The sequence below is a fragment of the Mytilus edulis genome, chromosome 13, assembly GCF_963676685.1.
Source record: "Mytilus edulis chromosome 13, xbMytEdul2.2, whole genome shotgun sequence".
NCBI classification, from domain to species: domain Eukaryota; kingdom Metazoa; phylum Mollusca; class Bivalvia; order Mytilida; family Mytilidae; genus Mytilus; species Mytilus edulis.
This window is the reverse complement of record NC_092356.1, coordinates 43,295,289-43,365,287: the sequence shown is the minus strand read 5'-3', so window position 1 is coordinate 43,365,287 and position 69,999 is coordinate 43,295,289. Positions and strand designations below refer to the sequence as shown.

At 32.6% G+C, this 69,999-nt stretch overlaps 2 protein-coding genes across 2 annotated transcripts; both read left to right on the top strand.

The window, feature by feature from the left end:
* The first annotated feature begins 10,929 nt into the window (after positions 1-10,929).
* LOC139501754 (uncharacterized) lies at positions 10,930-22,016 on the top strand. The gene is made up of 8 exons (XM_071290898.1): positions 10,930-11,089; positions 12,943-13,987; positions 14,294-14,586; positions 15,230-15,367; positions 18,807-18,905; positions 19,191-19,282; positions 20,754-20,895; positions 21,793-22,016. The coding sequence occupies exons 1-8, from the start codon at positions 10,930-10,932 to the stop codon at positions 21,816-21,818; spliced, it is 1,995 nt and encodes a 664-aa protein (XP_071146999.1). The 3' UTR covers positions 21,819-22,016.
* A 10,218-nt stretch (positions 22,017-32,234) lies between these two features.
* LOC139501321 (uncharacterized) lies at positions 32,235-39,391 on the top strand. Its single transcript, XM_071290354.1, has 7 exons — positions 32,235-32,410; positions 33,153-34,197; positions 35,047-35,339; positions 36,098-36,235; positions 36,540-36,638; positions 37,346-37,437; positions 38,767-39,391. Exons 1-7 carry the CDS (start codon positions 32,245-32,247, stop codon positions 38,926-38,928), a joined length of 1,995 nt encoding a protein of 664 aa, XP_071146455.1. The 5' UTR covers positions 32,235-32,244; the 3' UTR covers positions 38,929-39,391.
* Positions 39,392-69,999: the final 30,608 nt, after the last annotated feature.

Genomic DNA, 69,999 nt, shown 5'->3' with positions numbered 1-69,999 from the left:
TTGGTAATGACAAGTAAGACAGAGTTGTATATTATACATCTGATAGTTCAAAAGTTATCAGCCGTGTACACTGGTCAATACCTGCAGAAGTGAAACGATGCGTGAACTTGCAAGCCCGACAGGAAATCGCTTGAATACCTGGACGTGTCACCTCACACCCCTCACAATACCTTTGGAAGAAATACCTTTAGCCATGCTGGTGATCAGAAGAGGGAAGATCAAAATTTATTTGAAAACAGTTTATTACTTTAAAGAATTATGAACAAATTAGATTTTCGAAAACAATTTTCACGGAACACTTATTTATGATTTCAACTTTGACTTTTCACCTAATTCCAATATCAAGTTTAAAAACAACAGACCATGGTTAGTTAGTCGGATAAAACAACCGTACGATTGACAAGATATCGACACGCAATTACGACTACATCGGTTACTGTAGTTTTGTTCTTTGTGGTTTATAGACATATCTTTTCATTAATCGGGAAAGAAGGACAAAATGGCGGAACGCAGAGAATTAATACTCTAAATTTAAAATCGATGGTGATCGCTTACCTAGCGGAATAAAACTTTAATATCTATGAATTTGAGCATTTTTATACAGCATGAACATAATATCAATTTTTGAATTTTTTGCGAAGTTTCCCTTTAATTCAATCAGTCAGTGTTGTGAAAATATGACAGCTTATTAATGGTCATGTTATAAAGTCGAAATTAACGGATTGTCAGCTTTGTAAATAATCAACAAAGAAGCATGGATATTCAGGTAAGAACGTGGATAACATGTACAATAAGATATAGTTTGTTTCGATGACAGAGTGATGTTTACGTTTGGTTTTCCCCTTTGCACTTGCGTATTGGTATCACCAGATATTTATGAGAAAGGACACGCTAAGGTAACTGCATACGGAAAACATTTCAGCTAATTGTTTGCTGGAAGCAAGCAATTAAAAAAAAGTAAATTTCTATCAAATTTGGACAAATTAAGGAATTTTCCTCAGAAAAATGTATATGTACATAAGTTTTATAACAAAAACTGGCAATTTAGTTATAAAAATCAAATGCATATTTTTTTTTAGTTTGAAGTTTCATATGACTTTAATTCTAGTCTCATTGATCGGGCTGTTGATCTGAAACACATGGTTTCTCTATGAAATCAAAAATAAGAAAATGTAGTATGATTGCCAATGAAACAACTCTAGACCAGAGACCAAATTGTGTACGAGTTGCAACAAAAGTTCACCTTATGACCTTCAAAACAAATACCAACAACAAGCTATAAGACAATTTAAACAAGAAAACCTAATATATGTATAAAACAAATATGATACACAGCAACAAAAGTCAACCACAGAATTCCAGTCACCTGACTTAGAAAGGCATATAATACAGAATATAACAGGGTTAATCATTTACACATGCATTAAACCCCCTAACCCTGGGACAATAGTGTAACAGCATTAGAACAAACTCTAAAAAATCATTTGAAAAAGGCTTCATTCATCATATTGATTAGTTAGTAGAGTTGCTACTAATTCAACTACTATTATTATTAGCTGTGTTGAGATGGAAGTCAAACTTGTGTACTATTATTATAAAAATTGAATATCAGTTGTCTGGGTGTCAAAATCTCAGTCTCAATCAATAAATGTTTAAGAGATTAGGAATATCTTGGTTTGAAAATGCCCCATCAGACCCAATAGGTCAAAGGTCAAGGCTAAAATTTGGGCATGATTTCCAGAGCACAATATGTCCGAAGAAAATTAGATAATACCCTTTGAGTGTTTTAAACTACTTGATATTGGGGTTATAAATCAAAGGTCAAGTTCATAGCAGTTATTGAAAGCAAAATATTTCTTCTAATGTTATCCTTGAACCATATTTCTAAATTTTATCAAACTTAGTTTTATAGTGATATCCAATGCAACTTGGAAGACCTCTTAATTTTTTAATCAAAAGTTAGAAGTCAGGGTTACAAGAATATTGATAAATAATTTTTGATATATTTTGAACTGTACACCAGTCCATCTTTAACTAATCTTATTCTATAATGCTCCATGTCATGAGTAAGACCCTATTGATTTTTAGCTCAAATGTCAATGGCACATTACTTTTGATAGACTGAAATTTGAGAACAACTTTGGTCTTGAATGATATCTTTAAAAACCTTATTTTCAAGTAGAATTTCATCTACTAGTATAACTGCAATTGGTTTGTTTATGCCTTATTGATAAGAGAAGACCCATGATGTATGGATAGAAGAATTTTTATATGTTAACTTCTTAGACTTACAAAATACAGAGTCAAAATTTTACCATTTTTTTTTATAATTGCCTAGTAAGTGACTAGAAAAGATCCCTTTTGACTTTAGTTGTAGGTTAAACGTAAAGTATTGATAGACCAAATTTGGGAAAAAGTTTGGTTTCCATTTGTGTCTTTTTGATATCCCTTTAATCTAGTTTCAACAGGTTAAATATCAAGGCAAAGTATTTACAGTATGAAATTTGGGAAAAGTTTGGTTTCTGCTTGCATTCTTTTAAAGTGAATTTCACAATTTTATCAACATTTTTTTTGTTATGCCCCATACATCATCTTGTTTGATTTTTTTTCATAGATAATTCTTATTAACATCTGAATTCTAGACTTTCGCGTTCTTTATTGGATAACGTAATTTAGGTCAGAGACATATATGTGTATATATGTCTTTGTTGAGGTGAAAAGATCTCTTTTAATTTTAAGTTCAAAGGTCGAGGTTACAGCAACATTTGATGGACTGAAATGTCAAATTTTGTGATTTTTTTAGCCAAAGCCTTTGAGGCGTGCAGGCAAAAATTAAAGATCACCCCCTATTTTATTTGGACTCCGGTTAAATTGATGATCATAGAATAAAAGTTTTCAGCTTAGTCACTTAACTTGTAATTAGTTAGTGAGAGGACTAGATATCCTCTATATAGCGGAACGTGAGGTTAAAGGAAAACGGTAGCTTCTTTCCGTTTTTCAGAGAAGCTGCTGTATGCAATCTGCGTCATATGGTCGACAAGTGTAGCACAGTTGGTTCCCATTTGAATGGCGATATTGTTATTTAAAAACCCTGTCATTAACGTAACAAATATGATGATAATAGAAAATGAAGTATATTAATGATGCCATTCTAAGAGGTTTGTTTGTTTGATTCAGAGTTATTCTTACCATGCAAGTGTGACTTGTTCCTTCATTTTCTACCTCCTTGTAAGAATGTTATTGCAGTCTCTGCAGAACCTAGTTGCCACATCAATTGCTTTCTTTTCTAAAAGCAAGTCACACATATATCAAACAAAAACAAAGAATACACATTTACAATGACATATAACTTGACAAAACATTATTGACATCACTGTGTCGGATTTTAAATAAAGTATATTTATCTAGGTAAAAATTTGGCTTTGAGCGTTCCTGATGAAGGTAAATAGTGCAGAAAGGTGCTTCGAACACATGGAAATAATAAAGGGCTGTTTAAATTTTTAACAAGTAAACGAATTAACGGTAAAATTCCTTTTGTGTGTGTGATCCTAATGAAAGTGTTGATGCAAGTAATTTAACCGATTTCCATAAGATTGATGGTTTCTTAATTGTCTTATTAATATGAGAGCGGCATTGGTGTTCATAATTTTGCAAATGCAATGCAATGTCTCTGTCATGGCTTGAAAATCAATACACAATGACTTTTGTTGTTGGTGTTGTTCTTTTCTTTTTCTGATTAAAAGATGTTTAAATATGCCTATGCTATTGTTTCCATGGGAACATATGATGACATTTAGTTAAATGCGCACGCACTAAGTTTTATAAAAAGAAGTTAAAAGGTGAGTTGTTTATGTTAAGTATTAAACTAACTAATTTTGACAAGTTTTGATAATTTAGGATATTTGTTTCAGCCTTTATTGGCTTAAGATAACTTGAAAGTAGAATATGCACATAAATAAGACTTGAATTCAGTGACCAACACACATACAGAATAAACTCATTTTTCACAAGAACAGCCATTCATTAAAGAAAATGAAAGGTCAGAAAGCATACATTTTACATAACGTACGAAATTCACAAATAAGACATAATATCGTGGATATAGTACAACAACCAAGCAATCATGAATTCGATAGATTACTAAGAACACATCACAAGAGTCACACAACGCAACAAACGATTCTAGAAACCAATAAACTCGAGGAATGCAACATCTTTAAGAAGCCATCTTGTTTAGTCTGGCGGGCATAGTACCATAAAGGATTACATTGATCTGAATGACATACCAACTTTTGATCCAGTATATATACAATAAGATAAATTTTAAATGACAAAGACTAAATTTTGATATAACATATAGAAGTTATTAAACTCATTATATTGAGTCAGGCCCGATCATATAACATAGACAAGAGAGACAGTTGTTGAATTTAAATAATTATTTATTCCCTGAGGTGCAACACCATTTTTTTTGCGATTATTAATACGTAGACGCTTTACAAGACATATTTGTTTTGTACTAATCAGTTACAACTATTAGTCCTGGATTAGAAACACAGGCACTTGTCTCAGAATATTTTCCCCCTATATATCTTGATATAACATTTTTTTCTGAGACAAGTGCCTGTGATTAGAAAGATTTGTCTAGTACATAGCTGTAGTATTTATCTGTAGTATTTAGTTGTATGTTTCTATCTCAAAGAATTTCTGATTTTAAGTACTCACCCGGACATTCTTCTTCAATTTTATTTCGAAGTCATTTTCTTTTCGGGTCAAATAGACAATGAAAGTTTTTATAATTTCAAATTTCCCGTAGTTCGAATTCAGGTAACATGATTTCTGGTTCAAATAGACAATGCGAGTTTTTTTTTAATCCTATTGTGGCTGTAGCGACTGAGTTGGCTTGCAGGAGATTTCCCTTAAGAAAGAGTTTATGTATTCTGCTGTTTGCCTCTTGTTCTGCTGTCATAATAATGCCTTATGTATACTTATTAGGTAATTGTCGGTTGCTACATGTTTAAGCTGGTGGGGTGGTGAATTCGATATAGCATACAATTTCTACAATTGATACTTCTCTGTGCTAGACACTGCCAACCTAGTGTTGAACCATTTGCGTTAAATAAATATCTTGCACACTTTCTCCTGATCACTGAAATATGTCTTATGTTAAGTCTCTTTATGCTTTGAAAATTCTATTTGAAAATGTAATAAATTTGTAAAAGAACAAAAGAGATGTAGTGCAATCGTCAACGAGAGAGCAAATCAGAAGCATCAACAACAAACACAAATCTCGAGGTCAGCAAACGGCCTCAAACAACAAACTAGTGTCTGACTATATATACAATGTCCCAAGCTCTAAATCGCCATAAAGTCTAGAGAGTACCGAAAATCGGTGTCTTCCTCCTATTCCCACTTTTTAAAATTACTATTCCTTCGGGCGATATCTTTTTGCGCCAAAAAGTAACTCATTTGCGCCACAACTTAATTGCGCCAATACCGCTTTTGCGCCACCTAATTTTCAAAACTATAGGTATCATTTGCGCCAATAAAATAATCATCTAATTGCGCCAATTTTATATATTTTTATTTATATATAACAACTAAATGATTGACTAGGTACCAACAGCAAAAAATTCCTCTGACATTGTACATTGAAATTTCAAATTAGCCTCGCATCCTAATAAAATTATACCGCTTTCTGGATCGTTACACAATACAAAGTCATCATCTTTGTTTGTAACAACACCAATATCATCCAATATTCTGTGAAATTCTGCTCGATTTTTAGATTAAGTGGGACGCAGTTTTCTTCTCTCTCTATACATAGACTGACACACATATTTTAAATCTTTCTTTTCTAAATTTTCTTCTTCAATTTTGAAGATCTCTGAATTTATTATTTTTTAAGGTCGCTCTGACAACACATTGGTTGCTTTTCTTTTACACGCAGTTCTCAAAATTTGACGTTCTAATTGCTGGACACTGATAATGAAAAAAATATATTTCTTTTTACAAATGAAAATATGGTATTTTATACTGCCAAAATCTGCTATGAAATTTTAATAAAGCGAAAATGTATGTTATACTCGTGATAGTTGACTTGTATTTGCATTATATTTTTAAGAAAAAAATGTTTTATAGTCTCTCAAAACTCTTTATAGAGTGGCTCTTGTTGTTAACTTGTGTTTTAAAAAGCTGTATATTTTATATGTAACAAGGGGCGAGACTTTAATAAAGTATTTGTCTTGTCTTGTCTTGATATAGGTAAAACATGTACAGGTATGATATAGGTAAAAAATATTAACAGGTAAATGTGGCGCAATTTCATTTCATTTATTGGCGCAATTAATACCATCAAAATAAAAGAGAGTGGCGCAATTAATACCTTTTCAAAACTGCAATTGGCGCAAATTGATTCTGCCCATTCCTTCTATTCCCACTTGCAAATAACAATAGATGTTTTGATAAATAATTTGTTTTTATAACAATCAGGGTTAATTAGAATTTCACCTAAGATTTTCCTGTATTTTTTTTTTAAAGCATAACATATTTGGTACACTGTTTGGGTATAATACCTTGTTTATTTGTAATATGTTTCTTTTTTCATCAAATTAATACTTAAAAATAGAGAAAAATTATGATAAATAGATTGGAGTTAGATTTATTTTTAAACTTTTGAATTTGTACTTAAAAATGAAGAAAAATTATGATAAATAGATTGGAGTCAGATTTATTTTTAAATCTTTGAATTTGTAACTTTAAAAAAATTGTCTGCTTTACTAATAAATCATGATATAAATAATATAACCAAGTATAATCTTATATGTATATATATATATCTTTATTCTCACAAACCAAATTACAGAAAGGTATAGAGATAATTATACATATTTCAATACAATTACATAAATAAATAATGTATGAATGTAGATAGAGGCATTCACAATTGTTCACCCAGAAAAGTTCAATTTGTTATTGATTTCCTTAATAAGTTTACAAAGTTCGTTCAGTTCTGTACATTTTGGGGAATTCATGATCATTAAGTCATAAAACTTCAATGTGTTTGTTCTATTTCTATAATAATAATTGTAAAATGCAATACATTGTTTTCTATAATTATCGAAAGCTGAACAATTAAAAATGTAATGGTATTCATCACCAATGGCATCTGAATTACACAATACACATTTTCTGTTTTCTCTTTCTATGTTTTGCCATCTTCCAGTTTCTTTTGGAGATTTCATGTTCAAAGTTCCAAATTTAAGAAATAAGGATATCTGCCGGTCATCCAAAATAAATGTTTCTCAAACTCCAAAGTAACTTTAAATAAACGATAATTTAATGCTTTTGGTGATTCCTGTTGGCTTAAGATGTGGAATAAAAGTCTACTTTAAATATAATTACTTGGACCAATAATCAAAGATGTAAAATAATGGGTGAAAACTGTTAACTTTACTTCATTATTTATCTTGTTTAAAAAAAAAACAGAATTTAAACAGATGCAAAAATAACTTATTACCTGTTCTAATAAAAAAAAACCTGGTCAATTAACAGTTGATTAAAAAATGTTTGTACAGTATAATCCTTTGTTTGCACAAGTTTTCCTTCTATTCCCACATGAAATTTTACCTTTTCTTACCAGATTTATAAAAAGTGGGAATAGAGGGAATGAACCTTTTATTAATACCAAATTCTTCTCATGAACAAAGATAAAAAAAACTATCAAAAGCATTCATTAAGGTAGCACTGAGCAAAACCTTAGCTCTAGGTCATAAAACACCACAAAGACATTAAGAGCTACCGTTCCACAGCTATCACTAACGAGACCCCGAACTTATTTTTTCACACAATTCACCAATTGACTTTTAAAAAAAATGGTATTTCGACAAATTACGACAAATTGCGACAAAGTACGATCATAAAATGACTATTCAACTAATGTTGAAATAGACAAGGCCAATTTCCCATAGATTTATTTCACTAGCATGGTAAACATTTTTAAACCAACTGAAATTGCAACTTTCGAGACTCTTAATAATATACCTTAAGATTCGACAACAATTTTACACATATCTATAAAAGTAAGTCAGTGCTATGATTGTTTTTTTTTTATACAGAATTGTATTTGAATGTTTATAGGGGGAGGTGCACTAAAGCCCTTCGTTCTGCTTTTAAATGCTATCGTAATTAGATCAAAGTTTTAACTAAATTATCATGAAAGGGACTTTACAGTCGAGAGATAGAAAATTCATTTTTTTTCTACAAACAATGGCAATATATGTTTATTTTCACACATACTAGTAAGTGGGATATATTGATTTCTTTCAAGTACCAGATAAATATTTACATGAAAGGTGTTATTCATATTTACAAAAAGTGTGGTAAATTATTTTGTTGATACTTGCATGCGCCCAATATTTGTAGACCCAAAGCATAGTGTAATATCATTATATTCTATGAGTAATCACGAAATAAAGTAGAACAATTTTTACCAACATGAATAATTTGTATGTTTGAAAGTCAAATAAAGCATTGATACGTTAAGAATGTCAGATGCGTTAACCAATCTTTTTTGTAAAATTCTTTTTTATTTTTTAAAATCCAACAAAATTATGTTTTGGCAATTATTAGGTACTACAAGTATGGGAAATTTGGTTATACGTTCAGAAATATCTCATAAAGTTGTTAGGCCCGCCAAGTAAATACACGAAGCTGTCTAACATGTGCAGTTAAAATGTTTTGGTAAAGTTTGCAAGACTTTTTGAAGATAGCCCTGGTGTAAAACAAATTCAGGAGACAGTGGCCCTACCTCCTTTTTTATTATTTGTTTTTTGCATGGTAATATTAAAAAATCATTATAAAACAGATAAGAGAGACAAGAGGTTTAAAGTTATTTGTAGGTGTTGTTGCTATAACCAGTGAAAATGTAAGGTGTTAATAACCATCCTGCAAAGATTTTCATAGTTATTTAGGTTTCCATGGTAACATATATTAAGTCACGTATTGTTAAACAAAATGTCGTTAAATTTAATATAAAGACGATATAAAACGAAGGTAAGATTTTCAATTTATTTCATTTAAATTTCAAAGTTTTTCGATCAATTATCCACCATTATAGATAGTATGGGGAATTGACAAAATAGTTTTTATGTACCTGTTACAAAGCCGAATATTGTCAATGCCTATCCGTTAGTAACATCAGAGAAATTATGTAATACATGTAATACTAGAGATAGAAAACTTTCGTTTAATGGTCATATAATTTATTGAAATACCATATGACTCTAACTTTATTTTTTAAACTATTTAGAATGATTTGAATACCACCATCCAATCAACAAACAATACTTGTATACTATATTTCAGATAATCATAAGCTATGAATGCCTGTACGAAAATTCAGCCTGACGATGCTCACCTTTTTAGGCCGCACGATAATCTATAGTTGTTAATTTCTATGTCATACGGTCTTTGGTGTAGAGTGACCGCATTGGCAATCATACAACTTGTTATTTTTACATTGTATACTGATAAAATTGAGAAAGGAAATGGTGAATATGTCAAAGCGACAACCACCCGACCATAGAGCAAACAACAGCCGGAGGCAACCAATGGGTCTTCAATGTAGCGAGAATTCCCGCACCCGTAGGTGTCCTTCAGCTGGCCCCTAAAATATGTATAATAGTACAGTGATAATGGACGTCATACTAAACTCCGAATTATACACAAGAAACTAAAATTTAAAATCATACAAGACTAACAAAGGCCAGAGGCTCCTGACTTGGGACAGGCGCAAAATTGCGGCGGGGTTAAACATGTTTATGAGATCTCAACCCTCCCCCTATACCTCTAGCCAATGTAGAAAAGTAAAAGAATAACAATGCGCACATTAAAATTCAGTTCAAGAGAAGTCCGAGTCTGATGTCAAAAGATGTAACAAAAGAAAAGAAATAAAATGACAATAATACATAAATAACAACAGACTACTAGCAGTTAACTGACATGCCAGCTCCAGACCTCAATTAAACTGATTGAAAGATTATGTCTTCATCATATGAATATCAGGTACAATCCCTCCCGTTAGGGGTTTAGTATCATACTATCATAATATATATGAGAAGAACATAACCCGTGTCATGCCAACAACTGTTTTTTTTAGAAATAAATGTGTTTAGTTCCGATGCAAAGACCCTATCAGTGAATCAATGTTAAAGCCAAAATATGCAATCTTTAATGACCTGACAACAGTATCGTAACTATATCCCCTTTTAATAAGTCTATTTAAAGGTTTTGTTAGTTTCTGAGGAGAATACTGACATTTTTGTGCTTTATAAAGAATATTTCCATAAAATTTTGGATGTGAAATACCTGAACGTATAAGATGTCTGCATGTTGAGTTATATTTACGAATTATTTCGTTATACCGGTGATAAAATTTAGTAAATGTTTTGACCAGTTTGTGATATCGAAAACCCTGGTGTAATAATTTTTCAGTAATACATAAATTTCTCTCGCTAAAATCTAATACATTGTTACATACACGAGCGAATCGTACAAGTTGAGATATATAAACACCATAAGATGGTGACAAGGGAACGTCACCATCTAAAAATGGATAATTAACAATAGGAAATGAAAAATCATCTCTTTTATCATAAATTTTTGTATTAAGCTTCCCGTTTATGATATAGATATCAAGATCGAGGAAAGGGCAGTGGTCATTGTTATCATTAGCTTTATATAAAGTAAGTTCTACAGGATAAATTTCTTTAGTATACATACTGAAGTCGTCATTATTTAGAGCCAATATATCATCCAAATATCTAAAAGTATTGTTAAATTTTTGTATCAAATGTTGTTTTGATGGGTCTTTGCTAATTTTAGTCATAAATTGTAACTCATAACAATTATTTCAGATAATCATAAACTATGAATGCCTGTCGGAAAATTCATCCTGGCGATGTTCGAGTCGGTAGGTCGCTGTCTAATGCCTCCAACCTATCTCTGTCACCATCTGAACTGAACGATCATATTATGGAGATGATCAATGCAAGACAAGCTGCAACCAAATGTGATGCCGTTTGTAGAGGTTGGTCAATTTTCTTTAAAAAATTTCATTAAAAAGTTAAATCACAAAAATACTGAACTCAGAGGAAAATGCCAAACGGAAAGTCCATAATCAAATGGCAAAATCAAATTCGAAAACACATCAAACGAATGGAAAACAACTGTCATATTTCGGACAGGTATTTTCTTATATATAGAAAATTATGGATTTAACCTTGTTTTATAGCTAGCTAAACCTCTCATTTGTATGATAGTCGTATAAAATTCCATTATTTATTGAAAACAATGTGTGAACAAAGCAAACAGACAAAATAGGTAATAAACTGTTATCACAGAGATATGTCTCGCCTTTTTGTAATTTTGATTATGCAAATGTTGAAATCAAAATAGCAATACTTCAACATCTTACACAAGTTATGCAAATATTCAAAGTCAACGAACCATGACTGAGTTACATGGCTAAACAATATCCATGTAAATGAGATGTGCCAATGCTAATACAACTGTATACAAATACCATTGACTTATTACAAGTTGTTCCCACACCTAAATACAAACATTCACTTGTAAACTATGTAAAAAGTTTTAAAGTCAATGAACCATGAAGAGGGGGTGGGGCAATATAATCTCCATGGAAACGATACTTGCAAATGCCAATAAATTTGCTTACCAAATATAATTGACTTAACATTAGCAGTTAATCTTAAACTGATCTATTCACAAACTAATACATGTAAACTAAGATAAATTTCAAAGTCATTAGACTGTAGCTGAGGGATGAAGCCAAATATTCTCCATGGAAATGACATGTGCCAATGCTTATACAATTGAATACCAATTTACATTGGCCTACCACTAATCGTTCCCCTTGAACTGACCTAATCACAAACTAATACATGATAACTAAGCTTAATTTTCAAAGTCAATAGACCATGACTAAGGGGGCGGAGCCAAATTATCTCCATGGAAATGAGATATGTCTATGCTTATACAACTGCATACCAAATATCATTGACCTACCACATGTGGTTCCCCATAAACTGACATAATCACAAACTAATACATGAAATTAAGCAAAAGTTTTGAAGTCAATAGACCATGACTGAGGGGGCAAGGCCAAATTATCTCCATGTAAATGAGATGTGATCTCCATGGAAATGAGATGTGCCAATGCTTATACAACTGCATACCAAATATGATTGACCCACCATTTTTGGTTCACCATAAACTAGACCTAATCGCAAACTAATACATTGTTGACGCCATCGCCGCCGTCGCCGCCGCCGACGCCGGAAACAGCATACCTATGTCTCGCTTTTTGACTCCGTCAAGGCGAGACAAAAATGTCAAAAATAGGGGTACAATAGTCCACATTGTGTTATTATCTTAATAACCAAATGTGATGCCGTTTGAAGAGGTAGGACGGTCTATTTTCTATTAAAATTTCATAATATAGATTTTGGTAGTATTAATTAAAGAATGACGGGTATTTTGAAACCACGGACCGTCATTGTCATTTCATAAGACTTTTCATGCTTTTGTCATTTGTATTTTCACACCGTAGCTATTCTCTCAAACCAAAAACAGTTTAAGCAACAAGTCAATCAACATGTGCAAACACAACGTATACAAAAAAATAGACCCAACTGTATGATCAGAATAATGGTAGATTTTTAAAAAATCAAAAAATTTAAGATCTTAAAATAGCCAATGATAAGATCATAAGAGATTCTTATTATTTGTCTGATTATCTAAAAAAAAAGTTCGTAGATTTTATTACGATTTAATCATAATTACCTATTGATACTATTGGACTTATTGTTACAGGAAACCCTATAACTGTTAAAATTGATACTATTGGACTAATTGTTACAGGAAACCCTATAACCGATGCTGGAAAACGAAAACAGATGATAAAGATGTTGTCTGTTGTATTGATACCAGTTTTGGTCATCACTGGAATGACGGCGAACACGTTTGCTATAGCTGTTGGTAACTATATAAGCTCATCTAATGTCCGGCAGTTACTTGTATTTAGTATAGAATTGGGGGCGCTGTTGCGTACAATTCAGTTTGAGCGCGATATGAGCGCGTTATATGTCAGCAATATAAAACCAGTGACCAAGGATTTCTTGTTGCAACGTTACCCTGATACAGATTTAGCAATTCAAAATTTATCAAACTGGCCCAAGGGAGATGACATCATATCTGACATGGAAACTCCAGAGCGGTTCTTATCTTATTTAAACGAACATAGGTACCAATTAGATGTCCATATGCCTTCGGTTGAAAGAGAGTTAAATTTTTATTCGAACATAATTCTAGTTCTGTTAAAATGGCTCTACGACTCCGTGAGTGAATCAAGTACTGGTTCCGTATGGAAAGATGTCGTGGCATACCAGGAAATCATCGTAGCTAGCGAGCTCTTTGGACGAGAACGTGCGTTAGGTGTCTCGTTTTATGCCACAGGTGGATTTGAATCGAGAGAAGAGTATCTTTTGTTTATAGAAAACCAAGACAGAGCTAATGTAACATTCGAATCAGCAAGGTTTTATTCACAAATTGCATTTGACATTTATAACGCTGAGTTGGCCAAGAATCCAAATGTCAGTGTGAGAATTGAAGAGTTCAGAAACAGAATTAAAGCAAACAACTTTTCTCGGGAATCTGCATCCATTCAGGAGGCAGAAATGTGGTTTGACAATATGACTATTTATCAGGGAGTCCTAACGCGAACACAGAACGCGCTAGCATTGACGGTTGATCAGAGCTTAGCCAAAGAGTCCGAGGAAGAACTCAAAAGTGTTATTACGATTTGTATTGTCTTTGGAATCATCCTTATTGTCTGTCCTTTGATTGTGTTTGCAGTTTACAATCTGACATCTGAAATTCAAAAATATTCAATTTCCATTGCAAATAGGTAAATTAATTTTACTTTCTAACACATAGATATTCCGTAATTGTATGAATAAACCTGTCTTTAACTAACGTTAAATTAATAACGCTTTGAAAAGTTAAAAAGAACCCGACAAGTGCTCGTAAACCATGCGAGTCCGATGCATGCATATATTTTCTGTAAAAGAGAAAGGAAATAAAATTGATTTCTTTATCCCAATCATCAAAATAAATTGTTTGAATAAGAAAGATGCCTTTGATGAGTTTTCTGCATTTTAATAGCAGTTTGTAACATGAAGCAATAAATTGAATATTCTGCTCTATTATCTAGAACAAAAGCTTTGAATAAAGAAAAGAAAAGAACAGACATGCTTCTCTACCAGCTGCTACCTCAATCAGTAGCAGAAATGTTAAAGAAAGGCGAACAAATTGATGCTGAACAGTACAACGAATCCACTATGTTTTTCAGTGACGTAGTGGGATTCACATCCATATCTGCAGCGAGTTCACCCTTACAAGTTGTCGACATGTTGAATTCGTTGTACTTATGTTTTGACGCGAGGATAGACTTGTATGATGTCTATAAAGTTGAAACCATTGGCGATGCTTACATGGTTGTGTCGGGTATGTTAACATCCATATTGTTTGCTCTAAAATGACGATTATTCATATTTCTCCGATGACAATATAGAACAGGATTCCCATGAATCGGAGTTAAGATACTCCCAGAGTCTCCCTATTTATATGTTTGGTTCTTCTGCCCAGTCTATTGTTTTTTCCTTGGTATCCTTTCTTTTTTATAACCACTTTTATATATGGTAAGACAGAATGGGTTCGTCCCACCAAGTCACGTGGCTTCAGCTAGACGTCACATCAGAGTAGGTTTCATAAAGCAACCTCGCAATAGTGCAAGTAGACTTTGATTTCATGCAATGCCCCAAAATGCCTTACAGTGTACAAAACGAAATGTGAGATCATTAAAAAAACAATGGAGGACACAAACAGTGCTGTAAACCTCTTCAAGTACGCAATTCAATTGAAACCCCTAAAGATTTGACATACATTTTCATATGGTAGTTCTATATATGCTATTCGGATGTGTGTGCTTTCAGCGCTTTTCACATTATGCGTTCGATACTTTTGAATTCATCCCTACCCGATGAAAGTTGCTTAAGATATACAGACGACGCGCAATAAATCACTTTATTTTTTGTAAGTATGAAAGATGACCTGATTAATTTTTTAAACTTTAATCATTTTATTATAGGTGTTCCGAAGTGTAATGGAAGACGCCATGCTTCAGAAATCGCAACACTGGCCGTGGACTTACTCAGCCATGTCAAATGTCTAGAGGTACCTCATCTGCCTGGAATCAAACTAAAGATTCGAATAGGAATTCACTCAGGTAAAATTAAATTACTTGACGAGACCTACTTGAAAATAAATACAATAGGTAGGTCATGTAACAGAGGTAACTGGAAACACGAGGTTATACTGGACAGGGATAGAAATATTGCTTTGAAACAGGTCAACTACGGACCCTTAAAAGAGTTGTTGCAAGGGTTATTAACGTACAGAGACCGTGGCACTCTCTACTACAAGCTTCAGAATTAAAAGAGGGACGAAAGATACCAGAGGGACAGTTAAACTCATAAATCGAAAATAAACTGACAAAACCATGGCTAAAAATGAAAAGGACAAACAGACAAACAAAAGTACACATGAAACAACATAGAAAACTAAAGAATAAACAACACGAACCCCACCATAAACTAGGGGTGATCTCAGGTCTCCGGAAGGGTAAGCAGATCCTGCTCTACATGTGGCACCCGTCGTGTTGCTTATGAGATAACAAATCCGGTAAATAGTCTAATTCAGTAAGTCACATTTATGAAAGGGAAGGGGATTGTAGTTACGACGTAAGGAACATATCCGATATCATTTGTGAAACGGTTATTCCATAACGGTCAACAAACTCGTGATGGCATCCGTAAAATTTACGAAGAGATGATTTCAACTTCACCATTTGGAACTCTTGATTTGATAGCTTCCTTGTAAGCAACAACCCTCTATCAAGAAAATCATGATAGGAAATGCAAGCACGGGAATATCGTATCAATTGATAGATATATACATCGTATGCAGGTGCTGCTAGAATGTTGCTACTTAGAAATGGAAAGTTCACAATTGGAAAGCTAAACTCATCTCTTTTGTCGTAAAGTTTTGTTTTTAATCAACCCTCATTGTCAATTGCTTGATGCAAGTCAAGATATGAGTCCGACTTAACTGTATCTGTTGTATCCTTTATCTCTAGTTCAATGGGATAGATGCATTCGACGTAAACACCAAATTTTGAATTATTTAGTGAAAGAACATCATCTATATAGCGGAAAGTAGAGTTAAAGGATATTGTTAACTTCTTATCTTTCTTCCTAAGAAGTTCCTGTATGAAGTCAGCCTCATAGTAATAAAGAAACAAGTCGGCAAGAATAGGGGCACAATTCGTTCCCAGTGGAATGCCGATAGTCTGTTGAAAAACACGTCCTCCGAACGTAACAAATATGTTGTCAATCAAGAAATCAAGCATCTTGATAATGTCAGTTTCAGAGAATTTGTTGTTTGAATCAAAGTGATCCTTTACAAAGTAGGATTTATCCCTTCCTAAGACAAGATACTTGTATCTTCGTTGGCCATTCATTTTAATGAAACAAAGCAATACCAACTCTTTCAATTTGTCTTTTAGGTTGGAATGTGGAATACTTGTATAAAGTGTAGAAAAGTCAAATGTTTTAAAACTATTACAAGATGAAAGAGAGTTAGATTGTATGTACTCTAAAAGATCTTTGGAATTTTTAAGTATCCACATCTGATTCACGCCACCTCTAGAATATGCAGTTTCACAATAACTTTGAAGCCCGTCTTTGATTGCTGATAAAATAGATTAACTTACAAATTCTTACCGGACGTGGCTGTGTACTTGTACATCCCTCATTGTCAAATGGACATCCAACTTTAGCAAGGATGTTACTGCCACTTGGAAAAAGACCAGAAGTGACCATATTTTATAAATATTTTATAAACTATTTGGTGGGGGGGGGGTTAAATTATATTGAGAAGGCTGTAACCTGTAATAATTTGATCTGCTGACAGTAACACATCATAGTATGGGTTCAAGCTCAAGCTTTGCGCCTCTATAACACTATTCAGATGCCATAATGGAAAAACTATAAGAATTTGAAGCTTTATGATATGATCCATTTTGCAATTGACCTATTTATCACATTATTAAATAGGACTTAGACCCTTCAATGGTTCATATCCTATCATCAACCTTAGGAGTTTTCTTATTTGATCATTATCACAAAAATACTGAACTCCGAGGAAAATTCAAAAAGGAAAGTCCCTAATCAAATGGCAAAATCAAAAGCTCAAACACAACAAAGGAATAGATAAACCATTTCCGAAAGCTAATCTTCATCTGAACTATATCCTGATGTAGAGTTACCTTGAGTTAGATAAGGATGTTTAAAATCTTGAACAGATCACTTGTTAACATGCATGTATAACGAATTCACGCATTTGAAGAAGTTAAAATTTCAATAATACCATTAAAAATTTGAAGAATCGCCTTCAACACATACTAACGTGAACAAGAAGTGGTAAAGGTACTGAAAAATATCCCTTTAACTGTTGTTTAAAACAAAAATGTGTACACAGAACCCCACTCGCCTTATCATTTTCTATGTTCAGTGGACCGTAAAATTAGGGTAAAAGATCTAATGTGGCATTGAAATTAGACAGTTCATGTTACATAAAACATTCATGTGTACTAAGTTTCAAGTTGATTGGACTTAAACTTCATAAAAAACAACCTTGACCAAAAATTTAACCAAAAGCTTTAAACCTGTAGCTGGACAGACGGAGGGACGAACGAACGAACGAACGAACGGACGAACGGACGAACGGACGAACGAACGGACGGACGAACGAACGGACGGACGAACGAACGAATGGACGGACGAACGAACGCACAGGCCGAAACACATAATGACCTTAAGGTAGCACAATACAAAGATTTTTTTACTTCCAATCACTAACCTTTAAAATGCTGTAACTTTCTGATGAATGCATAGAAAATGATAAAAGAGGTATATATAGATAGATAGATAAAAGCTTAATCTTTTAAATGGTTGCAATATTTCTATTATGCAATCATTATGTAATCAATTATTATGTCATTAGTGGCAAAATCTGGGTCAGTTCACTTGAATGAATTTAGCTCTATCATCTCTTTAACTATACAGAAAATTTTAACGAAATCTTAATCAACACATCATGGGCTTCAAAAGGCTGTCTCAAATTGTCCTTATGGTATTCCATTCTCTCATAAATCTCTAATTAGTGTAAACATCATAACCACATAAATGAAGATAATGTTTGATTAGGTGTAAAAATTGTTCTATACATTCTATCTGAAATCTGAGACATACTTTTGTAGATAATGGTCATATGAACAACATATAATAAAATAAACCCTCTAGGGATACCTATGTAGAAGCTAATTTCATTTGAAAGTGGAAATTTGGTGAAAAATATTTTAGACACAGTTATAATTGGTTACATAACTATTCCATAATACTAACATTGCATTAATTTGAAAGAGTAATCTGTTAACTATCCGAAACTACCACTTTTATAAATTTTCAAGCATTATTGAGAAAGTTACAGCATTTTAAAACTTGGGAGTTGGAGTTATACAATCTTTGTATTGTGCTACCTTAAATGGGACATTAAAAGATGAAACATTTTATAAAGGTTTAATTCATTCAAGGCTTTTTTCAAAGGTCATGTCGTAGCTGGTGTGGTGGGAACGAAGATGCCACGATTCTGTTTGTTTGGGCAGGCAGTAAGCATAGCATCAAAAATGGAATCATGCGGAAAAGGTATGTTCTCTTTTGTAGGTTAAGATTAAAAAAAAACAAGTTTAATTTTCATATTAGGCGATATAGAAGCAAGAAAAGGTAATTTCATTTTTATAGGTTAAGATTTAAAAAAAAACAGTATGCCATAAAAGATTTAATTTTTAAAATAGAAGTAATTGTAATACAACACCTATATGTATATTAGAATATGGAGATATTATAAACTATGATTGCTAGTGAAATTTAACCTTATTTCGATTTAATCATAATTTTTATCCATCTCAAATACAACTCTTTTGTTTTTAGCCAACAAGATTCAGCTAAGCCAGTCGACAAGAGATATGTTGCTTGTCATTCGTGGATTTGAAATGGAGGAGAGACAAAATGATGAAATAAGAGTAAATATTCCTATCAATTATTATTAAATTACAATTTAGAAGCTTAAATGATGCGCATAAAACTTAAGCGTTTTTGGCTTTTAGAGACGTGTATAGTCTAAAACAATGCAGCTAAATATTCATCATATACGCTCCTAACAAAAATATAAGATACGCCTATAATAAAGATATTAGATACGCCCATTACAAAAAAATCAGATACTCCCGCAACAAAAACATTTAATAATCCTATAACAAAAACATTAGATACGCCCATTACAAAAACATTAACAACGCCCATAACAAAAACATTAGATACGCCCATAACAAAAACACGAACCCTGCTTTGTACAAGACTGACGCTCTGAGGCAGATTTTAACATGATTGTTACCTTGGAATTCGTTCAGGTATTTTTCTACATCCAATCTTTTATGGTAATATTCTTTATAGAACACATAAATGTCGACTTTTACCCCAAAAGCTAACCAAACCTTTAAACAGACTTATTTAGAAGGGATATAGTTACTATACTGTTGTCATGTCATTAAAAACATCTACTACTATTCTGAAACCAGTTGTTGATATGAAACTGGTTATGTTCTTTTCAAGTTTTATGATGGTATGGTACTTAACCCATAACGGGATGGATAGTGTTTGATTTTCATATAATGGAGACATAATCTTTCAATCAGTTTAATTGAGGTCTGGAGCTGGCAGGTCAGTTACTGCTAGTAGTCCTTTGTTAATTTATGTATCATTGTTATTTTGCATTCTTTTTGTACCTATTCTGAAATTGGACTCGGAGTACTTTTAAACTGAGTTTTACTGTGCGTATTGCTGTGTGTTTTTTTTTCTACATTAGCTAGAGGTATAGGGGCGGGACGAGATCTCACTAAACATGTTTAACTCCGTCACAAATTTCCCATTTTTATTCTCAATTTTATATATATGTACAATAGTTAAGATTATAGTATGTCGCATAACTATCTGATATTGTGTAGCATCAACGAAGTATCTTAAAAGCCAAAATTTGTTAACAAAAACCCCAATTCTTTGCAAATTCCACAATTCTATACAACTCGAAGAAACTGTATTCAATGCTCTTCAATGTCTTACATTTATTTGACCTTATTACATGTTTGTACTCGAGCGTGACTGGTGAGATTTTTGTAGACATAACGCACGTTTGACGTTCATAATTATAATCCTGGTATCTCTGACGAGTTTATATAATCGACACAATAATTGTATACGGCACAACTTTTGGGAATTTGAAGTCATCAATGCTCGTCAACTTCGTACTTGTTTGGCTTTCTAACTATTTTGATCTGAACGTCACTGATGAGTCTTGTATAGACGAAACGCGCGTTTGGGGTAGTAAATTATAAGCCTTGTTACTAATGAATAATTGGTGCAGCTTTTAGTGCTTTTAATGTACAAAAAAGATTCCATAACGTTTGATGAACATTGATAGTTAATTATTTTTTCCAGAAGGAACTTATGACTTCTTTTCCTGGCACTAATGGTAGGACATACTGGTTAAATCGTGTGGATGGATTTCAATATAAGGGAGGAATGGAGGTGAACAATTCTGAAAACGAGGATGATGTTACCTCGACGGAAAAGTCTGGAGGTAAATATAGCAATACTTTTATGCATGTTCGCTTCTCTTTCAAAAAAAATTATAATTTCATAAAACTGTTATAAATTGTAAGTATATGAATAACGGAACTTAAAAAGCAGCAATAGAATATTGGTCCGTGTCCTTGAGTAATCATTACAAATTTGGCTAGCAATGATTTTTTCTCTAAATTTTATACCCATTTAACAATGGCGGCACTCCATGTATATAAAAAAGATGTTATAAGATTTACAAACAAGGCTCTTTTAGACTAAATTTGTAATGGCACATCATGGATAAATCAAAATTATTTCTTTCATCTGACAAAGTCAATAACAATATTAGCGAAAATCTTAACTGCAAGTTCTGTTGATAACAAGACATGAATTACAATTGAATTATATGACATTTAGTTGTTGCATGTTAAAATAAACAACAGAAATAAAAAAAAAAAGTTTTTTTTGGTAACTTTAAAACAGTTTTCAACTTGAAGAATGTTTAGAATTTTGAGTTTTTACCAATTTGCATGTCCTTGTGATTGTTGATGTTACTGAGGGGGAGGACAGGGGTAAGGGAGACAGGGAGAAAGGGGGTAGGAGAAAGGAGAAAGGGGGTGGGAGAAAGGAGAAATGGGGTAGGAGAAAGGAGAGGAAGGCTGGAAGAAAGGAGAAAAAGTTGGAGAAAGGAGAAAAAATAAAATATCTCTCCTTTTAAAATTTTTTCTAATATTTCAAGAAAAAATGTCTCAAAAGGAGATGTTTTATTCTAATGGGAGAAAGGAGAACGGTGGTAGGAGAAAGGAGAAGAGGGATGGGAGGAGGGAGAAGGGTACCCCCTGTCCTCCCCCTCGTTACTAGATGTAGCCACAGTATTCTAAATAATTTATATTTATTCTTTTTTTATTTTCAGGATTGAAGTCCTACTTTCCTCACTAACAATACTTATGACACATACATGCTATTGACATAATGAAGATTGCAGTTCCGAAGCAGCATACATTTCAGCTATTTCGACGCAAAGACAAAGCTTCTGTCCTTTAAATAGATATTGTTGATATCAGTTAATTGTAGACTCCAAAGTAATGTTATAATCTAGAAAAAATGTAATTATGAATGTTTCAGATTACATAGGTTTTTCTTGCCGAAAATGCAACACTTCCAACCCATCTGTTTGTCCACTATTTAAAGTACAGACAGCATCATACATATCTTTTTAAAGCATGTATTAAAATGTAATAATCCTAGCTGGCGTCAGCTTTGATTGTCACAATTACCAGACATAGAAAGCACGACAAAAGACAGTTTTACAACCTCTAAAAACTAACAAATTTTATGAAGTCAAACGAACCACTCTTTTAGACGAGTAGTTTAAATCATAAACTGTTACCAAACATGGCTGCCATATTTACAAAGAAAAATGTTGCCTTAAATAGTTTTTAAATTAAAACGAAAAATCCTAAGACGAACACATTGCTACCAAACCGATATTGGGATAAATTTAAAATCGCCACTCCTACGGCTTCAATAAATTACCTAAAAGTTAGACACAATATTCAGCTTGAACCAGCCTTTATATTCTAAGTTTAGATTAGCGTTGCTTTTTTGTTGTCCTTTTGTTTTGTTTTGATTCTTCCCTCTTTTTATATTTAAGTACACATATGTCAATACTGAACTCAAAACGGAAAGTCCTGTAACAAATGGCAAACTTAAAAGCTAAAACACATGAAACTAATGGATAACAACTTACATATTCTGTATTTGGTACATGTATTTTCCTTTGTAGAAAATAATGGATTAAACCTGGTTTTATAGCTAGCTAAACCACTCACCTGTATGCCAGTCGCATAAAATTCCATTATATTGACAACGGTGTGTGAACAAGACAAACGCACATAATAGGTAAAAATGCCAAAATAGAGGTACTGCAGTCAACATTATGTTATAATCCTAATCCCTATAAAACAAAAAATATGCCTTGAAAGAAACACAAAGTCATACAGACACAGCACACCAGCAAACACATAAGACAAGAATATACTAATTCACCATAGAACAACAACACAATAACGGGATGCATACGCTCCAAACCACGTCAAAATAGGGACACACAGTCAACATGCATACGTGGAATTTGAATATTTCCTTACAACTCATCATTCTTCTTTGCTACTGATGCTTCCCATTTACCACGTCGCACGAATGCTGATTTCTCAATTGCTATGAATTTGTTATGTATTATATCAACTAGTCTTCTACTTTGGAAATGATGAGAAAGTGTGCGTTTTATGCTTAATGAATTCAGAGTGTAATTTAATCACATACATATAGTTACATTGCCATATTACACATAATTGTATCTGTCTAGATTACGAACATTATGCAAAACGAAAAAGAATTATTGCACATGCACTTTTACATATACTTTTACATATTCTAATGTATCTTTTAAACTATAGTATTTCCAAAGTGTTAATTTTTGGTATCCGAGATAAGTATACAATTCCCATGTGTTTGACCTTTATTACTATGTATTCATCTTGTATATACAATATATAGCACAATACTGTTCCTGTTGTTAATGTGATATATCATAAAACAATTAAAATTAAATTCCTTCTTCTGAAGATACAATATTTAGCGAATTAATTGAAAATCGGGTATCATCATAAACGACATTAACTGGTTACAAAACACCACGAAAAAGTCGGTTCGGTGCCTTTAATGAAAGTTATGCGAGTCCATTTCGTTTTTGGCCATATAAGCTTGTGGTCATGTGTATAAATGAATAAAATTATTGAAAAAACACGTGCCATGCTCATGAAAACCTGTATCATACTTTTCTTTGTATGACTACTGTATGTCGTTACTAATCTACTGTGGAATCAGTGCTAAGTTAGTGCAGGTTATGATTCCAATGCTACATTTTAAATCAATTTAGTATATAAATTGTGGTATCATATTAAAATCAAGGTTAAAGTTATGCTCCCAAATGTTTTATGTATTTTTTGTCCCGCTTTAGGTTTTACCGAAAAGCGCATGTCGTGCGTATATTTTTAATTTCTTCTAGACTTTTAAAGGTTAATCAGACACACGTGACATGAGTACAGAATTAGTATTCATACATTTGTTTTGAAGCAATCTCAGAATGACCATTTCAATCTCTTGGGATTTGCATAGTTGTTTTAATGATTATTATTTGAAAAAGTCGAATGCTTCGATCGGGGCATTTGATAGAATTCATCATTATAGTAATTATCTATCAATAAGAACGTTTTGTTTTTCGACAAAAATATGTCAATTATTTGTAATGTAAGTATATCTTATACATTATTTCAATTCTGTCCTAGTTTTATAGGGATTTTCTGGTAACTTAACGGAAAGCCCTTGCCGTTTTTGGCACGGCCTTTTTGATCTTTTGGTCCTCGATGCTGTTCAGCTTTGTACTCGTTTCGGCTTTCAAACTTTTGTATCTGTGCGTCACACATGGGTCTTGTGTGGACAAAATACACTTCTGGCGTATTAAAATTTTGAACTTGTTGCCTTTTGTTGGCTGTTGTTCGTGTGATTCTTTATCAATTGTGTTCTCCAATTTATTTATATTGTAGTCCTGTGTTGTCATTTTGATGTTATATTTCACATGGCCATAAAAGTGCGAGGTTTGGCATGCCACAAAACCAGGTTCAACCCACCATTTTTTCCTTTAAAAATGCCCTGTACCAAGTCAGGAATATGGTCATTGTTATATTATAGTTCGTTTCTGTGTGTATTACATTATAACGTTGTGTCGTTTGTTTTCTCTTATTTTTGAGTGTAAATTCACATTGCGATAAGACGTGTCACGGTACTTGTCTATCCCAAATTCATGTATTTGGTTTTGATGTTATATATATATGTTATATTTGTTATTCTCGTGGGATTTTGTCTATATGTGTTACATTTTAGTGTTATGTCGTTGTTCTCCTCTTATATTTAATGCGTTTCCCTCGGTTTTAGTTTGTTATCCCGATTTTGTTTTTTGTCCATGGATTTATGAGTTTTGAACAGCGGTATACTACTGTTGCCTTTATTTATAGGAATCTGCATATTGCGTTTTAGCATTGTCAAATAAAATAGTGGTAAATATTCACCGAGATTTAAAACTTATTTTGCACAGTGAAGGCCACAGTCAATAGTAACGTGAACAATATACATCTGGTTTTTTTTGGTTACATACATTTATTATTTACTATTTGTATCTCCCCAGCAGCATTTAATCTTGAGCATACAATCACGATATAGATATGTTCCAAAAGAAGTGCAATACAAATGAAGCAATTACACAAAGAAGATAATTCATTTCATTTGGATGTGTACATACATGCTTTTATATTTGTTTTAAAATTTAAACTAGTTGACAGTAACTGAGAGTTCTCTCTGATATACACGTCCCTTGTAAGGGATAAATAGATCAGCTCAACCCCCGATCTGTGTTTTTTTTTGTTTTTTTGTTTTTGTGTCTTTTTAAATGATTTTCTGCTGTATGTCGATCTGATAAATTAAACCCTTTTTAACTGATTTTTATCATAGTATGTTTTTCATATTTTACTGGTACACCACTGTACGAGGTAAGGAGGAAGGAATGGCACCAGCAAACATGTTTAACACAGCCGCATTCTGTTAGTATCTGTTTGATTACGGAACATGTAGTGTAGTGGTTGTCGTTGGTTCATGTCTGTAATATTTGTTTATCGTAAAATGCCTTTGTTTGATATTATACATTTCGGAGTCTTCATTGCCGAATATACAATATGTGTTGTACTCGTAGGATTAGTCCGTAAGAATGCCAATAAATCCACTTCATTTAAACATTGGTGGATATTTGTCTCCTTTGCAATCACATTGAATCTCCTTATTTTTATACTTAACAGTTCCTGGTATGAAAAAATGGGTTTCAATTTAAAAGAAAATACAAACGTCCGGATTTATTGAACAATAAACTATGAAAGTCAGCAACCGACAGCAGACACTGGTTCGTGCAGTGTGATCGATACCACATGTTTATAACAGGACAAGTACATTTATGGAACAAAGATACATATGAATATGAATATGAATAAGCATTTCCATGAAATATTAGTTAACGACGTATTTATCAACGGCAAAGCGATTTTCATAGGTAAAACATATTTTTTATGTCGACCTTAATCTCAACGCCAATCTCAACTAAGATCAGTTGATTGTTGATTGTGTTTCTTATAGTCTAAACCTAACCAAATATGTATGGCTATCACAGCTTTAAACACTTTTGGTCCTGCATTCCTTTGTCTCTATTTTTATATCATTAGAAAATGTTTATTGCTTAATTGTTATGAACTGTTAAACATAAGACAAATAATAGTGTATTGATTTTTCAAAGTGAACAAACAACATAGCATGACGTAAAATAACAAAAACACCGACATCCGAAAGTTTGTAACGAAAAGGAAAAATAAAAAGCTGAAACACATCAAACGAATAAATAACAACTGTCATATTCCGGACTAGGTACAGACACTTTCTTATGTAGAACATGGTTTAAGAGATAGCTATACCTCTCACTTGTTTGAAAGTCACATAAAATTCCATAATATTGACAACGATGTGTGAACAAAACAAACAGACATAAAAGGTAAAAAGGTAAAGAAAAAGAGGAACATCAGTCAATATTGTGCTATAACCTTAATCACTATAAAACAGACAAATATGTCAACAAAGAAAAACAAAAGACATACAGACACAGCACACCAACACATACGAAAGACAAGAATACAAAAATTCACCGAAGCACAACAAGACAACAACGGGATGTATAAGTACCAAACCATGACAAAAGGACATAATGTGGGTTCATTTATTTTCGTGGGTATCAAATTTTCGTGGATTGCTGAAAACTTGCATATGCGTGGACATTTGGGTTCATGGTGTCGCCAATTTCTGTATACAAAGCCTATTGAAAATATGTCATTTGTTGAACATTTGAACTCATTGCTCAGCTGTTCCCACGAAACCCGCGAAAATTGGTATTCAACTAATAATAAAATATAAAGGAATGAATACCATGAAACGTTATTAAGGTGAACTATAGCTATGAACAAGTTTAACATGTTATTTGCGAAGTTGATACGGATACTTTATCAACAAGGTCCAAGTATCTTCCGATGAAAATTATAGATAAAGGACGAGACGTTCTGTGACGGAGCTCTGGTTCATCAATTTTCTGTTCAGACACTGGTGACGTTTTACAAAGTTTATTGCTACTAGGGTGGGGAAATTGAAAATTTTAAAATTAAAATTGTCTCATTGTCATAGATTTTGAGATGACCGTTATGTCAAATTCGAGGTATATGTCTCAAAATGAGGCAAAGGAAGCATATGAGTTCACCAGTTTTCAGATACATGCGTATTTCTTTCTTTGATTTTTTTCTGTACTGCATTTGCAGTATATTCTACTCTTTTCTTTCTGTATTCTCTTAATTTATCATGGTTTTGGCTATATGTTCTATATACGACGTATATCTTTTCCAAAAAACAATATTCAAATTTGAAAACCCTAAAGAAATTTAACAAATAACATGTACATTTACCGCCATGATCTCTTTCTTTGATGAAGTTTTAGTGTTAGACGATAACATATATATACTAAACCTGTTTGTAACTGTCCTATGTCAGGAACCTTGTGTTATATAAAAAACAAGAAACGAGAAACACTTATGAACCACATCAACAAACGACAACTACTGAAAATCAGATTCTTGACTTAGGACAGGTGTAAATAATTGCAGCTGGTTTAAAAGAAGGACGAAAGATACCAGAGGGACAGTCAAACTCATAAATCGAAAATAAACTGACAACGCCATGGCTAAAAATGAAAAGGACAAACAGACAAACAATAGTACACATGACACAACATAGAAAACTAAAGAATAAACAACACGAACCCCATAAAGGTTATTAAACGTTTTGATAGTTACCAAACTTCACCCTTATCTGAAACAATAGCGTACCATCACAACATAGAAATACATACTATAGAATATCAATTGAAATGGTTTCACTAAATAAAAAGACATATTAACACTAGTGGACATACATACAAGTGACCATACATAGTCCGGTTTGGATTAACTATTGACACTTGGCTTTTCAATTTCTTTAAATTCGTCAGTGTCACTGGTGAGTCTTATATACAAGTATTATTATGGTATATTTGATGTATATTCTTCGTCATTTGTTTTGTCATTTTAATCCCTAAGCTTAGTCAGGTTTGTCTCTACCGTTGGTCCTTAACTTTAAGTTCTTGTCCCTAACTTTTGTTTAGCTATACTTCTAACCTCATTTTTGGTTCAGTAGTTTGAATTGGTTCTACTTTTGGCCTATACTTCTGGTGTTTTAGTCGGGGTTTGAATATATTTTTCACACGATTGCAGGTCTTTAACATTTGTTTAAAGATTCCCAATTTCTCCGTCAAGCAAAAAAAACAACAACATATATTTGTTCAAAAGTACATTTGTGCGTAAACTAAACGGTCGTCATCACGATTTGCTTTACCGTTATGGAATGTCTGCTCAAAAGATAACGATACTTTTTGTCGCAAATGTGACCTACCGAAATACACTTACAACCTCGTATGTACTTACAGGAGCAACACTAAGTGTGCCACATGTGAAGTAAGATCTGCCTACCCTTTCGAGCACCTAAAATCTCCCCCGGTTTTCGTGAGAGGTTTAAATTGCTTGTTTTCAGTTTTCTGTGTTGTGTTTTGTGAACTGTTTTTTTTTTGTAATTGTGGATTCCCTTAGGAATTAGGTATGTTTTTGTAACTTTACTGTTTAATATCTTATTCAAAACTGATGTTTGTTTTATATATTTTAAGATAAAAAGTGAAAAAGTGGTATGATTGTCCATTTGATAAAAATCAAACTTACAAGGACATTTACAAAACTATTTACCTTTTCCGTTCAACTGATCTTTATGCAAAGAGGGATGATTAATAATAATAATAAAAAAAATAATAACCCAAGTCAGGAACCTCACCAGTAGCTATCTTTGATTATCTCTCTTTATGTTTGTCATTGCAGATATTTGATCATAACTGTTAAATTCATTCAAAACTTTGCTTGATAATTGTAAAATTCAAAGCTTACTATGGTTATATATAACCAATTGTATAATATCGCATTGGTGACAACCGGTATTGACCTTTACATATTTTGTTTGTGTTATTGAGTTGTTGTTTAATTGGACATATCTTATTTTCTTCACACTATTTTATAAAGTAATAATATAATGCATAATGCATGTGTAAAATTATATACCAAAGTAAAGTAAAGGAAGGTTGTCTGACACAAAAAGCGCAACTGTAACCCCGGCATGCTGACTGTTACGCTTCGAGGGTATCACTAATCTAGTAGTTACATTGTAGTTCTTTGCCACTGGCACTATGTTATGACATACATTCCATCAATTTTCCAAAAGTTAGAATACTTTGGTTGATATATATCTTTCATTATTAACATTTTTCCGGCTTAACCAGTTTTGATTTTGAGCTTTTCGAATATAGATAAATCCAGAAAAGTGCTTCAGATACTCATCATCATGATCATTCATACAGTGTTATTTTTAAATTCAAACACTAGGTGGATACCGCTGCTGTTAACACCAGAGGGTATTTTAATCCAGTACCTGAATTGACTTTAAAACACAAAAGAATTATACGGCAAATATTGTGGCTCATCGAAATAAAAAGAAGGTTTCACAAATCTTTTTGATAACAACTTTCAAATGTTCAACTGACTTAAGTCTATCATTTGTTTAGCATTTGTATTTGTGAATTTAGTCTTACATATTTGCTTTTTGACTTCAAGTTTCTTGCATTTTATGCAAAAACTGCAAAATTGTCAAAATAGCCTCGTTTTGAAGTGGAGTCACTTATTATATTAAGACAGGAGCCAATGCTTCTTTATTAAAAAAACTGTAACAATATGTCTTATACAAAGAAGTCCATGTGGTAAAATACTTTTGGTATAACCTTTGCTCATTACTATTTTACAGTAAGCTATGTGTTAAATGGCATTTTTGGGTAAATACTTCAGTTTCAACGTGTTTATGGGTCAGAGCTACGTAACAACTGATTTTTCTTAGATCAAGTGTCCAGATTACATTACTCCGTACATCCATGACATCTATTTGTAAAATTAACATTTTTTTTCTAAACTGAAGAATGTGCAATTTTTTTCATTCCAGTGCCCAATGTTGACTATCATCACATCTCCTCAATTATATATTATATTATTAAGCGTTTGTATTGATTTCATGATCTTTTAACAGGAAGCAACTTATAATACCGATTAAATTATTTACGTAAAAGAAATATCAGCTGCTATTTTAACACATTTAGAGGTTAAATACCGTCTTGAAGCAAACACCAATTTACACTACTAGGACATCTTTTAAATCAATAAATTTTCATAGAAACCGTTTCCATAGACACGGAAATATCGTACCGTTTTCCTGTATATGTTTAATGGTAGAAGAGGTGAGTTGTTATTTTCTATACCAAATACGATTTAAAAAAAAAACAAACTTGAGTATTGTACTTGATTAAACAAATTCATAATTAGAATATTACATTCTAGAAATAAATGTTGAGATAAATGATCTATATTATAAAAAAAAACCAACACTTTAAATATTCTTCGCCTCTGAAGCGCTTTTTGAGATTTACCTTCACAAGGGATGCTGAGCTGATTAAAAACCCAGGGAATAGCAGTGCACTTGTTATTGAGCCCGTGTTAGTAAATTAAGTTATATATAAAAGTTGAAACATCAAACATCTTTTCTGCGTAATAGCTTGTTTTAGATTTCAAATTATGAAATTTTTGTTTCATTTCATTAGTAACTAACAAATGTTTTGCGGCTAATATCTAGTTAGTTTCCACCTGAATGCTTTGTGTTCGGACACTTTAGATCTACTTAAAAAGTTATCTCAAAGCCAAATTAAAAGTTTTTACTAAAACAACTGAAATCCAATGAAAACAACACTTTTTTAAATTTCATGTGTCCGAAGAACTTTTATAAATTTCCCTTCACAAGGAAGGCTCAACTCATAATACTGGAAAGACAATGATTAAAGAACAGAAACAGTTTAAATGATGTATGACCAAAAATATCTTAAACATCCAAATTTATATTAGGTTAATTTTGCCCGAGGGAGTCAAAACCGCTCTTTCTTGATAATTTCTAAATCTATTAACAGACAATTTCATAAAGTTGTTTTCATATGAATCATGTCAGTACCGAAGTATTGACTACTGAACTGATCTGATGATACTCTCGGGGATAGATAGTCCACCAACAGCGATATCCACACAGCGTTGTAAAAAATGAAAACAACACTTAATAAACACTCTCACAAATATTGCCCCAAAATCTGCCTTATCTCAAATGTAGAATTGACAAAACAAGCACTCTCACAAATATTGCCCCAAAATCTGCCTTATCTCAAATGTAGAATTGACAAAACAAGCACTCTCACAAATATTGCCCCAAAATCTGCCTTATCTCAAATGTAGAATTGACAAAACAAGCACTCTCACAAATATTGCCCCAAAATCTGCCTTATCTCAAATGTAGAATTGACAAAACAAGCACTCTCACAAATATTGCCCCAAAATCTGCCTTATCTCAAATGTAGAATTGACAAAACAAGCACTCTCACAAATATTGCCCCAAAATCTGCCTTATCTCAAATGTAGAATTGACAAAACAAGCACTCTCACAAATATTGCCCCAAAATCTGCCTTATCTCAAATGTAGAATTGACAAAACAAGCACTCTCACAAATATTGCCCCAAAATCTGCCTTATCTCAAATGTAGAATTGACAAAACAAGCACTCTCACAAATATTGCCCCAAAATCTGCCTTATCTCAAATGTAGAATTGACAAAACAAGCACTCTCACAAATATTGCCCCAAAATCTGCCTTATCTCAAATGTAGAATTGACAAAACAAGCACTCTCACAAATATTGCCCCAAAATCTGCCTTATCTCAAATGTAGAATTGACAAAACAAGCATGGCGAGACAATGATCACTGCTATTTACTTTTATTTGGAATAGGTATATAGTTGCACGTGCAAAAATCGAATATACACAATGCTTACATTTTTTAAACAGACTATTTATACTCTGTTAGTCATAGAGCATGTACAAATACAATTCATATATATATATATACATCGTAGACTATTGACTGAACTTCTAGGTTTGTTATACAGAGCGACACATTTTGTTTTTCTAAAACAAAAAATTCTATCTCTAGATTTACCAATCCATATAAAAAAAATGAATTCCTGTAAAAGAGTTCACCCATCCGATGCGGAAGGCATTGTTGGAAGATCAAATTCCAAGGCATCAATACTATCACAGTCCCCGTCGGAATTGAACGTGGCCATTATGGATATGCTTAATGTCAGACAGACTCCAACCAAATGTGATATTCTCTGCAGAGGTATGTATGGAATTTATACTTTCTAATGCGTCATCATGAAAAAAACTAAACTTTTCGTTACTGACTTAAACATTTGACTTTATTTCCTATTAAATTATTGAACGGGTAATACTATAAAATATGTTAAACTCCTTTAGTTTAAATGTATTAAAACAGAATATGAACTGAAGATTAACTAAGAACTTAATAGTTATAAGTTATTGAACAACATCGATTGGACAAAACGAAAAAAAACCCCAGCTTTTGTAAAGATATCATAATGTGTAAATAAGCAAACTAATTTTTAAATATTGTCCACATGACTACGTCCAAAACTTGACGATTTCCTTTATTGTATGACCACTATTAGTCCTTTGTTTTTTGAAGATTTAAAAGTATAAATATTGTCATACATACATAAGGACTTCAGATTTATTGCATGTGTTGAAAACGTCTTTGTTCGCCTTTGATATCAGATACATATATCTGTATGCAGTTTTAGTGTAGTTAAACTAGTATTTTATGGAAATAAATTGAATTGGATTGGACAATAGCCAAAGCTTATGTAAGCCTTTTCCAGGCAGTTTAGACTGATATGCCAATATGCCTTTTCAGAATCTAAAGGACTATGGGTAATCTCATTGTTTTCTCACAACATTTTGGTGTACGCTTGTGAAAATATTACCCAGAATGCATTAGATCCTGAAACGGCGAATTATTAAAATCTTTCAGTACTAATGCAAAAATGGTTATGTTCTTGTAGGAAATCCAATCACAGACGCTGGGAAGCGTAAACAGATGATAAAGATGTTATCAGTAGTCATGTTACCCGTGCTAGTCATCACAGGAATGACAGCTAATACTTTTGCTATAGCTGTCGGTAATTACATAAGTTCATCTAACGTCCGTCAATTACTTGTCTTTAGCATTGAGTTAGGTGCATTGTTGCGTTCTATTCAGTTTGAGCGCGACATGAGCGCTTTATATGTAAGCAATATCAAACCAGAGACTAAAGATTTCTTGCTTCAGCGTTATCCAGATACTGACCTAGCAGTTCAAAATTTATCCAACTGGCCGAAGGGGGATGACATCATATCTGATATGGAAACACCAGAAAGGTTTCTGTCGTATCTGAATAAACACAGGTATCAGTTAGACGTTTACAACCAGTCTGTAGAAGCCGAATTGGATTTTTACTCAAATATAATTCTTGTTTTGCTAAAATGGCTTTACGACTCGGTGAGTGAATCTAGCACAGGTTCCGTATGGAAAGACGTTGTAGCATATCAGGAAATAATTGTAGCTAGTGAGCTGTTTGGGAGAGAAAGGGCTTTAGGTGTCTCGTTTTATGCCACTGGTGGATTTGCATCTCGAGAAAAGTATCTTTTATTCATTGAAAATCAAGACAGAGCTAATATAACTTTTGAATCGGCACGGTTTTATTCGCAAATAGCGTTCGACATTTACAATGCAGAATTAGCAAAAAATCCAAATGTAAGCGAACGTATTGAAGAATTCCGAAACAGAATAAAGGCAAATAACTATTCAAGAGAATCTGCATCCATCAAAGAAGCGGAGTTGTGGTTTGATAACATGACTATCTATCAAGGTGTCTTAACTCGGACACAAAATGCTCTGGCACTAACAATCGATAAAAGTTTAGCAAAGGAGTCTCAAGAAGAACTTAAAAGCGTAATAACGATTTGTATTGTCTTTGGGGTAATTCTTATAGTTTGTCCATTAGTTGTTTTTGCAGTTTACAGCTTAACGTCCGATATCCAGAAGTATTCCATATCCATAGCAAATAGGTAAATACTTAAATCTCAAACATCTGAAAAGAGTCGACTCCGGCCACTAGGCGAATACATCTATAAGGCAACCAAGAATAGGAATTGTTCTTTAAATATGTTTTGTTTTAATAACCGTAATGCTAAAGGCTATACATATCTGTAAATTAATCAATCTTTGTCTCGACTATCAATTGTCTTATTACAGTTTTAAACAAGGAACGAAATAATTGAATATTTTACAAACTAAAAATTGGCATTGTATAATATACTGAATTCCTATACTCTTAACTATCTTTCGAAATAACATTTACTCAGACATTATTCGTCAATATGAGAGCTAAGAAAGACAAAAACGAAGTCGAAATAAACCAGTAAAATGCAATGTTATATATGGTTTACCAATATAAATTCACAAATATAATTTATAAAAACACTATGTGTTTCTTTAAATGTTCGCGTATCGTAGGGTTTATGGAGCTGAATAATTTAGAAAATGACCAATAGTTTAGTATGATAATATTCATATCATTTACATATTCTTATACTTAGGTGTTTCTACCCCAGATGTACATTACCTTAGTTGTGTTTTGCAAAAAAGTTGCGTAAGTTTCAATTCTCAACGCCCACAAACTTGATACTTTATTTAGCCTTTTTTAACTTTTCGAGCACAAAAAGCGCATCTGGCGAAATGCCACTATAAATTATAAGTCTTTATTAATACAAATTAGATAAAAAAAAACATGTGCCTAAATAGAAAACGATTGACATAAATAGTCGATGTGAAATAAATTTACAAGATTCATTATGTAATCAGATTGATTCAGAAAACTAAGAGTTTCAAATTTTATATTTTTATTTTAACTATAGCACGAAAGCTCTTAACAAAGAAAAACAACGAACAGACATGCTACTTTACCAGATGTTACCGAAGTCTATAGCAGAGATGCTGAAAAGACGTGAACAAGTAGATGCAGAACAATACAACGAATCAACCATATTCCTTAGTGACATAGTAGGGTTCACTGCAATATGCGCACAAAGTTCACCACTACAAGTAATTGATCTGCTCGGTAATGTCTACACCACCTTTGATGAGAGAATTGACGTCCATGACGTTTACAAAGTAGAAACTATAGGAGATGCTTACATGGTTGTGTCTGGTATGTAAATATTGTCGTAAATATTTAAAACATCATTCTATTGTCCAAGTTCATAAAACACTTTTTAAAATTAGTGTGTCTGCTATGCACTCAAGCTCATTTAAGTTAATACATTAAATATCAATTTAAAAAAAAAACATGCGGTGATTGGTTTGGACATTGTCGTATTTATTTAAGCATACCCTTTTCATTCAAGTTCATATCAAATGATAAGTTTTGATCTCATTGTATCTGGTTTGAACACTGTCATCGTTATATAATCATTGATTCATCACTTATGATAAACCTCAGTACTCCTTTTTTAAAGATCTTAACAATCATAGCCAGTTCTTTCAAATGCCATCCACATCAACCCGTACATTAAACCTATGTTTTATTTTAATATTAAAAAAATGTTGCGATTGTCAGTAGAACAGACGTCAAATGAGTAAAGTCAGAGGAAATCTTTAACCGCCCTTAGTGTATGCAACACTACTTAAATGCTTACAAAAATGTTTTAACTAAGTGGTTCAAACAATAAGCCTACACGGAAGAATACACTGTTAAGGAAGAATAGGGACAAAACTAAAAAGACCACCAAACTGACCACCTGTCTCTTCCTCTCTCTCTCAAATTACGTATGTACTTCAATCTATCTACAGTAAAAAAAATATCAAAATGTTAAATTTTAAAACATGATGCTATGTATATGTCATTGTAGCAGCATTCATATACGTTAATTTGAACACATGCGTATACATATTTCAATTTCAATTTAGGTGTACCGAAGCGTAATGGTAAACGACACGCATCAGAAATTGCCACAATGTCTTTAGATCTTCTGAGAAATGTGAAGAGAATTGAAATATCACACCTGCCTGGTATAAGACTAAAGATACGGATAGGCATACATTCAGGTATTGTTTAATTTCAAGAACCAATATAACCGTTAAACAACTTCAACTAAAATTATAAGGAATGTTTACACCATTACAAGTCCCTTTTTTGTTTAGAATACTTATCAATAAAACAATACGTTTTCATATTTACTAATTCGTCTATTTGAATAAAACAGAAAAAACCTGATAAAGCGAAAGAGATGATTTGTATAATGCATATATTTAAAAAAAATCATCAGTTTAAAAATTTGCACTCACAACTCCAAATTCTCTACAGTGCTCCACTTCTCTGTTGAACTTAGAAAAACCATATATTTTGTAGGTCCTACTGTTGCTGGTGTTATTGGAACAAAAATGCCACGATTTTGTTTATTTGGGGAAACAGTCCGTATTGCTTCAAAGATGGAATCGCGCGGGAAAGGTAAATCTTATATCCAATGGCGTAACATTGAAAGGATATTTAATCGTAAATGAATCACGATTATCTCGACGGTTTGCAGCGATTTAAAATAGATAGTCTAATTTCAAGTTAAAACACGTAACAAAGAAAGTTAGATAACGTTATCAAGGGTACCATGATTATAATTTAATACGCAAGACGGTTTGCACCGATTTAAAATAGATAGTCGTCTAATTTCAAGTTAAAACACGTAACAAAGAAAGTTATATAACGTTATCAAAGGTATCATGATTATAATTTAATACGCAAGACGAGCGTTTTTACTACGTAAGACTCATCAGTGACGCTCAGATCACAATAGTTATACAGCCAAACAAGTACAAAGTTGAAGACCATTGAGATCCCAAAATTCCAAAAAGGTGTGCGGAATACGGCTAAGGTAATCTATTCCTGGGATAAAAAAATCATTAGCTTTTCGAAAAATTTGTTTTGCTAACAGTTATATCTCATTTCAAGTGGAACCACATCGAAAAGGTATGTCTCGTTTGGAAAACATTTAGTCTTTTCAGAAAGTAATTTATTATAGTTACAAGAGGTCACAGATAAGAATGCAATCAAATAGCTTTGTCGATTTCTAAGTGTAGTTTTGAGTACTAGTAAACATCTCCACAAGAAATGTCAGATATTGGTATAATATTTAGTTCAGTTGACTGTTTTATGTTTTTAAGCCAATAGGATACAGATAAGCCAAGCTACCAGGGATCTACTCCTCGCTATTGGTGGATTTGACATGGAGGAAAGAGAAAATGATGTAGTCAGGGTAAATTTATAGGGATGAATTTATATTGTAACCCGATATCGATATTCAATGCTGGCTCTCGGGTCCTATTATAAATCGATATTGACAAACGAAGGGACAGAAAAAATTCACAATTACCAGGATTGAAATTGTATATGTGCGCCAGACTCATCAGTGACGCTCGATTAACGAAAGAGAAAATAGCAACTATAGGTTACCATACGACCTTGTATAATGAGCAAAACTAATTCCGATTGGCAATCTATAAAGGGCCTTTATAAAAAATAAATAGTTGTCCCCCATTTTTATTTTATATTTAATAAGGTGTACTTCTAGAGAAGGAAATAATTGGAATAATGTAAACTGAAGTTTGTTATAAGGAAAAAATAAATAAGTTAACTTGAATCGTCTGAATCAAATTACGAAGTTTCATCTTAATAATAATAGATTCAGTTATCACTTACATTTAATATATATAAGTGAACTTGAAATTAAAGATACTACCAACACAGATAAATCTGCTTCATATTTAGACCTTTTTCTCGAAATGACTACTGATGTTAGGTTGAATACAAAAATTTATGACAAACGCGATGATTTTAATTTTCCTATAGTCAGCTTTCCATTTCTGTGTAGCAACATCCCAGCGGCACCAGCATATGGATTATATGTGTCTCAATTGATACGTTACTCTAGAGCTAGCTCAAAGTACGTTGATTTTGTTGAACGAGGAATACTACTTTCTGAAAAGTTGCTAAGACATGGCTATGAAGCAATCAAATTAAGGTCATCACTCAAGAAACTTTACGGTCGCCATCATGAGCTGATTTGCCATTATGACAAAAGTGTGTCAGAAATCATATCTGATATTCTTCCTCAGTCACAATAACCTTTCAACTTATCGAACTGAACAACGAAATAACATGACGGGTGCCGTACACGATACAGGAAATGCTTACTCTTCCGGACCACCTGATTTCACTTCCGGTTTTTAGTGGAGTTCGTGTTGTTTCTTAATTATTATTTATAACTGTTGATGTAAATGTCCTTTGGTTTTGTGAGTCTTTGTTTACTCCTAGGTTTTGATTGTTATTGTCTTTCGAAAATGTAAAAGTATTTAAAAATAATGTTGAACCATTTAGTGCATCATTGTCGTTTCTCTGGTTAAACAATAGAATATAATGATAACATATATCAATAAGCATCCCTCTTAAGCCATAGAGGCAACAATCATGTTTGAGAGATGGTTCGTTCCTTCGTTGCGTTTACCTTTGCTTCAAACTGTGTGCTTAACATAATTCAGCAATTATCAATTTTATAATATACATGACCGTTTGTATTTTTTTTTAGAGAGACATTCTAAACGCCTTTCCTGGAATGACAGGTAGAACGTATTGGTTACGGAATGTCGATGGTTTAAATAGACGGGCATCGGAACACTCCAGCAGTTCAGAGACAGAAGACGAATCTTGTTGTACTGAAAAATCAGGGGGTAAATTTTGTATTATTTGACCTCATTATTCATGAATGATGGAGAACTCTGACATTGATTTTTAATGTAAATACTTTTAAATATGGGGCATGATTCTATTTGTATTTTGATACTGTTGTAATTTATTTGGTTGAATTTATATTCATGTTTCGTAACGATTTATGAAAATATTTTGAAGTTTTGATTTTTTTTTAAAGAGCATTACAAAATTTCATTCCAGCTTTGAAGTCTTATTTCCCAAACTGAGGAAACATCCATTTTACAACAGATAGATTTGCTGCAATCGGTGAAATGAAGATTATAATTTAATTCATATTGGACTATATCATCATGTATAGTAAAAAATGATAAATAAATGTACCGTTGTATTTTTCTAACGGAATTTTCTTTTGGTGTGTTGTCAATTATATGCATCAAATTTTTTCCATAACTACGTTTTTAGAGACAGAGAGACTGTGAAATTTCTATTATCTCTTCATCATAAGTATGCTGCTATTTCTGTCGGCAAAGCTTCCAGGAATATTGTCTATGTATGTAAAAAGTACTACTAAGAGTGTCTTGTATAAGAAAAATAAATAATTGAGCACTCAGGTAATCCAAAATGTACACAAACATATCAATTGACAAAGATGAGATTTTGGCGAATTATAAATCCTTCATGGTTTTATTGAATAGCATCTCGGACGATATACCGTGTTTGTATTGAATACCTTAGCTTCACAAAATTCCGTACAAAACAAAGGTACATTGCCGAATCATCTGCAAGTTCGACGATGGAAGATTCTGAGTAAAAGAGGGTCTAAAAAAATACTGTGAAACTGTTTACTCACATAGAAGTGTTAACTATTTGTTGATTAAAAACACTACAGAACTTTTGGATAATTTTAAATCTTGATCCTTCTCTGAAATCAGTTCCATCAAAACTTTCGATTTTCAACCCCGTATGCCACTATTTTCATGTGATAAAAAATAAACCGCATTGCGTTTCAACACTCAAATGGTAACATACGCTATAATTGTATTACTTTGGAACCCCATACGTCATATATTGTTAATAGTGGTACATATACAGAAGAAAAAACAGTTAAATCACAAAAATGCTGAACCCTAAACGGAAAGTCCGTAGTCAAATTGCAAAATCAAAAGCTCAAACACATCAAACGAATGGATAGCAACTGTCATATTCCTGAAAAATGATCAATTTGCTGGAGTCTCTTATTGACAACATCTTTGTTATATATGGAGGTAGACTTTTCAATAAATTGTCTGCAATTCTAAGGGAACGAGCAATGCACCTCTCCTTGTCAGCCTCTTCTCATTTTCATATGAGTCAGAGTTCCTTCAGACACTTGTCATAACAAGAAATGAAGACAAAAGAAGCCATATCAATTAATTTCACCTTCAGATATATAAATGATGTTGTTCTTATTAACAATTCAAACTTTTCTGATTGGGTTCCAATAATAAAACTACAGAACTAAAAATTACATCCACTGCATATGGGATATACATTTCCAAAGTATTCAAGAGTTTAAAACTGCTCCTCATACTTTATAAAATGACACCAGTTTGTAAACCAGGAGTTTGTCAAATAGAGTCTCGTCCTTTTCTAAAAATTGTTCATCGGAAGATCCAAATAAATAAAATAAATATTCCGTTTTAACTTCAAAAGTAACGCACAATGCTCTTGAAGTATAAATTCTAAGTACTGACGTTGTTTATCGTCTCTATGTCGTTTCGTTGTATTCTTTTATATGTCTATGACAATTATTACTTTGACCATTTACTAAATTTTTGGAAATTTCCATTCGTTTGATGTGTTTAACTTGTGATTTGTCCATGGTATCATGGACTTTCCGTTGAGATTTCATCGGAGTTCGGTATTTTTGTTATTTCTCTTTTGACGTGGCTCTGAACTTATACATTCCTCCATTGTTTGATTGTGCTCTGATAAATTGTATTTGTTGTAATCTTGTCATTTGTTATTGCTTATGAACTTTGTCTAATTGCCATTTTTTTTTATTTCTTGACATCTTTGACTTTATAGTGATTAAAATTATAACACACTGTTGACTGCTGTACCCCTAATTTTGACATTTTTACCTATTATTTCTCTTTTTTATGCACACATCATTGTCAATATAATGGAATTTGATAAGGATGTCATACAAGTGAGTTTTGCTAGATATAATCCATGTTTAATCCACCATTTTCGACATAGGAAAATGCCTGTACCAGGAATATGACAGTTGTTATCCATTCGTTGTATGTGTTTGAGATTTTGTTATTGCAATTTGCTTAATAGGGACTTTCCCTATAAAATTTTCCTTTGAGTTCGGTATTGTTAAGTTATTTTAACTTTTCCCTCTTGACGGAAAACATACAACAATCAATCAATTATATAATGACAAATATGCATAAAAAATCTATATATATATAACAAAAAACTAACAGATAGTTTTTTAATCATTTGAATAAATGACTGCTCTTTATAGTAACATATCCCTTTTATGTCTGATTTTATAATTCAAGGAATCGAAATCTGAAAACATTCGAAACATGAAATATAATTCAACCAATAAAATAAAATACATTCATGACAGACAGAAGGTACAAACATCCACTGTTGGCTATAGTGATGTTTTAAACATTTGTTTCCGTGCTTAAGATAAACTCATCATAGATACCAGGATTAAAATTTTATAATTGGTATCTATGATGAGTTTATATATATAAGTCAGACGCGCGTTTCGTCTACAAAAGACTCATCAGTGACGCTCGAATCAAAAAATGTTTAAAAGGCCAAGTGAAGTGTGAAGTTACTTACCCCTTACATGGCATTGTGTTGTAACAAATCAGCGGCAAAGGTCTTGAATTATTAAATACGTGCCATTAAACTACACAACAAAGAATAAAAAAGACAAAAGACACAAAGCCCCGATCTAAGAGGACTAAAAACTGCATCATAAGTTAGTACCTGTCAGACATAACTATGTGAACAAAACAGTAACATCAATAATTATTTTTTAGGTATTGGTATCTGTTCCAAAAATGTTTCTCAACTAAATCATGAAATAAACCTAAGACTACTATTTGCATTGGCAAATCAAAATTTCAGGAAATGTTTAAAACGAAGTGTTAATGGTAGCATATACTTCAAATTGCTTGCAGTGTTGTAGAAATGTTTAGTGCTTTGTAAACTTGAATTAAGATACTGACTGGGTTATTTTTAGTTTTTAAATCAGAACCAAATAACCACATACAGTGTATGTAAAGTGCGGATTCTAAAATTCCATTTTCACTGTATATGCCATAAATTTCTGATGTAGAATGATAAATAAACAGACGGAAAATTTATGATTTTTGATGAAAATGAGAACAAATAGTTCAAATGTATATGTTTAGAAATAAATAATGCAAGTAAGACAATGTAAGAGATACGGAGGGGTTTTTATCGCGCCCGGTGTCATCCAGCTGTGAAATGTATACAGAAATAGATGAATATTTAGAAAGTTTCACGAACAGATAGTGCAGGTTAAATAGCAGGTAAGATGTAGTTGCAGAATTTTTTTATTTCAACACAATTATGTATGTTGGATAACGTGTAGAATAGGTTTTGTCATTCAGTTTGTTCATATTGAATTAAATTCCACAATGATACTTTCTTGATGCGAGTCATGTTTATTGTCGAATAATGATACTTTACTTTCATTTTCACTGTAGGACAATTAACATTGTATATGCGGTGCATTTTCACTGAATTTTATGAATTTTTATATATAAAAGTCTTAATATAGCCGACTTGCTTAAACATTAGTTTAAGTCAGAGAAGGGGTTGAAAATGCTTCCTTTGTGAAGGAAAGTTTGATTTAACACTCCAATAAATTCAATAGAGTTACTATTTATTCATAATGTATTCCATTAGATTTCTATAATTCGTCGGTATCTATAGATGGTATATTTATCTAATTCAATGACACTTCACATTTCTTCTTGACCAATTTCCATATGACTTAATATGTTCCATCTGACCGTGATGTTAGATTTTTGATTTTGGGTCTAGTTTTAATTTGGCCCACAATATTCAAATTTAAACTTTGTTTTGTTTAAACAAATGAATTTTCTAAAGTTCTTTGATAGGTTGAATCCAAGCATGTGTTAATTTCTTTTTTAAAATCTTTGTCCCGCTTTTCAAGTTTGTTGTATCCCCTTACCAAACTGAAAAGTTTGTGGCAACCTTGTGGCAACCTTGTGGCAACCTTGCAGCAAACCTGCGGCTAATAATTTTGTTCGCCAAAGGCTTCAAAAATTGTTTGCGGTTGTTCGCCGCTAGCGGTGATTTTCTGGTGAACAACAGCAAAAGTTTGCGGCGACTTCTCTGCAATGTCTCATAATCCAAATATGGACAATCAGCGGCGATCTTCTGGTGAAAAACAACAAACTTTTGCGGCAAGTTCGCCGCAATTTTTCATAATCCATATATGGGACAACCATTGGTGAACCTCTGGCAAACTAATGTTAAGAGTATATATTCAAGGACAGAAGCAACTATATATAATGTGCTGAAATAAGTAATTATTCTTTATTTTCAAAAATGTCATGACTTTACTTTATTGTATCCTGTGCGATTTTTTTAATGTACTTAAGTTGTACTTTCAAATAAAGTACATTTCTTTTTTTGTAAATGCATGTAGTTTTTAATTATTGGATTTTTTTCCTAATAAAAATATGGCAAATGAACAAATCCCTATTCATATTAGTGTTGGAAGTTGAGGACCGTCTATATAGCATTTAAAAAGACTACAGTGAAACCTGTCTAAACTGAACCTCTACCGGAAAGATTTTCGTTAGTTTTGGCAGGTATTGGTTTAATCAGGTTCACAATGCATAAAATGTGATACGATTGGACATCAGAACAAGTTTCGTTTAGACAGGTTTTCAGTTTATTCAAGGTTTTGTTTATTTAGGTTTCACTGTAACATGATTATGTCAATAATATTGTTTCAAACATCCAAAATGACTTTTCAAATAACATGAATAAAGCAAGCAATACGATTAAACTTTTGGTTTTCATTTTATAATAGGACAGCTTTAAATGATCATGATGATTGTAATTTGTTATTTGTATCTGTGTACGGTCGATATTAATATAATAAGCTTGTGGGAAAAAATGTGTTTGCAGTCAAGTGTTTATATAACTTATATATCTTTATTTACCAAAGTCATAACAACTATAGGCATACAACATATAATCTACACAAGTATACATAGATAGCAGAAGGTAATGTGTTTAACATATTACATCATGTTAGATCTTAATTTTTGTGCACGAAATATAAATTTACCCAAATTACATAATTCTTTAAGATTATTAGAACTCATTAATTGTATATATTTATACATAGAAGGTTTTCTCCAATAATATGGTTTTATAAAATAAGATCTAAGTAGGACATTTTAAAATAAAATGCATCTCATCTTCAATGTCATTTTTACAAAAACTACATAGTCTATTACTTCTTGGAATTGCAGAATAGCGACCACATTCTATAGCTGAATCATGACTACTAAGTCTTATTTTGGTAATACATGTCTTATAAATAACTGGTATTGGTTTACATAAATAATTTTGTAAACAAAAATTATGAACCATATATCTATAACTTGTACATTTAACTAAATTATTCATTTGGCTGTCAAAATCTTGCTTCATACAATCAAACAGGCGTTGTTTAATTATCAAGTAAAAACTACTGGAGAGCTTACTATCTAAAAATAAACCTTGATTATACCAAATATCACCTAAACCTATACTGAGCAACTCATTTTTAATAAAATACAACCAATTTGTCTTATTATTTGGACATTTTTGTAAATCGTCATATAAAAAACAGTAACAGTTTTTCAAAATACAGTTTGTAGTACATAACAGCTTAAACCAGTATTTAAAAATTCGACATTTTCTGGTGTGCAATAATGGTAATCTACCTAGCTCATAGTACACCATGACATTACTAGTAGAGCTTTTTACTTTCATAATATTTTTACAATAGCCCAGATGTATCCTTTCTATAGCTGGTGCCTTGTGAGCACCCCAAATTTCACAACCATAACAAAGTACACTGTTTATATAAGTATCAAAAAGTGAAAGTAGAGTTACAAAATTCAAATATATATCCTTTACATTTCTCCTTAAGGCAAACACAGCTTTTCTACCCTGTTCTGAGAGTTTCTGCTGTAACACATTATATTTACCATTAAAATTCAACAAAATACCAAGATAACTAAACTTATCTACAACTTCTATTTCCTGGTTATTATAATACCATTTTTCATTGCCATGTATTTTTCCACCCTTTCTAAAAACAACAATTTTCGTTTTTGCTATATTCACTGCTCATTATAATGTCATTAAATGATAAAAAAAAAACCCCAAAACTTGTATAATTTGAATAAATAAATTTTAATCAAAGAGCAAACATGTAATTTTCTCTTAATCAGATTCTTTTAAATTTGGCACTTCACAAAGAAAATAATTTCCAATATAATCAATTCTAACATTCACTATTACAGACATGATGATGTATCCACAACACAAAGAAAACATGTTTTTTTAGTAACTTTGATATGGTTAGCTTTTACTTTTACAATTGAAGTTTTTGTTTCTTCATATCTGTGCATCACAGCAACAAGTGAGGAATCACAACTACACAAATCACCCAAGCATTCACATTTTTTTGCAAGAATATAACAAAAAATAGATCCATAGCAGAGACTTTTCCTTTCAGGCTCAAAATATTTAACTGTGTATGTGTTCCTTACACTGACTCTATTATACTCTAAGGAATGAATAGTAAATCCACGAAGCCATATTCTTCTCAAACATAAACACTTGGAAGATTTAAACTTGACAGTTGTATAAATACGCTTTGAATAAAGCTCATCTGACAAATGCATTTTCATCTTGCTTCCAACTGGTACTGAACCAGTAAGAGTGCCAGTATATTTTTTTGAATTTTCTGACACAGTTTGTATTTTTCTGCGAATGCTTGATGAACTGGATCCTCAATATTGCAAAGCAAACTTGGCATGGCTGTTGTCTGCTCTATGGTCGGGTTGTTGTCGCTTTGACACATTCCCCATTTCCTTTTTCAATTTTATATTCTGAACAATACTCAATGAACTAATGATCTGAAGCTCAATATTCTGTGTTCCATGGAAAAGTTTGGTAAACAAACCATTTGCGTTTTCATAAGGGAAACATGAATATACCCACATTGGGCCTAAGTCCTCCACACACTCGGGCAAATGCAAAAGTGAATGCATATTGAGGGTCATGATTCTTTGCCCATATACTGCTGTCAGCAATGTCAACACAGTAAGATAACATGGTTTGACTTCTTTTCAAATCATCTGGTGTAATGCAATCTGTGCATAAGAGATAAATTCCTTCAACAAAGTAAGAATAATGATGAAAATAGTTTTCAGGTAGTATGTCACATAGAATTGGAAGAGAAACAAAAGAAAAGTCATGTCCTTAGTTCTGATGCCTTCCAATACTCGATGTGATTTGATATAGTTCTTGGTACTCTAGTTATGTATGAGGGTGATTTAATCCTCTTCAGACATTCATCAATTTTTGATATGCTTGATGATATTGAAAAGTTTTTCTTACTGTTGCTTCCATTAGTCCATAGATTGATGAACAGTTTTGTTATACAAAGTAATACTCAATGCATATAGCAAATGCTAGATGACTTTACAATGTCATAATAATAAAGGGCCATTCAAAAAGATGGTCTCTCAATACCATTCACAACTTTTTGTATAACTCTTACCGTATTGTTAATGCATTCTTGTGTTGTTATTTTTTCAGGGTCTGCAGCTGTCGTAAGGAAAAGTTCTGTCAGTGCCTCCTTTGGAGGTTCTATATGTTTCTCCTGAATGCATACATCTGAGGCAGCTATATTGTCCATTAAGCTATTTACAATTCATTACTATGCTTTTTGCTGGTATATCTGCAGGGCCACAAATTAAAAAACACTTACTGTTGTGAGTTTTACCATTGTTATCAAAATCTATTCCATTTGTTTCTATATCTTTATGTGTTGACCAGAGGTTTTGTAAAACCTCCCATAAAAGGCTTTGATTCTCCAAACCACAGTCCATATAAAATCAAGTTTTCTGTCTGCATTCTCTGTTTGTTTGGCAGTTCATTAAAAGTGAGATACAGGGGCCATATTGAAACTTTTGACCTTTTAAATATTGGTATCCCATCAGTATTACATGTCAAAGAAATACTGTTAGGATATTTGGCTGACAATGGTTCACCTAATTTAGACAAATCACTGTATAGTTTCCCATTATATATATCTTTTATTCCCAACACATTTTTCTTTTTTCTTTTAAATCTTTTCAATTTTAAAAATTTCAATTTTCGAAAAATGTTTTAATTTGGTGTTTGACGGGTATTTCAATAAAATAGTTTTTCTTCTTCTGGTTTAACTGGTGTTGACAATTTTCATTCGGACATACATCTGCATCAAAAGTAATGTCACCGAAACAAGTTGAACAATAACAGTGCTTTCTCATAGGTGATTGCAGATCTGTGAAAAATCTTTTGAAAGTGTGCATACTCTTTAGTCCGTCATATGAATGCATGCAATGCGAACCAATGATTGTTAACAAGTCATTCAACTGGGCACCACTAATGCTATGACACATAGAAAAAAGTAAAATCAATATCATACTAGTATACATTGTCATATGGTGACCGGGGTATATTGTTGAGTTTTGTTCAAAGTCAGAGCAATTGTCTACATCTACATTTTCATTCTTTGATTCAGAGGTGTCAAAAAAATTGTCAGCATCAATATTTTCAATATATGTAGAGGCAAAGTGGCTGGCTAACACACAGAGTTTATTCAGGGGTAAAACAAAACCGCACTGTTTGAAGCTGATCATGAATGGGTTTTATGAACCATCTGAATCAAGGAACTCAACTGCAATGATGCTGTTGAAGACCACTGTTGATCAAGCTTTGAAAGGAAAGACTACTTTAATATTAATGTCTTTTAAAATTTATATTCAAGCTGTTAAAGTGGTAGTAGCTATAAAAATCGTATTTTTTGTTAAGGCTTTTAAATGGATATTCTAAAAATATTTAACGAAAAAATATGTTTCATGTTAATTTTGGTACTCTTATGAACGGCATTAAAACACTAATGTTTGTTTCACCAACGTTCATTAATTTTATAAGGAATGTGTACTTCACGGTCATGTGATATAATCTGTGTAGGTGGAATTAAGTCACAGCCTGTACACATTTAAAGATTTCTGTTTAATCCACGTGTTAATACCTTTCATATGGTTAATCTAGTTTTTTTTTCACATAAATATGAGCATGTCTACAGTGTAGTTGTTAGGTTAGCTTTTAATTATGCATATGGGTGGTTTGCATTTGACCGTGTTGATTATAAAAATGGATTCTGCATAAAACAAATGATTTTTCACAAGGATAACACTATATTGGGCATCAAAATACCGTCCGATCGTATTTTATTTACAAAATACATCATTTCTTTGATTTTTTTTATTTTGGAAAACCATAGCTACTACCTCTAAGTTGAAAAATAATCTCTGGAATGGGCCCCCTCACCCCTTTATAAATAGTTCTGAATCAGCCAATGATAATAACTTTATACATTTACATTCTGAACAGCCAACTAAAGCATCACATGAATTAGAAAAGATTCCCCCCAAAACGGATTGATAAACACATGAACAACATATTCATTCTTCAATGAAAATTTTATTTTAATGCCTTTTTCAGCATATGGAATATGTTCAATTGGAATAGATGGAACAAAGGTGGTCAAAGCTATAAACAGCAAGATAGGGACAATGTGTCGAGCCATTAAAGAAAATAGAAAATCAAAATAAATTTTTAATGGATAAACATTAAATATTTAAGTTTCTTGAGATACATGTATATATGTGAAATTAGTACTAATTAAAATGGATATAATAATAATGTCAGAATTACTGTTTTCTATGAATTAATAGTGAAAGAAGTCTGTCAGTCATGATTTGCATTGTTTTAGTAGTATGCATGTTTTTGTTTTATATAAATTAACATCCATGAGAAAAAAATGACACCCAGCAATTATTATTGTGCCCATGAAAATGCATCCATACAATCAAAATATTGAAAAAAAATGCATAACTGATTGATAACAAGATGAGATATGTTTCAAACTTCTGAATTAAAAATATATGTAGATGTTTTATAAGGACTTCACGTATTATGTTATTTGAGCAATTATAATGCAATTCAACAGAAACTTAATTTGAAGAGATTTCCACAATCAATGTAAAAGTGTACCTTAATATCATGCTTATTGACCAACATGATGTTAGTTTGTGTACTTATATGACATTGATTTTGCTAAGATTTGCTGCAACTAAATATTTATATAATTAAAATTTCAATTACATTTAAAAGTTGAAGTAACAATAAACTTAATAAGGCTATCAGAGGTTCGCCAGAAGTTCACCACAAACTATAAATGGCTACCAGGGGTTCGCCAATAGTTCACCACAAACTATATATGCCTATCACAAGTTTGCAAGAAGTTCACCGCAAACTGTATATGGCTATCAGAGGTTCGCCAGAAGTTCACCGCAAACTAAATGTTGCAATCCAAGATTAGCCAGAAGTTCACCAAAAACTAAACATGGTTATCAGAGGTTGACCATGTTGACCGCAAGGTTAACGCAAACTTATATTTGCATATTGTAGACACCTGTTGATTGGTTGTAAAATTATGCCAGAAGTTCGCCGCAAAATATATTTGGTAAAAAGAAGTCGCTGCAGATCTGCCGCAAACCTCATTTGCATGGTAAAAAGTCGCAGCGAGGTTGCCGCAAGGTTTGCGGCAGATTTGACGCAGAAGTTCGCCAGAAGCCTAATTTTTAGGTAAGGATCCGAACTGTTTAGAAATAAATTCTTTTGGATTTTAACAATATAATGGGAGTCTTGGATATGCTGAATATAAAAGTGTATTTAAATTTGAGATTTTGGGCCAATTTTGTGAAATGGTCAACATTGAGGTCTAAAGGGTCCAAAATTCAACATTTATTTTATTTTATCAAAAGTGAATTCTAGCTAGAAAGTTGTGTACATACTTACCCCAATTTTGCATGGTTCGACCTCTGCAGTAGTATCAAGCTTCGCATTATGGATCATTTTATGTAATTTTTATTTGTATCAAGGGTGCTATACATCAAGTACATTTGTACCGATGCAACTATAGCAGTGCATACATCTTGGACAGAAAAGTTCGCCTTTTCTTACATTTCACGTTTTAATAACGACTTTGATAATTTATATGTCACTAACCCGAATAATTCAGTCCCTTCCCGTAATCGATCTCTCCTACTTGCGAGGTAGTAATCGTAGATCAGTGGAATATAACGACTGAATTATTCGGGTTAATATGTCACATGCCATTTTATCTTATACATTAAAGAACAGTGTGAATAAAATTTCAAGACATCGTGCTTCTCAACGAACATACAAACTGCAAGCATGGAGAGGACTTGATCTGTACTCATTTTTCCAAACGCTTCAAAAGCAGAACTGGCTTGGCTTACCCTATGAATTAAGTAACAGTAGCTTTTAATCCCGCCCGTTTTGTAGTATTGCATTTCTACAAAACAGCACTTTTTAGATAACTAAGTCATCAAACACCCAAACAACAAGCCACATAAATGTGTGAAATTCGAAGAGTCATTTCTGTACAAATATATTTTGAAACAACTTGTACCAAGTTGCCAAAATGAAAACAACAACAAGTATTAGTGGGATTTATGTAAACAGGAATTTGCAACTTCAAAAGTCCTAGCGAATCACAAAGCAGGGACACATGACAATACAGTTCACACATGCCAATACTGTTGGAAAACGTATAAATGGCCAGCCCGTTTTTATAGACATATAAAAAGTCATAAATAGATATATATATTAAAGTAATCTACTTAGTTTTTTCATTTGTTGCAAGTCCATTTATTACATTAATCTACAATAAAAATTCTTCGCGTCTTAGAAATTCGACATCAGAAATGATTGCACATACAGTGATAATTCATCGCATCTATAGTTAAATTTGAATCGCTTATAATAATCGACATTCTATACTATGTTTCTTTTAACACATATATTTAAACTTTAATACTGTTATTGTACATTAAAGAGACATATCACAATGAAAATATGTTAAACGTTAATTTCAAATCAATTATTTTGGTATTTTCGAAACGTAAACAATTACAGTTTTCCCCATGATCCTTTATTCTACAATAGACATACTCGCATACGACAGTGAAAATGATATAACTTGATTCGCACTTTATATACACTGATATAGAATATAACTGATGTATATAAAATAGCACTTGTGTGCGTATGTGTGTATTTTTTTAATTTTATTTGTTTTTACATCGTTGTTCACATAATGTCAATATAAATGAATCTTTATTTGACTGTTATACAAGTCAGAGGTTTAACTAGCCATAAACTAGATTTAATCCAGCGTTTTATACATAAGAAAATATCTATACAAAATATGAAATTTGACAGTTGTTATTCAATATATTGTTGTGTTTAAGCTTTTGATTTTACCATTTACTTAGGGCCTTCTAGTTTAGAATTTAACTCGAAGTTTTTATTTTTTTTTGTTATCTTACTTTTAAGACCGTGAACATTGCAAATGAACAAAAAAAAAACACTTTGTAAGACAAAAAATATGTAACGTATAAAAATATTTGTTTGTCGTTAACGTTACTCAAACTAATTTCTCGTACAATGACAAGTGTCGCGTTTAATTAAGTGAGTACAAGTTTTGGTGGGGTTCGTGTTGCTGTTGTACTCTTTGTGACATTTTACCTATTGTGTATGTTTGTTTTGTTCACACAACATTGTCAATATTATACAATTTGATGCGACTGTCATACAAGTGAGAGGTTTAGCTAGCTTTTAAACCAGGTTGAAGCCACCATTTCCGACATAAGAAAATGCCCGTACCAAGTCAGGAATATGATAGATGTAATCCGTTATATAACTTTTGGGATTTATGTTTATTATTTAATGTTGTTGGCTTTCAACAACATTCCTCTATGGTCGGGTTGTTGTCGCTTCTACACATTGCCAATTTCCATTCTCAATTTTACCTTTTCATACATGTGATTCAGAAGAGATACATCATATGTGTCTGTATAGCTTAAGGTGGACTTTCCCCAATACATCTGCTAGAGATCCCAAGTTTGTCTAATATGCATCTGATTGAGTAATAGGAACATCTTTGCATATCCGAATATAGTTCCAGTCTAATCTACATTCTATTGAGTAATTGTACAGCTTCTCATTCATCTGATTGAGTAATTAGTGGAATTTCAAGAGTGGATCCAATGTATAATTGTAATAATGTACATAGTAGTCTGCTTTAAAGAATGGACATATTTTTATTTTATGCGATAAAAATGAACGATTTAGTGTTCCGCTATTAAAATTTATATAATGCAATGCTTTTTGAATAAACCTATTGCTGAATTAATGGAGCTAGTCATTGGCTATAAAAAGTGACCTAATACTATGCTATAAGACTTTCTTAGTGTTGTGCTGTAGGAATGGACTAACTTTTATGCTGTAAAATTGTCCCTAATGTATCGATCCAGTAATGTACCTAGTGTTCTGCTATAAAGGTATACCTAATGTTATGCTTTTGAAATTGACATAGTTAGTTGCTCTTATAATGTACCTAATGTTCTGCTATAAGATTTGGCCTAATGCTTTGCAAACATATCAGAATATGGTTCCAGTCTAATCTACATTTTATTGAGTAATTGTACAGCTTCTCATTCATCTGATTGAGTCCTAGTACTTAAAAGTATTTCGAAAATTGATCCCATGTATAATTGTAGTAATGTTCATAGTGGTCTGTTTTAAAGAATGAAACTATTGATATGCGATAAGAATGGACGAATTATTGTTCTGCTATAAGAATCAGTATAATGCTTTGCTTTAAGAATAAACCTAGTGTATTGCTATACTAATGGAACTAGCTAAATAGTCAGTGGCTATGGGAATGGACATAATGCTATGCTATAAGAATGGACCTTCTTAGTGTTGTCCTATAAGAATGGACTTAACTTTATGTTTTTAAATTGGTTTCTGGTGTTGCACCCTAAATATGTACCTAGTGTTCTGGTTTCGATAATGGACCTATTGATATGCAATAAGAATGGACGACTTAGTGTTCTGCTATAAGAATCAGCATAATGCTTTGCTTAACGAATGAACCTAGTGTATTGCTATACTAATGGACCTAGTCATTGGCTATGGGAATGGACCTAATACTATGCTATAAGAATGGACTTTCTTAGTGTTGTGCTATAAGAATGGACTTAACTTTATGCTTTAAAATTGGCTTTAATGTTTCACTCTAAATATGTACCTAGTGTTCTGCTATACAATTATTCCTAATGCTATGCTATTACAATTGAACTAGTGTAAAGCTCTTATAATGTTCCTAGTGTTCTGCTATACAATTAGACTTAATGCTTTGCTATAAGAATGAACCTAGTTTATTGCTATAAAAATGTACCCCTTGGTTCGCTATTAAGCTTTGAGTAAGACTACACCTTCTCATACATGTGATTAAGAAGGGATACATCATATGTGTCTGTATGGCTTAGGGTGAAGCTTTCTCATACATCTGCTAGAGATCCCAAGCTTGTCTCATATGCACCTGTTTGAGTAAGGCCACAGCTTTGCAAACATATCAGAATATGGTTCCAGTCTAATCTACATTTTATTGAGTAATTGTACAGCTTCTCATTCACCTGATTGAGTCCTAGTACTTAAAAAGTATTTCGATAATTGATCCCATGTATAATTGTAGTAGTGTTCATAGTGGTCTGGTTTAAATAATGGACCTATTGATATGCAATCAGAATGGACGACTTAGTGGTCTGCTAAAGAATCAGCATAATTCTTTGCTTTAAGAATGAACCTAGTGTATTGCTATACTAATGGACCTAGTCATTGGCTATGGAAATGGACCTAATACTATGCTATAAGAATGGACTTTCTTAGTGTTGTGCTATAAGAATGGACTTAACTTGATGCTTTAAAATTGGCTTTAATGTTTCACTCTAAATATGTACCTAGTGTTCTGCTATACAATTATTCCTAATGTTATGCTATTAAAATTGAACTAGTGTAAAGCTCTTATAATGTACCTAGTGTTCTGCTATACAATTAGACTTAATGCTTTGCTATAAGAATGGACCTAGTTTATTGCTATAAAAATGTACCGATTGGTTCGCTATTAAGCTTTGAGTAAGAATACACCTTCTCATACATGTGATTAAGAAGGGATACATCATATGTGTCTGTATGGCTTAGGGTGAAGCTTTCTCATACATCTGCTAGAGATCCCAAGCTTGTCTCATATGCATCTGTTTGAGAGAGGGCACAGCTTTGCAAACATATCAGAATATGGTTCCAGTCTAATCTACATTTTATTGAGTAATTGTACAGCTTCTCATTCACCTGATTGAGTCTTAGTACTTAAAAAGTATATCGATAATTGATCCCATGTATAATTGTAGTTGTGTTTATAGTGGTCTGGTTTAAATAATGGACCTATTGATATGCAATAAGAATGGACGACTTAGTGTTCTGCTATAAGAATCAGCATAATGCTTTGCTTTAAGAATAAACCTAGTGTATTGCTATACTAATGGACCTAGTCATTGGTTATGGGAATGGACCTAATACTATGCTATAAGAATGGACTTTCTTAGTGTTGTGCTATAAGAATGGACTTAACTTTATGCTTTAAAATTGGCTTTAATGTTTCACTCTAAATATATACCTAGTGTTCTGCTATACAATTATTCCTAATGTTATGCTATTAAAATTGACCTAGTGTAAAGCTCTTATAATGTACCTAGTGTTCTGCTATACAATTAGACTTAATGCTTTGCTATAAGAATGGACCTAGTTTATTGCTATAAAAATGTACCCATTGGTTCGCTATTAAGCTTTGAGTAAGAATACACCTTCTGATACATGTGATTAAGAAGGGATACATCATATGTGTCTGTATGGCTTAGGGTGAAGCTTTCTTATACATCTGCTAAAGATCCCAAGCTTGTCTCTTATGCATCTGTTTGAGAGAGGGCACAGCTTTGCAAACATATCAGAATATGGTTCCAGTCTAATTTACATTTTATTGAGTAATTGTACAGCTTCTCATTCACCTGATTGAGTCCTAGTACTTAAAAAGTATTTCGATAATTGATCCCATGTATAATTGTAGTTGTGTTCATAGTGGTCTGGTTTAAATAATGGACCTATTGATATGCAATAAGAATGGTCGACTTAGTGTTCTGCTATAAGAATCAGCATAATGCTTTGCTTTAAGAATGAACCTAGTGTATTGCTATACTAATGGACCTAGTCATTGGCTATGGGAATGAACCTAATGCTATGCTATAAGAATGGACTTATTTAGTGTTGTGCTATAAGAATGGACTTAACTTTATGCTTTAAAATTGGCTTTAATGTTTCACTCTAAATATGTACCTAGTGTTCTGCTATACAATTATTCCTAATGTTATGCTATTAAAATTAACCTAGTGTAAAGCTCTTATAATGTACCTAGTGTTCTGCTATACAATTAAACTTAATGCTTTGCTATAAGAATGGACCTAGTTTATTGCTATAAAAATGTACCGGTTGGTTCGCTATTAAGCTTTGAGTAAGAATACACCTTCTCATACATGTGATTAAGAAGGGATACATCATATGTGTCTGTATGGCTTAGGGTGAAGCTTTCTCATACATCTGCTAGAGATCCCAAGCTTGTCTCATATGCATCTGTTTGAGTAAGGGCATAGCTTTGCAAACATATCAGAATATGGTTCCAGTCTAATTTACATTTTATTGAGTAATTGTACAGCTTCTCATTCACCTGATTGAGTCCTAGTACTTAAAAAGCATTTCAATAATTGATCCCATGTATTATTGTAGTAATGTTCATAGTGGTCTGGTTTAAATAATGGACCTATTGATATGCAATAAGAATGAACGACTTAGTGTTTTGCTATAAGAATCAGAATAATGCTTTGCTTTAAGAATGAACCTAGTGTATTGCTATACTAATGGACCTAGTCATTGGCTATGGGAATAGACCTAATGCTATGCTATAAGAATGGACTTATTTAGTGTTGTGCTATAAGAATGGACTTAACTTTATGCTTTAAAATTGGCTTTAATGTTTCACTCTAAATATGTACCTAGTGTTCTGCTATACAATTATTCCTAATGTTATGCTATTAAAATTGACCTAGTGTAAAGCTCTTATTATGTACCTAGTGTTCTGCTATACAATTAGACTTAATGCTTTGCTATAAGAATGGACCTAGTTTATTGCTATAAAAAATGTACCCATTGTTTTGCTATTAAGCTTTGAGTAAGAATACACCTGCTCATACATGTGATTAAGAAGGGATACATCATATGTGTCTGTATGGCTTAGGGTGGAGCTTTCTCATACATCTGCTAGAGATCCCAAGCTTGTCTCATATGCATCTGTTTGAGAGAGGGCACAGCTTTGCAAACATATCAGAATATGGTTCCAGTCTAATTTACATATTTTATTGAGTAATTGTACAGCTTCTCATTCACCTGATTGAGTCCTAGTACTTAAAAAGTATTTCGATAATTGATCTCATGTATAATTGTAGTTGTTATACAATTAGACTTAATGCTTTGCTATAAGAATGGACCTAGTCTATTGATATGCAATAAGAATGGACGACTTAGTGTTCTGCTATAAGAATCAGCATAATGCTTTGCTTTAAGAATGAACCTAGTGTATTGCTATACTAATGGACCTAGTCATAGGCTATGGGAATGGACCTAATACTATGCTATAAGAATGGACTTTCTTAGAGTTGTGCTATAAGAATGGACTTAACTTTATGCTTTAAAATTGGCTTTAATGTTTCACTCTAAATATGTACCTAGTGTTCTGCTATACAATTATTTCTAATGTTATGCTATTAAAATTGACCTAGTGTAAAGCTCTTATAATGTACCTAGTGTTCTGCTATACATTTAGACTTGATGCTTTGCTATAAGAATGGACCTAGTTTATTGCTATAAAAAATGTACCCATTGGTTCGCTATTAAGCTTTGAGTAAGAATACACCTGCTCATACATGTGATTAAGAAGGGATACAGCATATGTGTCTGTATGGCTTAGGGTGGAGCTTTCTCATACATATGCTTGAGATCCCAAGCTTGTCTCATATGCATCTGTTTGAGAGAGGGCACAGCTTTGCAAACATATCAGAATATGGTTCCAGTCTAATTTACATATTTTATTGAGTAATTGTACAGCTTCTCATTCACCTGATTGAGTTCTAGTACTTAAAAAGTATTTCGATAATTGATCCCATGTATAATTGTAGTAATGTTCATAGTGGTCTGGTTTAAATAATGGACCTATTGATATGCAATAAGAATGGTCGACTTAGTGTTCTGCTATAAGAATCAGCATAATGCTTTGCTTTAAGAATGAACCTAGTGTATTGCTATACTAATGGACCTAGTCATTGGCTATGGGAATGAACCTAATGCTATGCTATAAGAATGGACTTATTTAGTGTTGTGCTATAAGAATGGACTTAACTTTATGCTTTAAAATTGGCTTTAATGTTTCACTCTAAATATGTACCTAGTGTTCTGCTATACAATTATTCCTAATGTTATGCTATTAAAATTAACCTAGTGTAAAGCTCTTATAATGTACCTAGTGTTCTGCTATACAATTAAACTTAATGCTTTGCTATAAGAATGGACCTAGTTTATTGCTATAAAAATGTACCGGTTGGTTCGCTATTAAGCTTTGAGTAAGAATACACCTTCTCATACATGTGATTAAGAAGGGATACATCATATGTGTCTGTATGGCTTAGGGTGAAGCTTTCTCATACATCTGCTAGAGATCCCAAGCTTGTCTCATATGCATCTGTTTGAGTAAGGGCATAGCTTTGCAAACATATCAGAATATGGTTCCAGTCTAATTTACATTTTATTGAGTAATTGTACAGCTTCTCATTCACCTGATTGAGTCCTAGTACTTAAAAAGCATTTCAATAATTGATCCCATGTATTATTGTAGTAATGTTCATAGTGGTCTGGTTTAAATAATGGACCTATTGATATGCAATAAGAATGAACGACTTAGTGTTTTGCTATAAGAATCAGCATAATGCTTTGCTTTAAGAATGAACCTAGTGTATTGCTATACTAATGGACCTAGTCATTGGCTATGGGAATAGACCTAATGCTATGCTATAAGAATGGACTTATTTAGTGTTGTGCTATAAGAATGGACTTAACTTTATGCTTTAAAATTGGCTTTAATGTTTCACTCTAAATATGTACCTAGTGTTCTGCTATACAATTATTCCTAATGTTATGCTATTAAAATTGACCTAGTGTAAAGCTCTTATTATGTACCTAGTGTTCTGCTATACAATTAGACTTAATGTTTTGCTATAAGAATGGACCTAGTTTATTGCTATAAAAAATGTACCCATTGTTTTGCTATTAAGGTTTGAGTAAGAATACACCTGCTCATACATGTGATTAAGAAGGGATACATCATATGTGTCTGTATGGCTTAGGGTGGAGCTTTCTCATACATCTGCTAGAGATCCCAAGCTTGTCTCATATGCATCTGTTTGAGAGAGGGCACAGCTTTGCAAACATATCAGAATATGGTTCCAGTCTAATTTACATATTTTATTGAGTAATTGTACAGCTTCTCATTCACCTGATTGAGTCCTAGTACTTAAAAAGTATTTCGATAATTGATCTCATGTATAATTGTAGTTGTTATACAATTAGACTTAATGCTTTCTAGTCTATTGATATGCAATAAGAATGGACGACTTAGTGTTCTGCTATAAGAATCAGCATAATGCTTTGCTTTAAGAATGAACCTAGTGTATTGCTATACTAATGGACCTAGTTATAGGCTATGGGAATGGACCTAATACTATGCTATAAGAATGGACTTTCTTAGTGTTGTGCTATAAGAATGGACTTAAATTTATGCTTTAAAATTGGCTTTAATGTTTCACTCTAAATATGTACCTAGTGTTCTGCTATACAATTATTCCTAATGTTATGCTATTAAAATTAACCTAGTGTAAAGCTCTTATAATGTACCTAGTGTTCTGCTATACAATTAGACTTAATGCTTTGCTATAAGAATGGACCTAGTTTATTGCTATAAAAAATGTACCCATTGGTTCGCTATTAAGCTTTGAGTAAGAATACACCTGCTCATACATGTGATTAAGAAGGGATACAGCATATGTGTCTGTATGGCTTAGGGTGGAGCTTTCTCATACATATGCTTGAGATCCCAAGCTTGTCTCATATGCATCTGTTTGAGAGAGGGCACAGCTTTGCAAACATATCAGAATATGGTTCCAGTCTAATTTACATATTTTATTGAGTAATTGTACAGCTTCTCATTCACCTGATTGAGTCCTAGTACTTAAAAAGTATTTCGATAATTGATCCCATGTATAATTGTAGTTGTGTTCATAGTGGTCTGGTTTAAATAATGGACCTATTGATATGCAATAAGAATGGTCGACTTAGTGTTCTGCTATAAGAATCAGCATAATGCTTTGCTTTAAGAATGAACCTAGTGTATTGCTATACTAATGGACCTAGTCATTGGCTATGGGAATGGACCTAATGCTATGCTATAAGAATAGACTTATTTAGTGTTGTGCTATAAGAATGGACTTAACTTTATGCTTTAAAATTGGCTTTAATGTTTCACTCTAAATATGTACCTAGTGTTCTGCTATACAATTATTCCTAATGTTATGCTATTAAAATTAACCTAGTGTAAAGGTCTAATAATGTACCTAGTGTTCTGCTATACAATTATTCCTAATGTTATGCTATTAAAATTAACCTAGTGTAAAGCTCTAATAATGTACCTAGTGTTCTGCTATACAATTAAACTTAATGCTTTGCTATAAGAATGGACCTAGTTTATTGCTATAAAAATGTACCGATTGGTTCGCTATTAAGCTTTGAGTAAGAATACACCTTCTCATACATGTGATTAAGAAGGGATACATCATATGTGTCTGTATGGCTTAGGGTGAAGCTTTCTCATACATCTGCTAGAGATCCCAAGCTTGTCTCATATGCATCTGTTTAAGTAAGGGCATAGCTTTGCAAACATATCAGAATATGGTTCCAGTCTAATTTACATTTTATTGAGTAATTGTACAGCTTCTCATTCACCTGATTGAGTCCTAGTACTTAAAAAGCATTTCAATAATTGATCCCATGTATAATTGTAGTAATGTTCATAGTGGTCTGGTTTAAATAATGGACCTATTGATATGCAATAAGAATGAACGACTTAGTGTTTTGCTATAAGAATCAGCATAATGCTTTGCTTTAAGAATGAACCTAGTGTATTGCTATACTAATGGACCTAGTCATTGGCTATGGGAATGGACCTAATGCTATGCTATAAGAATGGACTTAATTAGTGTTGTGCTATAAGAATGGACTTAACTTTATGCTTTAAAATTGGCTTTAATGTTTCACTCTAAATATGTACCTAGTGTTCTGCTATACAATTATTCCTAATGTTATGCTATTAAACTTGACCTAGTGTAAAGTTCTTATTATGTACCTAGTGTTCTGCTATACAATTAGACTTAATGCTTTGCTATAAGAATGGACCTAGTTTATTGCTATAAAAAATGTACCCATTGTTTCGCTATTAAGCTTTGAGTAAGAATACACCTGCTCATACATGTGATTAAGAAGGGATACATCATATGTGTCTGTATGGCTTAGGGTGGAGCTTTCTCATACATCTGCTAGAGATCCCAAGCTTGTCTCATATGCATCTGTTTGAGAGAGGGCACAGCTTTGCAAACATATCAGAATATGGTTCCAGTCTAATTTACATATTTTATTGAGTAATTGTACAGCTTCTCATTCACCTGATTGAGTCCTAGTACTTAAAAAGTATTTCGATAATTGATCTCATGTATAATTGTAGTTGTTATACAATTAGACTTAATGCTTTCTAGTCTATTGATATGCAATAAGAATGGACGACTTAGTGTTCTGCTATAAGAATCAGCATAATGCTTTGCTTTAAGAATGAACCTAGTGTATTGCTATACTAATGGACCTAGTCATAGGCTATGGGAATGGACCTAATACTATGCTATAAGAATGGACTTTCTTAGTGTTGTGCTATAAGAATGGACTTAACTTTATGCTTTAAAATTGGCTTTAATGTTTCACTCTAAATATGTACCTAGTGTTCTGCTATACAATTATTCCTAATGTTATGCTATTAAAATTGACCTAGTGTAAAGCTCTTATAATGTACCTAGTGTTCTGCTATACAATTAGACTTAATGCTTTGCTATAAGAATGGACCTAGTTTATTGCTATAAGAAACGAACCCATTGGTTCGCTATTAAGCTTTGAGTAAGAATACACCTGCTCATACATGTGATTAAGAAGGGATACAGCATATGTGTCTGTATGGCTTAGGGTGGAGCTTTCTCATACATCTGCTAGAGATCCCAAGGTTGTCTCATATGCATCTGTTTGAGAGAGGGCACAGCTTTGCAAACATATCAGAATATGGTTCCAGTCTAATTTACATATTTTATTGAGTAATTGTACAGCTTCTCATTCACCTGATTGAGTCCTAGTACTTAAAAAGTATTTCGATAATTGATCCCATGTATAATTGTAGTTGTTATACAATTAGACCTAATGCTTTGCTATAAGAATGGACCTAGTCTATTGATATGCAATAAGAATGGACGACTTAGTGTTCTGCTATAAGAATCAGCATAATGCTTTGCTTTAAGAATGAACCTAGTGTATTGCTATACTAATGGACCTAGTCATAGGCTATGGGAATGGACCTAATACTATGCTATAAGAATGGACTTTCTTAGTGTTGTGCTATAAGAATGGACTTAAATTTATGCTTTAAAATTGGCTTTAATGTTTCACTCTAAATATGTACCTAGTGTTCTGCTATACAATTATTCCTAATGTTATGCTATTTAAATTAACCTAGTGTAAAGCTCTTATAATGTACCTAGTGTTCTGCTATACAATTAGACTTAATGCTTTGCTATAAGAATGGACCTAGTTTATTGCTATAAAAAATGTACCCATTGGTTCGCTATTAAGCTTTGAGTAAGAATACACCTGCTCATACATGTGATTAAGAAGGGATACAGCATATGTGTCTGTATGGCTTAGGGTGGAGCTTTCTCATACATATGCTTGAGATCCCAAGCTTGTCTCATATGCATCTGTTTGAGAGAGGGCACAGCTTTGCAAACATATCAGAATATGGTTCCAGTCTAATTTACATATTTTATTGAGTAATTGTACAGCTTCTCATTCACCTGATTGAGTCCTAGTACTTAAAAAGTATTTCGATAATTGATCCCATGTATAATTGTAGTTGTGTTCATAGTGGTCTGGTTTAAATAATGGACCTATTGATATGCAATAAGAATGGTCGACTTAGTGTTCTGCTATAAGAATCAGCATAATGCTTTGCTTTAAGAATGAACCTAGTGTATTGCTATACTAATGGACCTAGTCATTGGCTATGGGAATGGACCTAATGCTATGCTATAAGAATGGACTTATTTAGTGTTGTGCTATAAGAATGGACTTAACTTTATGCTTTAAAATTGGCTTTAATGTTTCACTCTAAATATGTACCTAGTGTTCTGCTATACAATTATTCCTAATGTTATGCTATTAAAATTAACCTAGTGTAAAGCTCTTATAATGTACCTAGTGTTCTGCTATACAATTAAACTTAATGCTTTGCTATAAGAATGGACCTAGTTTATTGCTATAAAAATGTACCGATTGGTTCGCTATTAAGCTTTGAGTAAGAATACACCTTCTCATACATGTGATTAAGAAGGGATACATCATATGTGTCTGTATGGCTTAGGGTGAAGCTTTCTTATACATCTGCTAGAGATCCCAAGCTTGTCTCATATGCATCTGTTTGAGTAAGGGCATAGCTTTGCAAACATATCAGAATATGGTTCCAGTCTAATTTACATTTTATTGAGTAATTGTACAGCTTCTCATTCACCTGATTGAGTCCTAGTACTTAAAAAGCATTTCGATAATTGATCCCATGTATAATTGTAGTAATGTTCATAGTGGTCTGGTTTAAATAATGGACCTATTGATATGCAATAAGAATGAACGACTTAGTGTTTTGCTATAAGAATCAGCATAATGCTTTGCTTTAAGAATGAACCTAGTGTATTGCTATACTAATGGACCTAGTCATTGGCTATGGGAATAGACCTAATGCTATGCTATAAGAATGGACTTATTTAGTGTTGTGCTATAAGAATGGACTTAACTTTATGCTTTAAAATTGGCTTTAATGTTTCACTCTAAATATGTACCTAGTGTTCTGCTATACAATTATTCCTAATGTTATGCTATTAAAATTGACCTAGTGTAAAGCTCTTATTATGTACCTAGTGTTCTGCTATACAATTAGACTTAATGCTTTGCTATAAGAATGGACCTAGTTTATTGCTATAAAAAATGTACCCATTGTTTCGCTATTAAGCTTTGAGTAAGAATACACCTTCTCATACATGTGATTAAGAAGGGATACATCATATGTGTCTGTATGGCTTAGGGTGGAGCTTTCTCATACATCTGCTAGAGATCCCAAGCTTGTCTCATATGCATCTGTTTGAGAGAGGGCACAGCTTTGCAAACATATCAGAATATGGTTCCAGTCTAATTTACATATTTTATTGAGTAATTGTACAGCTTCTCATTCACCTGATTGAGTCCTAGTACTTAAAAAGTATTTCGATAATTGATCTCATGTATAATTGTAGTTGTTATACAATTAGACTTAATGCTTTCTAGTCTATTGATATGCAATAAGAATGGACGACTTAGTGTTCTGCTATAAGAATCAGCATAATGCTTTGCTTTAAGAATGAACCTAGTGTATTGCTATACTAATGGACTTAGTTATAGGCTATGGGAATGGACCTAATACTATGCTATAAGAATGGACTTTCTTAGTGTTGTGCTATAAGAATGGACTTAAATTTATGCTTTAAAATTGGCTTTAATGTTTCACTCTAAATATGTACCTAGTGTTCTGCTATACAATTATTCCTAATGTTATGCTATTAAAATTAACCTAGTGTAAAGCTCTTATAATGTACCTAGTGTTCTGCTATACAATTAGACTTAATGCTTTGCTATAAGAATGGACCTAGTTTATTGCTATAAAAAATGTACCCATTGGTTCGCTATTAAGCTTTGAGTAAGAATACACCTGCTCATACATGTGATTAAGAAGGGATACAGCATATGTGTCTGTATGGCTTAGGGTGGAGCTTTCTCATACATATGCTTGAGATCCCAAGCTTGTCTCATATGCATCTGTTTGAGAGAGGGCACAGCTTTGCAAACATATCAGAATATGGTTCCAGTCTAATTTACATATTTTATTGAGTAATTGTACAGCTTCTCATTCACCTGATTGAGTCCTAGTACTTAAAAAGTATTTCGATAATTGATCCCATGTATAATTGTAGTTGTGTTCATAGTGGTCTGGTTTAAATAATGGACCTATTGATATGCAATAAGAATGGTCGACTTAGTGTTCTGCTATAAGAATCAGCATAATGCTTTGCTTTAAGAATGAACCTAGTGTATTGCTATACTAATGGACCTAGTCATTGGCTATGGGAATGGACCTAATGCTATGCTATAAGAATGGACTTATTTAGTGTTGTGCTATAAGAATGGACTTAACTTTATGCTTTAAAATTGGCTTTAATGTTTCACTCTAAATATGTACCTAGTGTTCTGCTATACAATTATTCCTAATGTTATGCTATTAAAATTAACCTAGTGTAAAGCTCTAATAATGTACCTAGTGTTCTGCTATACAATTAAACTTAATGCTTTGCTATAAGAATGGACCTAGTTTATTGCTATAAAAATGTACCGATTGGTTCGCTATTAAGCTTTGAGTAAGAATACACCTTCTCATACATGTGATTAAGAAGGGATACATCATATGTGTCTGTATGGCTTAGGGTGAAGCTTTCTCATACATCTGCTAGAGATCCCAAGCTTGTCTCATATGCATCTGTTTAAGTAAGGGCATAGCTTTGCAAACATATCAGAATATGGTTCCAGTCTAATTTACATTTTATTGAGTAATTGTACAGCTTCTCATTCACCTGATTGAGTCCTAGTACTTAAAAAGCATTTCAATAATTGATCCCATGTATAATTGTAGTAATGTTCATAGTGGTCTGGTTTAAATAATGGACCTATTGATATGCAATAAGAATGAACGACTTAGTGTTTTGCTATAAGAATCAGCATAATGCTTTGCTTTAAGAATGAACCTAGTGTATTGCTATTCTAATGGACCTAGTCATTGGCTATGGGAATGGACCTAATGCTATGCTATAAGAATGGACTTAATTAGTGTTGTGCTATAAGAATGGACTTAACTTTATGCTTTAAAATTGGCTTTAATGTTTCACTCTAAATATGTACCTAGTGTTCTGCTATACAATTATTCCTAATGTTATGCTATTAAACTTGACCTAGTGTAAAGTTCTTATTATGTACCTAGTGTTCTGCTATACAATTAGACTTAATGCTTTGCTATAAGAATGGACCTAGTTTAGTGCTATAAAAAATGTACCCATTGTTTCGCTATTAAGCTTTGAGTAAGAATACACCTGCTCATACATGTGATTAAGAAGGGATACATCATATGTGTCTGTATGGCTTAGGGTGGAGCTTTCTCATACATCTGCTAGAGATCCCAAGCTTGTCTCATATGCATCTGTTTGAGAGAGGGCACAGCTTTGCAAACATATCAGAATATGGTTCCAGTCTAATTTACATATTTTATTGAGTAATTGTACAGCTTCTCATTCACCTGATTGAGTCCTAGTACTTAAAAAGTATTTCGATAATTGATCTCATGTATAATTGTAGTTGTTATACAATAGACTTAATGCTTTCTAGTCTATTGATATGCAATAAGAATGGACGACTTAGTGTTCTGCTATAAGAATCAGCATAATGCTTTGCTTTAAGAATGAACCTAGCGTATTGCTATACTAATGGACCTAGTCATAGGCTATGGGAATGGACCTAATACTATGCTATAAGAATGGACTTTCTTAGTGTTGTGCTATAAGAATGGACTTAACTTTATGCTTTAAAATTGGCTTTAATGTTTCACTCTAAATATGTACCTAGTGTTCTGCTATACAATTATTTCTAATGTTATGCTATTAAAATTGACCTAGTGTAAAGCTCTTATAATGTACCTAGTGTTCTGCTATACATTTAGACTTGATGCTTTGCTATAAGAATGGACCTAGTTTATTGCTATAAAAAATGTACCCATTGGTTCGCTATTAAGCTTTGAGTAAGAATACACCTGCTCATACATGTGATTAAGAAGGGATACAGCATATGTGTCTGTATGGCTTAGGGTGGAGCTTTCTCATACATATGCTTGAGATCCCAAGCTTGTCTCATATGCATCTGTTTGAGAGAGGGCACAGCTTTGCAAACATATCAGAATATGGTTCCAGTCTAATTTACATATTTTATTGAGTAATTGTACAGCTTCTCATTCACCTGATTGAGTTCTAGTACTTAAAAAGTATTTCGATAATTGATCCCATGTATAATTGTAGTAATGTTCATAGTGGTCTGGTTTAAATAATGGACCTATTGATATGCAATAAGAATGGTCGACTTAGTGTTCTGCTATAAAAATCAGCATAATGCTTTGCTTTAAGAATGAACCTAGTGTATTGCTATACTAATGGACCTAGTCATTGGCTATGGGAATGGACCTAATGCTATGCTATAAGAATGGACTTATTTAGTGTTGTGCTATAAGAATGGACTTAACTTTATGCTTTGAAATTGGCTTTAATGTTTCACTCTAAATATGTACCTAGTGTTCTGCTATACAATTATTCCTAATGTTATGCTATTAAAATTGACCTAGTGTAAAGCTCTTATAATGTACCTAGTGTTCTGCTATACAATTAGACTTAATGCTTTGCTATAAGAATGGACCTAGTTTATTGCTATAAAAAACGAACCCATTGGTTCGCTATTAAGCTTTGAGTAAGAATACACCTGCTCATACATGTGATTAAGAAGGGATACATCATATGTGTCTGTATGGCTTAGGGTGGAGCTTTCTCATACATCTGCTAGAGATCCCAAGCTTGTCTCATATGCATCTGTTTGAGAGAGGGCACAGCTTTGCAAACATATCAGAATATGGTTCCAGTCTAATTTACATATTTTATTGAGTAATTGTACAGCTTCTCATTCACCTGATTGAGTCCTAGTACTTAAAAAGTATTTCGATAATTGATCCCATGTATAATTGTAGTTGTTATACAATTAGACTTAATGCTTTGCTAGAAGAATGGACCTAGTCTATTGATATGCAATAAGAATGGACGACTTAGTGTTCTGCTATAAGAATCAGCATAATGCTTTGCTTTAAGAATGAACCTAGTGTATTGCTATACTAATGGACCTAGTCATAGGCTATGGGAATGGACCTAATACTATGCTATAAGAATGGACTTTCTTAGTGTTGTGCTATAAGAATGGACTTAAATTTATGCTTTAAAATTGGCTTTAATGTTTCACTCTAAATATGTACCTAGTGTTTTGCTATACAATTATTCCTAATGTTATGCTATTAAAATTAACCTAGTGTAAAGCTCTTATAATGTACCTAGTGTTCTGCTATACAATTAGACTTAATGCTTTGCTATAAGAATGGACCTAGTTTATTGCTATAAAAAATGTACCCATTGGTTCGCTATTAAGCTTTGAGTAAGAATACACCTGCTCATACATGTGATTAAGAAGGGATACAGCATATGTGTCTGTATGGCTTAGGGTGGAGCTTTCTCATACATATGCTTGAGATCCCAAGCTTGTCTCATATGCATCTGTTTGAGAGAGGGCACAGCTTTGCAAACATATCAGAATATGGTTCCAGTCTAATTTACATATTTTATTGAGTAATTGTACAGCTTCTCATTCACCTGATTGAGTCCTAGTACTTAAAAAGTATTTCGATAATTGATCCCATGTATAATTGTAGTTGTGTTCATAGTGGTCTGGTTTAAATAATGGACCTATTGATATGCAATAAGAATGGTCGACTTAGTGTTCTGCTATAAGAATCAGCATAATGCTTTGCTTTAAGAATGAACCTAGTGTATTGCTATACTAATGGACCTAGTCATAGGCTATGGGAATGGACCTAATACTATGCTATAAGAATGGACTTTCTTAGTGTTGTGCTATAAGAATGGACTTAAATTTATGCTTTAAAATTGGCTTTAATGTTTCACTCTAAATATGTACCTAGTGTTCTGCTATACAATTATTCCTAATGTTATGCTATTAAAATTAACCTAGTGTAAAGCTCTTATAATGTACCTAGTGTTCTGCTATACAATTAGACTTAATGCTTTGCTATAAGAATGGACCTAGTTTATTGCTATAAAAAATGTACCCATTGGTTTGCTATTAAGCTTTGAGTAAGAATACACCTGCTCATACATGTGATTAAGAAGGGATACAGCATATGTGTCTGTATGGCTTAGGGTGGAGCTTTCTCATACATATGCTTGAGATCCCAAGCTTGTCTCATATGCATCTGTTTGAGAGAGGGCACAGCTTTGCAAACATATCAGAATATGGTTCCAGTCTAATTTACATATTTTATTGAGTAATTGTACAGCTTCTCATTCACCTGATTGAGTCCTAGTACTTAAAAAGTATTTCGATAATTGATCCCATGTATAATTGTAGTAATGTTCATAGTGGTCTGGTTTAAATAATGGACCTATTGATATGCAATAAGAATGGTCGACTTAGTGTTCTGCTATAAGAATGGACTTAACTTTATGCTTTAAAATTGGCTTTAATGTTTCACTCTAAATATGTACCTAGTGTTCTGCTATTCAATTATTCCTAATGTTATGCTATTAAAATTGACCTAGTGTAAAGCTCTTATAATGTACCTAGTGTTCTGCTATACAATTAGACTTAATGCTTTGCTATAAGAATGGACCTAGTTTATTGCTATAAAAAACGAACCCATTGGTTCGCTATTAAGCTTTGAGTAAGAATACACCTGCTCATACATGTGATTAAGAAGGGATACAGCATATGTGTCTGTATGGCTTAGGGTGGATATGCAATAAGAATGGTCGACTTAGTGTTCTGCTATAAGAATCAGCATAATGCTTTGCTTTAAGAATGAACCTAGTGTATTGCTATACTAATGGACCTAGTCATTGGCTATGGGAATGGACCTAATGCTATGCTATAAGAATGGACTTATTTAGTGTTGTGCTATAAGAATGGACTTAACTTTATGCTTTAAAATTGGCTTTAATGTTTCACTCTAAATATGTACCTAGTGTTCTGCTATACAATTATTCCTAATGTTATGCTATTAAAATTAACCTAGTGTAAAGCTCTTATAATGTACCTAGTGTTCTGCTATACAATTAAACTTAATGCTTTGCTATAAGAATGGACCTAGTTTATTGATATAAAAATGTACCGATTGGTTCGCTATTAAGCTTTGAGTAAGAATATACCTTCTCATACATGTGATTAAGAAGGGATACATCATATGTGTCTGTATGGCTTAGGGTGAAGCTTTCTCATACATCTGCTAGAGATCCCAAGCTTGTCTCATATGCATCTGTTTGAGTAAGGGCATAGCTTTGCAAACATATCAGAATATGGTTCCAGTCTAATTTACATTTTATTGAGTAATTGTACAGCTTCTCATTCACCTGATTGAGTCCTA

What these genes read in the sequence shown, in the direction of transcription:
- LOC139501754 (XM_071290898.1), top strand. Translation starts at nt 10,930, where the DNA reads ATGAATGCCTGTCGGAAAATTCATCCTGGCGATGTTCGAGTCGGTAGG. An exon ending in TGCTTACATGGTTGTGTCGG is followed by an intron (nt 14,587 to 15,229) that starts GTATGTTAACAT and finishes ATTTTATTATAG; the next exon opens with GTGTTCCGAAGTGTAATGGA. An exon ending in CTCGACGGAAAAGTCTGGAG is followed by an intron (nt 20,896 to 21,792) that starts GTAAATATAGCA and finishes TTTTATTTTCAG; the next exon opens with GATTGAAGTCCTACTTTCCT.
- LOC139501321 (XM_071290354.1), top strand. Translation starts at nt 32,245, where the DNA reads ATGAATTCCTGTAAAAGAGTTCACCCATCCGATGCGGAAGGCATTGTT. An exon ending in ATGTGATATTCTCTGCAGAG is followed by an intron (nt 32,411 to 33,152) that starts GTATGTATGGAA and finishes ATGTTCTTGTAG; the next exon opens with GAAATCCAATCACAGACGCT. An exon ending in GATGGAATCGCGCGGGAAAG is followed by an intron (nt 36,639 to 37,345) that starts GTAAATCTTATA and finishes TATGTTTTTAAG; the next exon opens with CCAATAGGATACAGATAAGC.